Source organism: Thamnophis sirtalis, unplaced genomic scaffold (assembly GCF_051295495.1).
Source record: "Thamnophis sirtalis isolate CommonGarterSnake01/CBP01778 unplaced genomic scaffold, rThaSir2_p1.2 scaffold_4, whole genome shotgun sequence".
Lineage (NCBI taxonomy): Eukaryota > Metazoa > Chordata > Lepidosauria > Squamata > Natricidae > Thamnophis > Thamnophis sirtalis.
In genome coordinates, this window is record NW_028261384.1 from 136,618,588 (window position 1) to 136,690,676 (window position 72,089).

The 72,089-nt window shown below is 42.5% G+C and overlaps 3 protein-coding genes and 1 pseudogene across 3 annotated transcripts; all 4 read right to left on the reverse strand.

Moving 5' to 3' along the window:
• Window positions 1-26,107: 26,107 nt before the first annotated feature.
• Window positions 26,108-42,448, reverse strand: LOC148046831 (vomeronasal type-2 receptor 26-like; annotated as a pseudogene).
• A 2,724-nt stretch (window positions 42,449-45,172) lies between these two features.
• LOC148046832 (vomeronasal type-2 receptor 26-like) lies at window positions 45,173-53,410 on the reverse strand. The gene is made up of 5 exons (XM_087714207.1): window positions 53,120-53,410; window positions 50,469-51,332; window positions 48,583-48,810; window positions 47,216-47,342; window positions 45,173-46,245 (listed from the first exon to the last, which is right to left on the reverse strand). The coding sequence occupies exons 1-5, from the start codon at window positions 53,408-53,410 to the stop codon at window positions 45,344-45,346; spliced, it is 2,412 nt and encodes an 803-aa protein (XP_087570333.1). The 3' UTR covers window positions 45,173-45,343.
• An 8,319-nt stretch (window positions 53,411-61,729) lies between these two features.
• Window positions 61,730-62,631, reverse strand: LOC148046833 (vomeronasal type-2 receptor 26-like). The gene has a single exon (XM_087714208.1). It carries the CDS (start codon window positions 62,627-62,629, stop codon window positions 61,730-61,732), a length of 900 nt encoding a protein of 299 aa, XP_087570334.1. The 5' UTR covers window positions 62,630-62,631.
• Window positions 62,632-64,213: 1,582 nt separating this feature from the next.
• Window positions 64,214-68,400, reverse strand: LOC148046834 (extracellular calcium-sensing receptor-like). Its single transcript, XM_087714997.1, has 4 exons — window positions 68,194-68,400; window positions 65,719-66,543; window positions 64,952-65,161; window positions 64,214-64,312 (listed from the first exon to the last, which is right to left on the reverse strand). The coding sequence occupies exons 1-4, from the start codon at window positions 68,398-68,400 to the stop codon at window positions 64,214-64,216; spliced, it is 1,341 nt and encodes a 446-aa protein (XP_087571123.1).
• Between the last annotated feature and the right edge of the window lie 3,689 nt (window positions 68,401-72,089).

Here is a 72,089-nt window from a genome sequence, read left to right on the forward strand (position 1 = left end):
TCAGCTTTCTTCATCCATACAGTCTAGTTCATATCCACTGCCATTTTCATCAGCCCCTGATTGGGACCATTATCATTTTTGAGGGGAAAAAATAGTCTGGTTACCGCTTCACCCTTAACAAGGAGATCAATGTAAGTCGATGTGTATCAGTTGACTCTGCTGACATCTAAATTCAGATGGATATTAGTAGATTAAAAAAAGAGTGGATTTGACAGATTCACCGTTCAGAAAGTCACTTATTTCGGGTCCCTCCTCTCAGTTTTGAATATCAGAGGCATAAATAGACATGCTCAGACATATTTTCTCCTGGGAGATAGTTGAGCACTACATTGACTGAAGCAAAATTGATTTGACTAAATCCAGAGAGAGATAATTCAGACAATAATTCTTTGGAATCTTAAATAATTGTTTTGATAATAATTGTATTTTTTACCTTCCTTCAAGTTTAGAAGGGAGCATGCATGTTGAACTAACAAGTGTGCCCCTTTTGCAGCAATTACTGGCTCAATGCGGCTTGGCATGGAAGCTATCAGCCTGTGGCACTGCTGAGGTGTTATGGAAGACCAGGATGCTTCAATTGCAGCCTTTAGCTCTACTGCATTGTTCGGTCTCATTTCTCTCATCTTTCTCTTGGCAATGCCCCATATATTCTCTATGGGGTTCAGGTCAGGCGAGTTTGCTGGCCAATCAAGCACAGTAATCCCATAGTCATTGAACCAGGTTTTGGTGCTTTTGGCAGTGTGGGCAGCTGGAAAATGAAGTCAGCATCCCCATAAAGTTTGTCTGCGGAAGGAAGCATGAAGTGCTCCAAAATCTCCTGGTAGACGGCTGTGTTGATCCTGGTCTTAATGAAGCACAGTGGTCCAAAGTCCTGTTGTTCAGTGGTCCAAAGTCCTCTTTTCTGATGAGAGCAACTTTTGCCAAAAGCACCAAAACCTTGTTCAATGGCCATGGGATTACTGTGCTTGATTGGTCTCTTGATTCTTCCTCCATACTCTGGGTCCTTGGTTTCCAAATGAGATGCAACTGTTGCTCTCATCAGAAAAGAGGACTTTGGCCCTACCAATTATAACACCAACTGATGACAGGGAGCTGCAGCAGAGGGATGAAAGAGCCACATGCAGCTCCAGAGCCACAGGTTGCTGACTCCTGGGTTAACCTTCATGTTCAACCATTGCTTGGCAATGCAATGCTTAGAATGCAGAATTCTAGGCTAACTATGCTCACAGTCAGAAGTTTGATCCTGGTTGACCCAGCTTTCCATTCTTCCAAGGTAAAATGAAGACCCAGATTGTTGGGGGCAAAGTGCTGACACTGTAAACCACCCTCAGAGTAATGTAACACACTAGGGAGGGGTATATAGCTATAATAGCTTTTCCTATTGCTATGTCAGTGATGTTCCAACACACATCATCTCAGGTGTCATTTTCTTTATTCTGGTTAGCTCTTAAACAGGACGCATTGCTCTTGCCTGTTATGTCAGGTGATTACAGCATACTTTTGTGTGTGCACACCACTTTCTCCGGAGTTTTTCTCTGCCACTTTCAGCTTTCTGCTTCTCACAATATGGTATCACTTATAGCAACCATTAATTTGAGCAAGTTTAAATGAGTGGTCAACAGATTGGACCCAACCTATAAAAGAAGATGATTTTGGGTCTCTCTCCACCATCAGGACTAACTAAAGGACCAGTGGTGGGTTTCTATTATTTTTCCTACCGGTTCACTTGTGAACACATGTGCATTTGTGCGTGTGTGTCAATAGTGGGTTTCTGTCGGTTCTCACCAGATCGGGAGAACCGGATGGTGAAAGTTATCAATCCGGTGAGAGGAGGTTCCACCGGTGGACCTGGAAGTAAGTTCTTGAACTCCTGCCCCATCCGTCTCCCCGTGCTCAGAAAAGCACTGTGCGTGGAGGTCCCTTACTGGTGGGCAGACATCCTAGAACCTGCCTGCCAGCAAAGGACTTAAACAGAATCGCTTTTCTGAGCATGGGGAGACAGACAGTAGTTTGCCCCATCCGTCTCCCCGTGCTCAGAAAAGCACTGTGCATGGAGGTCCCTCACTGGTGGGCAGACATCCTAGAACCTGCCTGCCAGCAAAGGACTTAAACAGAATTGCTTTTCTGAGCACGGGGAGACAGACAGTAGTTTGCTCCATCTGTTTCCCTGTGCTCAGAAAAGCGCTGTGCGTGGAGGTCCCTTACTGGCGAGCAGGCGTCCTAGAACCTGCCTGCCAGTGCCGTGCAAACCTCTCTGGTCCGCTGCACTGAAGCTGGTGGAGTGCCCGCAACCACCTTCCCGTCACCAAGAAGACAGCCAGTGCAGGTGAGCCACGTAGTTGCTCGGATCGCATGGATGCTCCACCAGCTTGGGTGCAACCGGACCGGAGAAATTTCTCTTCTCAGAAATGTCTTCTCAGTGAAGCTGTAGCAGCCTGCTTGTCACTTTCAGGTGGGTCCCCCGGGAGGGAGGAGGCCAGGGGGAGCATAAAGGGAGCTGCAGCCCCTCTGTGAATGGAAGGAGAGGAAAAAAGTTGGGATTCTCCCTGCTACTGCCTTTAAATGGCAGAGAGAAGCCAAACTCCCCCCATTCACAGAGAACTTGCTGTTCCCTTTATGTGCGTGTGATATTTTGCAAGGACTGAGAAATCTCTCATACAGTCTCTGAACAAGAAAAATGTATTTGCATGTTAATGGGTGGAACAGATGGGCTAATTATAATCTTAAACTATTTTTGGCTTACCATACAGATAATTTAGTGCAAAGCTGTGCACAACAGTATTAGATTTTTGTGATTTTATCTTCCTTGGTTGGTTTTGGGGAAAGCTATGGAAAGCTAAAACAAATACTGTGTAACAAGGAAGTGTGAAACATTCCATTTGATTTATTGGAGAATTAAAACCAAACATTATTTCAAAGGAGAGAAGTTTCATATCATGCAACTTTCATCAAAACTGTTTCAAATGTCCTTAAATCTTTGGAGGGGGGGAGACAATAGTGAATATCTAGGGAGTTGGGTAGTAGTGGCAAATATCTTAGAATAATACTTTGATGCAACTATTATAAATTGTTCAGTAATAATTTAACTAAAAGAATTGTGCATACTATATATAAATTGTTACTTCTTAACAGGAACTCCAATATTTTTTTTCTTTGGATTTTCTCATTTGGCTGAGTTTTTCAGTACTCCAGCATACTATTCTTTTTTTATTGGGGATATATTTATGAATTTATTTTTTTAAGCAGGCCAGAACCTGTTCATATTAATAAGTAGGAAACCTGTTGGACATCAAACTTATTTTAAAAGTATCATTATATAGAAATCTTTTTAGTAGTCTGGATTATGAAAGAATTGCAGGAAAATATTAGATAAGACAGAAATAAGCTAAAATAGGGGTGGTGGTGGTGAATCAACTTCTTGTTTCTTGCCCATGTTTTGTTGCAAACTACTCTGACTGCTGCCTGTTTTTTAGCAATAATGATTACACTGAATATGATATTAATATATAAAGCATGTGATATGGTTCCAGGATCAGAGCTAGTCTATATTTGAATGGCCTGAAGGTGTGTTAACATTCAAGGAAGTTAAAGCTGCAATCTAGGAAAGGCAGTTCTTGACCCTCTAAGTAGTTGGAAAATAGAGGACCTGTGAACTATATGCAAAACCACCCCGATAGCCATATAGAAGAAAGTATGAAATAGGCTTGTATAAACCATTTGATGGGATTTCAAAGCATTGGAAAGTTGTGGGAGTACTTTGGAACATCTGCTTCATTGACCAGATCTGGAGGAGTGCTCAGAGCCCTGTAAAATAATGGGCCTAGCTTTAGTACAAATGCTAGGACTGCATGGTACTTTGAATTCTGTTCCAAACAAAGTACTGAAGAGAATACAAGACTGTAAATATAGTACCCACCCACAACTCTTTAAAGTAGATATTTCATGAATCCAGGAAAAAGGTGCCGCTGCTTTACATTCCTATATTCAAAAACAGTGCATAACCCTAACAAACATTATTATTTAATCAATTTAAGTTGTTGCCACTGCTTTGAAGTTAAATTCAGGTGTATGGATGCCTCTTTCTTTTCTGTGTAATTTATACCTCTATCTTGACTGAGAATGCTAACATCATCTTGGCCACTCCCACCCAGTCACATGGCTGGGAAGCCACTCCCACTCGGTCTCATGGCCAGCAAGCCACTCCCACCCAGTCACATGGTCGGCAAGCCACTCGCACCTGGTCACATGGCCGGCAAGCCACTCCCACCCAGTCACATGGCCAGCAAGTCACTCCCACCTGGTCACATTGCCGGCAAGCCACTACCACCCAGTCACATGGCCGGCAAGCCACTCCCACAAAGCAGGCCACACCCACAGAGTAGATGCCAAAAAATTTTGAAACCCACCACTGGTGTCCCTGATGCTTCTGGGCATGTGCAGAAGTGTCCAGGTGAGTGGGTGAAGCCTCTCACCACTGCTACTACAGGTTCACCCAATCTTGGCTGAACCAACAGCAACCCACCTCTGCAAAAGACCATCACAAGTTGGTTGCTTTGAGATCAGAAGTGGGTTTCACATAGTTTTACCACCGGTTCGTCACACACTGAAATTGTGAGCTCGCGCGTGCAGCTTGCACGCCTGAGCTGTTGGAAGAAATGTCCATCTGGATTCAGTTCCAAGTGCAGGGAAAAACACTGGAAACATGGAGGCTGCTTGGAAAGATGGTTGAATGGTGGAGACGATCACATGGCTTGAGTTCCTGAACAGGATCAAATGGCTTGAGCTCCTGAGCAGAAAAGGGTCGAGATGCTGAGAGTACCTAAGTTTTATACCTTCTGAGGGCCCCACCTCTCTGTTTCCTGTGTAAGAAATGTATCTCATTGGCTGTCAAACTCCCAGAAAGCAGAGGTCTTAGCTAATTTTGTAGGCTTTCCTGAGACCGAAGCTTGTTTGAGCCGCTGGATGACATAATCTTCCCAGGTGCCATGTGGTGAGCTTCTGTTTGCTAGTTGGATCCTCCTGAAAGAGGTAGATCCTTGTTATGTAGAATAGACTGGCTCAGACCTTAATGGCCTATTGACAAAGGTTGGGGGATGAGTTCCTGCCTCCCTTTTAGGGGGAAATATTCTGCCCTTTTAATATTTCCTAAAATATTTCATTTTCTAGTAGAGGGGTAGGTTTTAACTTCCTACACATGCGGTTTGGAAAATGTGGCTATCTAGGATGGCACTGTGCTGGGGCAGGTGGGTGGGCCCACCGGCAAGTCGCCACTACCGGTTTGGGTGAACCAGTCTGAACCAACTGAATACCACCACTGTTTGAGATGCCTGATAGTCTGTGACAGTCACCCAGCATGGAAGAACATTCATTCACGAAGGCTTTGGTGAGCAGTATTAAGGAGAGGAATGGAACCTTCTCCACTGTACTTGACAAGGTCTAGTCAGCTGTTACAGGACAGCCTGCCTACAGTCCCAGGAATCTGAACAACCTGAAATGTCAGAGTTTCTTTGATGGTTTTCTCCAAATTGATTGCTTCCATGGCACATTGTGAGTGTTTTGTTGAAATGTTCAGCCTTGTCCTTTGGTTAGGAACTCTGAAGAAGATCTAATTTGTTTACCTATCTTCTGTCATTAATCAAGGTTCTGACTAATGAATCCAAGCAAATTAGAAGTTTTAGGCTTAGGGTTAGGTTAGATTAAAATAAATTAAATTCAGTTGAAAATCTTGGCTTAGGATAACTCCAGGTACCTTCCACCAAATTGCATATAATTCTAAAATTTAGTGAGAATGAAACCAACAAATCATTTGAAGAAATCTAAAATGTTGTACCTTCAAGCACTTGCTAAATGAGTGGTGGTAAATAGTGTACTACCTGTAACACAATGCAGCCAAGTATTTCTGTAGACATTATAAGAGGAGGGAATAATAGCAAGTACATTCAATATCCTGTGTGTCAACTCCTTCAATAAAGGTGTGTCCAACCTTTATTGTTGTAATCAATTGACTACATTTATAAGCAAAGCAATCTTCCAAAATCAGGTGCTGAATACATTTGAATCCCAGGAGCCACATATATGTGAACATGCATGCATGCATGATTGATTGAATGAATTAATCATTATAGATAGCATGTTTACCAAACATAAATAAATAAAGGAAAAAAGGAAAGAACACATTTCAACAGGAAAATACAGTAAAAGAAAATGAGAAAAAGTACGTTATTCTAATGGTCTTAGCAATGCTCTATTCAACACCATATCAGTTGTAATCAAACAACAATTAATTTCCATTTAGTGAAGCACAGATCGGACAGGCTCACAATCCAAACATAGCAACAACTTGTGTTTCTTCAAAGTCTAACAGAAGGAATTTATGATCAGTTAATCAGAGAAGTGGAAATGTTCTTACACCTTTAATATAAACACACAATGCAATTTAAATATATCAGGATCTCAAGGATGAGAGACAGCAAAGCTATTATCATTCAAAAATATATCAGTTTCCTAATTCTTTCTCTTTGTCAGTTGTTCTTTGCTGTTCAACTCTGGTTTGAACAAAATAATATAACATTTGGGGACAAAGATGCAACTGAGTAAACCAGCACTGGAGGCCAAGATGGAGAAGATCTCCACAGCTAGCTTGTCTTTCCCTTTGGTGCTCAGGTAGGCTGGAAGGAAAGCTAACCAAATGTTGCAAAACACCAACATGCTGAAGGTGATGAACTTGGCTTCATTGAAACTCTCTGGAAGGTTCCTGGCTAGGAAGGCCACCATGAAGCTGATGATGGAAAGAAGCCCCATGTACCCCAAGACAAGGAAAAACATCACAATGGGTTCCTCTTTGCATTCAGCTATGATACGTTTGGTGAATGAATGTTTGTCCAGATCTGGGAATGGGGGAAATATTGTCATCCATCCAACACAAAGAATTAGTTGAATGAGGAAACAGCAGAGCACAATAGAATTGGGTAGTCTTTTCCCCACCCATTTCCTCATGTTGGATCCTGGCCTAGTAGCCACGAAAGCCACCACTACAGTGACGGTTTTGGCCAAGACACAAGAAATGGCCATTGAGAAGGTCATGCCAAAAGTGGGCTGTCGCAGAAGACAGGTGACTCTCATTGGCTGGCCAAGAAAGAGCAAAGGGCAGAGAAAACAGAGTAGAAGGGAGACAAGGAGAGTATAAGAGAGATCACGGTTGTTGGCTTTGACAATTGGAGTATCTCTGTGCTTAATGAATGTTCCAAAAACAAAGACTGTAGTCAGGGAGAAAACCAGAGCAGCAGAAGCTGAGCTGATTCCTAAGGGTTCTTCATAAGAGAGAAAAGTTATCACTTTTTGGATGCATCGAGTGTGGTGTTCATTTGCATAGTGATCTTCTGAGCATCTGAAACAGTCATTCATGTCTGAAAACCAATAACCAGATTCCACTTCAATTCTGATAAACTGAGATTTTCTGTTACATATTTCTTCCTGAAGGCTGTTACATGCCACCAATTACTATTGAAATATAAGTTATACTGTCACTAATGGTCTTTCTTTCTTTCTTTCTTTCTTTCTTTCTTTCTTTCTTTCTTTCTTTCTTTCTTTCTTTCTTTCCTTCCTTCTGCCTGCCTGCCTGCCTGCCTGTCTATCCAGCCATCCAGCCATCCAGCCATCCAGCCATCCAGCCATCCAGCCATCCAGCCATCCAGCCATCCAGCCATCCAGCCATCCAGCCATCCAGCCATCCAGCCATCCAGCCATCCAGCCATCCAGCCATCCAGCCATCCAGCCATCCAGCCATCCAGCCATCCAGCCATCCAGCCATCCAGCCATCCAGCCATCCAGCCATCCAGCCATCCAGCCATCCAGCCATCCAGCCATCCAGCCATCCAGCCATCCAGCCATCCAGCCTGAAGCCCTTTTCTTTCCCGTGTTGTCCTAGAGTTGGCTCGAGCTGAACCTACAGATTGCAGAGCGTGGGCCACAGCATGAACTCCATTGTAGATATTGTAGCTGTGCCCACTCATGGTCATTTCAAAATGTGAGGTAGGGATGGACTGAAAACTCTCCTCTCTGGTACACTTTTTCTTTCCCACTTGATCTGAAGTTGAAAAGAGACATTTGAGGTCTTGGTTCCATAAATCTTCCAGATTATTAACCTTTGTTCTGAGGAGGTGGAGAAATGCCTGAAATGCCTTAATCTCATTGGAATGAAGCATGAGAGAAAGAGCTCCTTGGAACATATGAATGTTGTCAATCAGCTCTTCAGAGAAATCTACCTGGTCTGTCATAATCCACACCTTTCCCCCACATGCCTTTTCATTGCATTCATCATATACCTGAACTAGTAAAGAACCCATGTACAATAGGGTTGACGTATCTCCATAGATGATGAAGGTACTTGCTTTACTCTCTGTAAAATGGAGGTTAAGTTTTTCAACCAGCTCAGCAAGTTTATTCCAACTGTTTATATTTTCTAAATGTTGCTGTGGAATTATTTGAGTGAAAGCGGAGCAGATTCCATTCTGGGAGAACAGGGCTTCCAAGGAGAGCAGGAAATGTTCTGCACCATCGCTATCCTGAGCGAAGAGGCCAACCCAGGTCCATCCAAAATTCCTTAGCAGATAAAAGATGCCTTGAACCTGGTGGTCTTCGCCGAGGGCCATACGGAAGAAGGAAGGGTTGGATCCTTCTCTCCTTTCAGAGGCAAAAGATCCGTAGGCGAGCTAAGAGTAAAGGAGATTAAATTCAGAAATGAATTAGAAGTCTCTCCCAGACTAACAATGTAAGCTGCTTACAAGGAGAACCTCTACAAAATGTTCTACCACTGGGATCTATCACCAGCCAGAATGGCTAAGATGTTTCCAAACAGATTGCCAAAATGTTGGAGGTTTCAGTGCAAACAGGGAACATTCTACCACATGTGGTGGACTTGCCCCAAGGTTGGAAAATACTGGCGTAAAATAAGGAAGTTGTTGGAAGAGATAACTGAGCAAAGGATAGAGCTGAAGCAGGAATTGTTTCTCCTGGGAATCTTTGATAGGAAAATGGAGAACAAAATACAATACATAATATTACACATATTACCTGCCAGAAGAATCGTACTAGCATAGAACTAGAAACAAACAGGTACTCCCCCAGACCCCGATCATAAGAAGGAAAATCTATGAATGTGCAGAAATGGGTAAACTATCTATGGAAATGAAGGAAGGAGAAGAAACCGATACTATCAAATTTGGAATAAATGGTATTCCTGGTTTGAGACTAAATGTAAAATTGAAGGCATAAAGGGTAAATGTATAAATGTATAGAGAGTATCTAAATAAGGGTATAACTTAGGATAATGATATAGAAATAGCATTTTTGGTAAATAGGATTGTTATGAAAAATATGGATACCGATAGGGAAAAGCTGTAACAAGTGTAAGTTTGAGTTTTATGTTTTGTCTTTTGAATGATGGAATGGTGTGTGTGTGTGTGTGTGTGTGTGTGTGTGTGTAAATAATTACTGAGGTTGTACAGTATAACCATGAATAAGAAATAGCAAGTCGACTACATTGTTTACATGATATTAAAAGATATTAAAAGAAGAAAAGAAATATATATTGTGATGTAGGGTTTACTGCCTAAGCAGGGGGTTGGACTCGAAGACCCCAAAGTACCTTCCAACTCTATTATTCTTTGGTCTGAGGAGGTGGAGAAATGCCCGAAATGCCTTAATCTCACTGGAATGAAGCATGAAAGAAAGAGCTCCTTGGAACATATGAATGTTGTCAATCAGCTTTTCAGAGAAATCTACCTGGTCTGTCATAATCCACACCTTTCCCCCACATGCCTTTTCATTGCATTCATCAAATACCTGAACTAGTAAAGAACCCATGTACAATAGGGTTGACGTATCTCCAGAGATGATGAAGGTACTTGCTTTACTCTCTGTAAAATGGAGGTTAAGTTTTTCAACCAGCTCAGCAAGTTTATAAAGCAATAGCAGTAGACTTATATACCGCTTCATAGGGCTTTCAGCCCTCTCTAAGCGGTTTACAGAGAGTCAGCATATTGCCCCCAACAATCTGGGTCCTCAGATTATTCCAACTGTTTATACTTTCTAAATACTGCTGAGGAATTATTTGGGTGAAAGCAGAGCAGATTCCATTCTGGGAGAACAGGGCCTCCAGGGAGAGCATTCCGCTCACGGACACAGAAAGGCGTTGGGAAATCTGGGAGAAAGAAGCATTTGCTGTGCGTTGGGCTTTAGCCACGTGGCGCCACTTTCTGGAGGGTGCCAAGCACCCCTTTGAGGTGTGGACTGACCATACGAACTTAGAAGCTTTGAGGACTCCGAGGCGCCTCTCCCCTAAGCAGATGCGCTGGGCTCAGCATTTCAATCGATTCAATTTCACACTCAAGTACATCCCAGGCGGGAAGAATTTCATGGCTGATGCTTTGTCCAGACTCCCTCAATACAACTGCTCTAAGCTGAGTATTGTTCAACCCGTGGTTCCCGCATCCAGCCTTGCTGCTCCGGTTGTCACTCGGCAGCAAGCATGCTCAAAAGTAGAAGTGCCTCAAGATTTCCTTTCTGACCTCAAACAGGCCCTTCCCCAGGATGACTGGTTCCAGCAGCATTGCAGTGAATGCACGATGAGGGACGATTTACCGTGGATTGGGGTGAAACTTTATGTCCCTGCCTCTCTTCAGCTCATTGTTCTCCAACGGGCTCACAATTCCAAGATGGCGGGTCACTTTGGATTTGTGAAGATGCTGCATTTGGTAAAGAGGCAGTTTTGGTGGCCCTCTTTGAAAAAAGACATTGAGCTTTATGTTGCAAGTTGTCCGGTCTGTGCAGCCGCTAAACGAACATCCAGGGAAGCCACAAGGTCTACTCCAATCTGTAGCCCGCCCTGTCACCCCTTGGAAGGAAATTTCTATGGACTTTATTGTCAAACTTCCCAAGAGCCAGGGGCACACCGTCATATGGGTGGTTACTGACTTATTTTCCAAACAAGTTCATTTTATTCCGTGCCACAAGATTCCTTCTGCGAAGGCACTTGCTAAGCTCTTCATTTCTCAAATTTACCATTTGCATGGGGTGCCTGATCGCATCGTTTCCACTAGAGGGGTCCAATTCACTTCTGCTTTCTGGAAGGAGTTTCTTAAGCGCATTGGCTCCGCCCAGGGCCTAAGCTCCGCCCACCACCCTCAGACTAATGGGGCTTGCGAGAAGACTAATTCTGTGCTGGAACAATATTTACGTTGTTTCATCAATTATCAGCAAGATGATTGGGTAGACTTGTTGCCGCACGCTGAAGTGGCTTATAATAATTCTGTCCATAGCAGCACTGGATTCACTCCTTTTCGTGTTTGTGTCTGGTCAGGATTTTGTTCCTATTCCTGAGGTTCCCCTTGAGCAACCACAAGTTACTTCCGTCTCTGAGTGGAGTGAGCGATTGAGCCATATTTGGCCTTTGGCACTTAGTACACACCAGCCACTCAGTCTTATCTGGATTGAGTACAAGCTTGTTAACCCCCATCCAGTCCCTAACAGCCTCAGCCGTGTTTATCCAGTTTTCCACGTTAACCTCATTAAACCAGTTCGTTTTTCATCTTTACGTCCACCTGTGGACCCACCGCCTGCTCCCTGTTGATTGATGGTGAACAACATTTTGAGGTTCGATAAATATTAGACTCTCGACGGCGGCGGAATCGGATACAGTACCTAGTGGCTTGGAAAAATTTTCCTCCATCTCATACTGAGTGAGTGGACAAGTACCATGTCCGTGCTCCCCGACTGCTTTGACAGTTTTATTCTGCTTATCCTGACAAGCCTTGACTTTCTCCCCCCCCGCCCTCTTTTTCTCTTCTGTGTTTTGTTGTTCGTCTTTTTGTTTGTGTTTTCTCGTTTTCCAGGCCTGAACGCCTTTTTCCGGAGGACGGCCGGATGTCAGCCTCTGCTTTGCTGTTGCTTCGGCTGCCATGAAACGGGGAGGGAGGGCATGGTATTTGGGAGTGGTTACTAATTGTGCTGGAGGAATGTTCTGGAGCTCAGCTGCCTGTCGCACTACGCATGCGTAGGAGATTCCCGCCAGGACTAACGGCACCGACATTCCATCTTCGTGATGCCTTTTGAAGTTATCTCATACCTGACACTTGGGAGAATTATGATTGGACTGTAACTGTGATGCCAAGGGGTGGGGAATGGGTTATTCTATATATCAATCACTTTCGCGTCTAAATAATCAGTCTTTGCTTCGCTATGCCTTTAATCATTTATAATTAGTAAAAGTACACTTGATTTCTACCCACGGAGTCTCGTGGTCTTCTTTCCTAATTATCTAATGGAGAGGTTCTAACACATATACACATACACATACACACACACACACACACACACACACACACACACACACAATTGATTTATATATTGCCAACCCAACCACTAGATTATACTCCTAACAGGTGTCAAATTTGATAGTGTCACGGGCTGCATCATGATGTATTGCAATGTTTTTTGCCTTCATGTGTTAGGGTGGGTGTGGCCTGCATGTTATTACATCATCATAGTTGCCATCGTTGTTATGATCTCCATCATTACTAAAGGTAAAGGTCCCCATCCACATACGTGCTAGTCGTTCCCACTCTAGAGGGCAGTGCTCATCTCTGTTTCAGCACCAAAGAGCCAGTGCTTTCCAAAGACAACTCCGTGATCATGTGGCCAGCATGACTCAATGCCGAAGGCGCACAGAACGCTGTCACCTTCCCACCAAAGATCTGCGCATCTGCGCAAAGATCTGCGCATGTGCGAGAATTGGAATGGCGGCCAGGGCTCCTTCGTCGCAGAAGACCTGGCGAAAAAAGCTCTAGGAGCCCGTGGAATTAGCCTCTCACCGCCCTCACCAGGGTCCTCCGGGATGCCAGAAACTCGGAGGACCTGTACGAGCCACGAGCTGAGGAAAACCGACGCCTTCGGCCGAGCCGGGATTTTAAATTCTCCAACGCGGCTGGGCGTCCCTGCTGGCGGGCGCGGCGGCCGCGGCGGGCGCGGCGGCCGCATGGTCATGGTGGAGGAGGGGGCGACGAAGAGCGTTTTATGGTGGCTCCGGCGGCCCCAGCGGTGGCTGGGCATCCCAGGCGATAAGCGCAGCAGCTCCATGGTGGCACTGGGAGCGGAGACAAGTAAGGGCGTGGCGCGGCGGCTTCAACAACGGAGGGGTTCTTTGGCCCCTTCCCTATTTTCATCTTTACAAGCTCTGAAGCCTGGAGAACAACTCGGTGGACAGAGTGGCGGACAGCTCAGAGAACTGGGGGTTTTTATGGTGACTTTGGCTGGGCTGAGGATTTATCATCATTGGTTGGAGCTGGGAAATACGAACGGGGGCTTTGTCCGGCTTAGGCAAAGCGGGCGGCTGACTGGACATGCCGTGGCTGGAGCCTTTTCCGGATGCCCCTCCCCTCCATACTTAACTCGGCTTTACAGCGACACCATTGTTTTTAACAACATTACTTCCCTCACCAATGCTGTCCCCTTTTATCAATACTGCTGCTGGTACTGTTACTATTTCTTCCAGCAATATAGACCCCTGTTCCAGCACTGTCTCTTTTACCAACTCTGCCTTGGTTACCAACACTACTCTCTCTATCAACGCTGCCTATTTTACCAACATTGGTTCCCTGCCGCTTGGGACTTCGCCTACCAGATTTTCCTCACCCATAGACCTAGGGCTTGTGATCCTGTTTGTCTTAGCCCTGACTATTACCATCATCACTACTGGTTTCTATTCCCAGAAGGACACTTTGGTCTGGGCAACAGATGGACAGTTGACAGCAACGAACCGAACTCGCACCTAAAAACTTTTAATTAATTGCGCAACTATTTTAACCTTTATTCTTTCTTTACTTTCTTCTTTTTTCTCTCTTTGTACGGGCTATGCATGAGGTATGTATGAGATGAATGACTGTCCCACTTTTTATGATTATATTGTTGTATATTTTTGTGTTTTTAACGATTACGTGGGGACTGTTTGGGGGAGTGTATGAGTATGTGTGATTCGGAGGACCTGCCGGGAGTTGCGGGGGCTGGAGGGGTGGTTGGGGGGACTAGAGACACGGGAGAGGGTCGGGGTATTGCGGTCGTAACAGGGAGGGGCAGATACGGCGGGGACTTCAGGGCAGGCCATTACCGGGGAAGGAGGGTTCGCTACATTACAGAGATCCCTCCTTCCGGCCCTGGGAGTCCCACTCCAAGACCAGATGGCGTGAGTAGTCAGGACCCTGGTCTCAGGCTGTTGTCGCTAAATGCCAGGTCTGTTGTTCATAAAGCTCCTCTCGTCCGGGACTTAATTATAGACGAGAGGGCAGACCTGGCATGTATTACTGAAACCTGGCTGGGCCCAGAGGGAGGAGTCCCCCTTGTAGAGCTGTGCCCAGAGGGATTTCAGGTGCTGCATCAGCCGAGAGCCCAGGGAAGGGGTGGGGGTGTGGCCGCTGTTATCCGGGAGTCGTTAGTTCCTCGCAGGGTCCCTGCTCCGGAGATTGTCGGGTGTGAGTCTTTGCTGCTAAAGTTGGACCTCAAGGGTCAAGTGGGTTTGCTGCTAACGTACCTGCCTCCCAACAGCGTTGCAGCAGCCCTCCCCTCGCTCCTCGAGTCGGTAGCCGAGCTGGCGATTGAGTTCCCTAGGCTGATGGTCCTGGGGGACTTTAATCTGCCATCGCTCGGTGAAAACTCTGATGGGACGAGGGAGTTCATGGCTTCCATGACAGCCATGGGCTTGACCCAAGTAATTCGAGGCCCAACCCATACAGCGGGACACATGCTTGACCTTGTATTTCTCTCGGAGCAGTGGATTTATGATCTTGGTCTGAGGGGGAGTGACATCATACCCCTGTCGTGGTCAGACCATTGCCTGCTGAGGCTCGACTTCCGGAGGCCAAACCCCCACTGTAGGGAGGAGGAACCGACCAGGTGGTTCCGCCCCAGGCGTCTTATGGAGCCATCAAGGTTCCAGACAGAGCTTGGGGTTATTCCTGACACTTTCGCCCACAGTCCGGTGGAGACTCTGGCTGCTGCGTGGCACTCGGCAGCGTCAGAGGCCCTCGACCGGATTGCGCCACTGCGGCCCCTCCGAGGCGGCGGATCCCGGAGGCCTCCTTGGTTCACCGAGGAGCTCCGGGAAATGAAGCGCCGGAGGAGATGCCTAGAGCACCGTTGGAGGTCCGATAAGTCCGAATCGAACCGAGCAATGGTAACCACCTGCACCAGGGAATATACTAGGGCACTTAGGACAGCTAAAAGATCACACATAGCCTCCCTGGTTGCATCCGCTGAGTCCCGTCCAGCCGCCCTGTTCAGGATAACCCGCTCCCTATTAAACAAAAGGGAGACGGGGGAACCCCTGCAGGGCAGAGCGGAAGAATATGCCCAATTCTTAGCGGACAAAATTGCTCGGTTTCGGTCGGACTTGGACTCCACACCCGCAGTTCCAGCCGAGGCACAGGGGGACCAAGTAGAACAGCTCTGGGTTGAGTTTCAGGACGTTATCCCCGGGGATGTGGACAAGGCCATGAGAGCTGTAAGTTCCTCCACCTGTGTTCTGGATCCGTGTCCCTCATGGCTGGTTGCTAACTGCAGTGAGGTGACACGAGGCTGGATCCAGGCGGTTGTAACTGCCTCCCTTCGGGAGGGGAACTTCCCCGCCTCATTGAAAGAGGCGGTGGTGAGACCCCTCCTGAAGAAACCATCCTTGGATCCAGCTGTTCTTAACAGCTATCGCCCGGTCTCCAACCTCCCCTTTCTGGGGAAGGTTGTTGAGAAGGTGGTGGCCTTTCAGCTCCAACGGTCCTTGGAGGAAGCAAACTATCTAGACCCCTTCCAGTCTGGCTTCAGACCCGGTTACAGCACAGAAACCGCTTTGGTCGCATTGATGGATGATCTTTGGAGAGCCAGAGATGAAGGACATCCCTCCATCCTGGTCCTCCTTGACCTCTCAGCGGCTTTCGATACCATCGACCATGGTATCCTTCTGCGACGACTGCGGGAGGTGGGAGTGGGAGGCACCGTGCTACGGTGGTTCTCCTCCTACCTCTCGGACAGGTCGCAGTCGGTGTTAGTGGGAGGGCAGAGATCGTCCCCAAGGCCCCTAAATTATGGGGTGCCGCAGGGTTCGGTCTTATCCCCCCTGCTATTCAACATCTACATGAAACCGCTGGGAGAGATCATCCGCAGGCACGGGATTAGATACCATCAATATGCGGACGATACTCAATTGTATCTGTCCGCCCCGTGCCAAATCAATGAAGCGGTTGACGTGATGGGCCGGGGTCTTGAGGCCGTTATGGACTGGATGAGGATTAACAAGCTTGTGCTCAACCCAGAAAAGACCGAGTGGCTGTTGTGTTTCCCTCCCAAAGATTTGGCCAACATTCCAACACTCAGGCTGGGGGGTCAAATTTTACACCCCTCAGAGAGGGTTCGCAATCTGGGAGTCCTCCTGGATCCACAGCTGTCATTCGACCACCATTTAGCGGCTGTGACCAGGGGGGCATTCGCCCAGGTACGCCTGGTGCGCCAGTTGCGACCCTACCTGAACCGGGAGGCACTCACAACAGTCACTCGGGCCCTTGTGCTCTCTAGGCTGGAATACTGCAATGTGCTCTACATGGGGCTGCCCTTGAGGAGCATCCGGCGACTTCAGTTAGTGCAGAACGCGGCCGCGCGAGTGATCGCGGGTGCACCCCGATTCACCCGCATAACACCTATCCTCCGCGAGCTGCGCTGGCTACCTGTCGATCTCCGGATGCGCTTCAAGGTGCTTTTACTCACCCATAAAGCCCTACATGGCAGTGGATCTGGATACTTGAGAGACCGCCTTCTGCCGATTACCTCCCTACGACCTATAAGATCGCATAGACTGGGCCTCCTCCGCATTCCATCGGCCAGCCAGTGTCGGCTGGCAACTACAAGGAGGAGGGCCTTTTCAGCAGTCGCCCCGACCCTTTGGAACGAGCTCCCCGTGGAGATTCGTACCCTCTCCACCGTCCAAGCCTTCCGCACAGCCTTGAAGAACTGGCTCGCCCGTCAGGCCTGGGGATAAGGACCGTTACCCCGCCCGAATATTGAATGTATGGTGTTGATTTTATTATATGTTGTCGTCTTAATGTTGTATTCCCCCTCCCTTGGTTTTCTGTGAGCCGCCCTGAGTCCCCTCAGGGAAAAGGGCGGCCTACAAATGTTAATAAAACCTAATAAACCTAAACCAAAGGTGGTTCCTATTTTTCTACTTGCGTTTTTGCATGCTTTCAAATTACTAGGTTGGCAAAAGCTGGGACAAGCAACGGGTGCTCACTCCATTATGTGTCACTAGGGATTTGAACTGCTGAACGGTGCACCTTTCTGACTGACAAGCTCTGTGACTTAGCCACTGAGCCACTTCATCCCGATGTAAAGGTAAAAACCCTACGAACTCAGGCTGACATTATGCACATAACCATTGAATATCTAATAAGTAGGGGTCCCCAAATCCCAGTCTGCAGCCCAGTACCTATCCATGGCCCATTGGGAACTAAGCTGAACAAGTGGTGGGCACATGTACAAAACCACCCCCTTTCCCCTTTTCACTACAGCTGGTCCACAGAACCAGGACACACAAAGCAGAGTCAAAAAGGAGCTTCAGAGTTTCAGAACAAACAAAATTGCTTCCTGCAAAGACTCAAGTGCCTTTGCTCCTCTTTTATGTCTTATGGTAGGGGCCAATCATCTCCAAGCCTTACTCCCGAGTTGCCCCTTTTATCTTAACTGTTCTTACCTTCTGGCAGCTCTGTGCATGCGCACACTGGAAACAGGATCCCCCTGTTCGTCTGCCTTGCCGATGTCAGATTTTGGAGGCTCTGCAAGCAGCACATAACTCCCAGATGGCTCTGCCCCCCACTCTGCCTCCAATGCAGAGCCCTCGTCTGAGTCTTTTCCAGACTCTAGGATTGGCCCATGTTCCTCCTCAACCTTCTCACTGTTCAACTATGTCACCAGCTCCGCAGGCCACCGGTGGATCATATCACCTGCTTCCTCCAACAATCTATCTTTGGCATCATCTTTTCAATGGCCGTTTCTTCTACGTTGGCCAAAACTATAACTGTGGTGGTAGCTTTCATGGCCACCAAGCCAGGATCTAAGATGAGGAAATGTTTAGGGGAAAAACTGCCATTCTCCATTGTCTTTTCCTGCTCTTTGATTCAAGTAAGCATTTGTGCCTTCTGGATAGAAATGCTTCCCCCATTTCCTCATCTGGACAAACACTCAGAGGCAAAGGAGATCTTAGCAGAGTGCAGTGCAGGTTCTCCTATCTGTTTTATCTTGTCTTGGGATTTCTATCCATCATCAGTTTCATAGTGGCCTTTCTAGCAAGGAAGTTGCCAGAAACATTCAATGAAGCCAAGTTCATCACTTTTAGTATACTGGTGTTTTGTAGCATTTGGTTGTGTTTTTTTGTTCCCGCCTATTTCGTCACCAAAGGAAAATATATGGTAGCCATGGAGGTCTTCTCCATCTTAACATCCAGTGCTGTTTTACTTGGCTGTATCTTTTCTCCCAAATGCTACATTATTGTGCTAAGGCCTAAACTGAACAAAATTGTCTATCTCTCTCCCTTAAATCCTAGAGATCCCAGATAAAAGTAATTTTGGAGAAGGTGTTAAGTCGGGAATGATGTTTAGCACAAGACCTATACCAGTGGTGGGTTGAACTTACCTTCACTACTGGTTTGCTGATCACCAGTGATGTGCAGTGAGGTTTATGGCTGGTGAGGCACTGGCACAGGGGTTTCAATTTTTTTTTTAGACTTGTGGACTTTAACTCCCAGAATTCCACAGCCAGGCATGCTCAGTTCCAATTTAAAGTGACAGCATTTTTTCTCCTTTGCGAAATAAGTTTTCCTTCATTCTTTTTCTTCTCCATCCCCCTCCTTCCCCCCTCCCTCCCTCTCCATCTCTCAAACAGACACACACACACAGAGAAGTTGAATTCCCTCTCTCATTCACTCAATCTCAAACAAATACAAACACAGAAGTTGGATTGGATATATTTTCTAATGGCTTGAAAGCACTCCTCTGCCATACCCCCCCATTCCCCTGCTGCCTTCCGATCCGAGCCTTTGATTGCAGGTGGAGCGACGTTGCCTTTTCAAACTTGTAATCAGTGAAGCTGGGATTATATAATTTTATCCAGCTGTGTGTGTGTGTATGTGTGTGTGTGTTTGAAAAGGCAACGTGGCTCTGCATGCAATCAAACTTTTTGAATTCCTCCCCCCTCTCCACACACTGACCTTTTCCAGCTGTTTCAGAGAGGATTTCAACTCTGCTCTTGCGTGCCATCATGAAAAGAAAAAAAAATGTAAAAGGAAAAAGGCATGAGCTCTGAGGTCAGACTGAGCTAGCTGCTCCCAGAGCTTCTAAAAAGCCTCTAAAAATGCCCTCTACAGGCAGACGAACCACGTGCCTCATCTACATAAGGAATTTTTCAGCTTTTGCTTAGCTCTGCTCAAGTGATCATAAAGTAAGACTAAATGAGGCACCTTGTTCTCCTGCCGCCCCCTATAGAGGACACTTTTTTAGAGGCTTTTTTACACAGTTAAGCACTAAGCAGAGTCATCCATGGTGATTCTGGCAGAAACTAGCTCAGTCTTTTCCCTTTTAATTTTTCTTTTCTTTTCATGATGACAGTGGTGAGGCTCTGCCTCCCCTGCCACCCCTGACTGCACATTCCTGCTGATCACACATGCACACATGCGTTCTGTTCAAGCAGATGCCCGACTCGCATTCCACCGCCCCTGTGACAAAAAGCTGATTGTTGGGATTTGTGCAGGCACTGCATGCTGTGTGCGCGTGTGCAATTTGCCTTTTCCCATAAAAACAGGTATAGGTGGGCTGGTGGGTTAGGGTTAGGGTTAGGGTTAGGCTTCACAGTACTCCACAAGGGGGCTCCCTCTGGTAAGAGGGAAAAACCAATGTTAGAAATTACATTTGGTCTGGAATCTCTGGACAGTTTCCCCATTTAAATAAATACACAGGCAATGCCGGGTTATCAGCACTAGGGGTTCTATAAATGAGGCAGCAAAGACAGCAAGGCCATGTTGGAAGGCATAAAAGGAGAAAGATTGGTGTGGGGAACTGGGATAGAAGGCAGATTGGCAAAGCATCATTTTGCTGCCACTATCTGGGGTGGGCTGTGGTACTATAAGGCTTTCTAAGATGTGGCTAGCAGCCACAGAACCATGCCCCTCTGGGACTATTTTACATTGTACAATGTGGACAAAAAGATGAAGGAGGAAGAAGTAGGCAAATGTGGGGAGTTGAAGTGCCCCTTTTTGGGCACACACACAAACATTTTAAAGGATAACTATAACAAGGATAACCAGTTCGTTGGAGTTGTGGGGCCAATGCATTCAAATGTATATTTATACATACTTACTTACATACATACATACATACATACATACATACATACATACACACACACACACACACACACACACACACACACACACATACATATCGTATTTTTTGAAGTATAAGATGCAACAGAGTATAAGATGCACCAAGGATTTGAAGAGATAAGTAAAAAAAAAGGTTTTGCACTCTGCAAACCTCCCATAAACGGCCCATTTTTTTGCAAAAATTTGCCCATTCCCCCCCCAAAAGGCATGCATACCCTATAGTAGGCTTATAGAGTACTCCAGGGGGCAGGAGAGCAAAAGGCTTGTCCATGTCCAGATACTTCAGAACCGGTTCCGCCGCAAAGAGCCGCTTCAACTTCTCAAAAGCAGCCTGACACTCCATGGTCCAATCCAGCGGCTTGCTAGGCTTAGGTTTAGGCCCACCTTTGGATTTCAACAAATTAGTGATGGGAAGCGCAATTTTGGCAAAAGAAGGGATGAATTGACGATAGAAATTGGCAAAACCCAAAAATTTCTGCAATTGTCTACGTGTATGGGGTGCCTCCCACTCAGTGATTGTCTTCACCTTAGCAGGGTCCTACTCAATACCAGCGGGGGAGATACGATACCCAAGGTAGTCAATCTTCTCCTGGTGAAATTCACACTTGGACAACTTGGCATAAAGTTCAGCGGCCCGGAGGTTTTTCAGGACAGTGCGGACCAATGTGATGTGTTTGTCATAAGTTTGAGTGTAAATAAGGATATCATCTAAATATACGATAACGCCTTTGTAAAGGTGGTCATGCAAAATTTCATTAATTAATTGCATGAAGACTGCAGGCGCCCCCTGCAGGCCAAAGGGCATCACCCGGAACTGGAAACAACTGAGGGGGCAGTTGAAAGCCGTCTTCCACTCATCCCCATTCCTTTATGCGGACCCTATAGTACGCTTCCCTGAGGTCCAATTTAGTCAAAATGTGGCCCTTTCCCAGTTGGGCCAGCATGTCCTTCATCAGTGGCAATGGGTATAGGTTTTGAGCTGGGATACAATTCAGGTTTTTGAAATTAACACATAATCTCAGGGAGCCATCTTTCTTCTCTCTGAACAACACGGGTGCAGCCACCTTGTGTCGTGCTGGCTCAATGAAACCTCTTTTCAAGTTTTTATCAATGAATTTCCTCATTTCCTCCATTTCCCTAGGAGACATTGAATATATTTTGGGCTTCTGAAGCTTTACCCCCAGCAAAATATTGATGGAGCAATCAGTAGGTCTGTGGGGTGGAAGCTTATCTGAAGATTTTTCACTAAAAAATCCTTTCAGGTCCCAATACTCTTTTGGAATCTTTTCTTCCCCCTCAATTCTCTCCTGGCCTTTGGCAGCCAATGCGGGGCTGGAGCCAGCAGGCTCTGGGGTATTGCCATCCCCATTTGGAGCTGTGCTGGTGTGAATGCGCAGCCACCCCTCCCTCCAATTAATGCGAGGGTTCCATTTACGAAGCCAGGAGAGTCCCAAAATAAGGGGTCTGTCCATTCCAGAAGCCACAATAAAAGAGATCAATTCTACATGGGTGCCCATTTTCATCTCCAGAGGTTCAGTGTAGAAATGGGCTGGGCCACTCCCTGCAATGGATCCATCGATTTGGCAAAACACAATAGGAGTTTTCAATGTCCTTAATTTCAAGCCCAGTTTTTCAACCATTGCAGGATTAATCATATATCTCGAACAGCCCGAATCAAGGAGGGCAGGAAGCTGTTCTGTCTCCCCATCGTGAGGTAATCTTAGTTCTATGGGGATCAACATGGGGCCTTTATTTGAACTCACCCAACGAGGCGAGGCATCGTCATCGGAGTCATCAGAGGAGCTGGGGGTGACGTCAGCTTCTTCCTCCACCTCCTGCCTAAAGTGCTGGGGGTTGTTGTCAGCAGCGAAAGCAGCCTCTTTCTTCCTCCCCGGGGCCTTGCTTCTCTTCCCTTCCCTGTTGGCAGGGGGCGGGGCAGTTGCAGGAAGTTTAACGCGGCAGTCTGTGGCGCGGTGGTCCCCCCTTCCACAACGGAAGCACGTGAACGGCTTGGCATTGCCGGGGGAGCTTCCCTTTCCTTCACCCCTGACACGGAATGGGGCCTTTTGAGCTGGGGGGGGGGTGATCTCTTTGCTCTCTCCTCTCTTGCTCGTTGAAGTCTAATCAAGTTGAGCTCAACATCTGCTGCATTTTCATACCAAGCTGTAACTCACTTGGGAAGGTGTCTGTTAACGCATTGTTGGTAAATGTCCTCATTTAATCCTAATGCAAACTGATCCAGAAGGGCATCTTCAGACCAGCCTCTCATATAACAAGAAAGCTGTTGAAACTCCTGAATATATTCAGCCACCGGCCTATCTCCCTGTTTCAGGGCCATAAATTTCACCTTTCCCCGTTTCTCAATTAGTGGGTCATCAAATCTCCTTTTGAACGCAGTCATAAAGGCATCAAAATTCCTCAGGAGGGGGGAATTGCTTTGGTGTAAGCTGACCATCCATTCGGCCACCTCTTCCTCCAAAGAAAGTAAAACCATTCGCACTTTCATCTCATCTGTTTCCAAATCGGGCCCATAAATTTCCATATAGTTCCAAATTTGTATAACAAAGAGACCCAGTTTCTTGCAATTCTCGTCATATTTTACAGGCAAGGGAGGGACTTTTGCCATTCTGCATCTTCTGGGGGGGGCCCTACTCTGGCAGCAGCCCTGGCTGGGGGGGGGAAAGCTGTTTCTGGGTTTGTTTGCTCCCATCCTCCCTCGGCCTCTTCACCCTCCCTAAATTTTTGCATAGAGTACCTTTGTTCAAACTCTTCCATTTGTTCTCTTTCCCGGGGCTTCCGTTCGGTCAAGGTTTCTTCCCAGTTGGCTGGTTTTCCCCTTTGTTTTCTCCTAGTAACTCCAGCATCTCAACTTTCACTATCCTCTTTTTGCCCCACACCTAGGGACCATCGAGGGGGAACCGCAGGGTCTGCTATTCCTAGGCCAGCCATCCTCCCAGGTAATGATGGGTCTGCAGTTTCCCTTTCAGTCTCTTCTTCATCGCTCGCTCGCAAAGACATTTTCCTCGTTCCTTCTTGTAAGTACACCCCCCACGGAAGATTGAAATCTCCTGGTGGGTTGTGAGTGAGTCTTCGCTTACTGTCAGAACCTCTCCATTAGATAATTAGAAAAGAAGACCATGAGACTCCGTGGGTAGAAATCAAGTGTACTTTTACTAATTATAAATGATTAAGGGCATAGCGAAGCGAAGACTGATTATTTAGGCGAGAAAGCAATTGATATATAGAATAACCTATTCCCCACCCATTGGCATCACAGTTACAGTCCAATCATAATTCTCCCAAGTGTCAGGTGTGAGATAACTTCAAAAGGCATCACGAAGATAGAATGTCGGTGCCGTTAGCCCTGGCAGGAATCTCCTACGCCAGTGTTTTTCAACCACTGTGCCGCGGCACACTAGTGTGCCGTGACATAGTGTAAGGTGTGCCGTGGGAGAATTACTTTATATATAGTCAATATAGGCACAGAGTTAATTTTTTTTAACATTTTCTAATGGTGGTGTGCCTCGTGATTTTTTTCATGAAAAAAGTGTGCCTTTGCACAAAAAAGATTGAAAAACACTGTCCTACGCATGCATAGTCCGACAGGCAGCTGAGCTCCAGAACCTTCCTCCAGCACAATTAGTAACCCCTCCCAAATACCATGCCCTCCCTCCCCATTTCATGGCAGCCGAAGCAACAGCAAAGCAGAGGCTGACAATATGTGTATATGTGTATACGTGTATATGTGTATACGTGTATACGTGTATACGTGTATACGTGTATACGTGTATACGTGTATACGTGTATACGTGTATACGTGTATACGTGTATACGTGTATACGTGTATAGTACCTGTTTCTTTAAATCATACTGTAAAATGTGATTGATTTCCTCAATTGGCCATAAGAGGGAGCCAGAATGACTCTTATCTCTCTGTTTGTTAGATGCTGGGCTGATCTGATCTGAGTGTTTTGGAAGTTGGCTGTTAGAAAGTGCCGTGAGCTATTGTAAGTTTTGCAACTGCTAGCAAACTTTGAGTACTGAACTGATTATATGATACTGGACTATGTTATTTGGATTATCCCTTAACTGAAAGACATTGATGACTGACTTGTCTTATCTGTGTATGACTTGGACTATTTGATGGACTCTGATACCTCTATTTTCACGAAAGTAAAAGCCTACTTAAACTGCAGTCTCTGTATGCTGGTTTGTGTGTTCTCCAACAACACTCTCACAACGCTTCTTGGAACATACTCGTTCTACCAATGGGGAGCTTACCTAACAACACCCATGGGCTAGAGCCATGATGGTGAACTATGGCATGTGTGCCACAAGTGTCATGCAGAGCCATATTTGCTGGCATGCCAGCTGTCAGCTCCAGCATGCATGTGTGCACAGCCAGAGGGCTGGGGGAGGCTGTTTTTGCCCTCTCCAGGTTTCGAGAAAGCCTCTGGAGGCTGGGGAAGGAGAAAATCAGGCTCAACGAACCAACTGGAAGTTTGGAAACAATCCGTTTCTGCCTTCCGGAGTGCCTCTGTGGGGCTGGGCGAGGTCGTTTTCGCCCTTCCCAGGCTTCTGGAAAGCCTCTAGAGCCTGGGGAAGGGTTGTGCATCCATGTACGGAGGGGGGGTCAGCAGACATGTGCACATTGGTGGAGAGGAATGAATTGGTGTGGGCATGCATACAAACATGATAGTGTGCGCACCCACAATTTTGGTACACCATAAGAAAACAGTTTGCCATACCTGGGCTAGAGTATTGAACAAAGAAAATAATTTAAAGATTTGGACATGGCTTGCCATAGTTCCACCAAAAACAATGCACACCAATATTACGCCATACAAAATGCTTAAAAAACAGTGGCCACAGTTCATTTTTTTTCATTTCATCAGAGGAACGCAGCATATCCCAAAGGCATTCAAGCTATGTCCAGCTAACACTGATACACAACTACTTTTTGATGACCACATATGATATTGAACTTTCTGTATTCCTCTTGAAAAGGGTCCAGTCTAAATTCTGGATTCCAAGAGCTATATTCCAAATTGTTGTTGTTGTTGTTGTTGTTATTTAATATTATTATTATCTCTTTTATTCATTAAACATGAAACTCATTCAACTGAACATTTAAAAATGTGTCATAAATACCATTGTCTGGTCCTAATGGTTGATACAAGTTGCTAGGTATCAACTAACTATCTCCTTAAAATATATGATGTTCCGAGTAGCACAGTTTTTTGCAATTCCGCTTGTGTTATTGCAGGAAGCATCAATTTCTTGATTCATTTTATAAAATTCTTGGACATGATACCAAGTGCCCTGATGACAATGGGTATCACTGTTACATGTTTCATCCATAATCGTGTAGTTTTGATGGCCAAGTCATTGTTGTTGTGGTGGTGGTGGTGGTTGTTGTTATTGTATGACTACGTTATAGTAGTCAGGAGACCACAATGCTATTGCAGAATAGTGGATAGGTCCTGTTATAGGAAAAGATTGCACACTTTGCAAAGTGCATCACACGGGAGGTGGCTTACTTCAGACCAGAGAGTAAATACAAGCTATTCAATAACTAATTAAATACACACAGAGACATATACTGAATATATACCTACCACACAAAGAACACATAAACTTTGCTTAATTGATTTTTCTTAACTGCTGCTTGTTGTTTAATTGAGGTCTCAACAGAATAATGTAGCATTTGGGGAAAAAAAGATGCAAGACAGCAATCCACCACTAGATGCCAGGATGGAGAAGATCTCCACAGCCACCATATACTTCCCCTTTGTGCTCAGATAAGTAGGGACAAAAGTCAACCAAACACTACAAAACACCAGCATGCTGAAGGTGATGAACTTGGCTTCATTGAAAGCATCTGGCAACTTCCTGGCAAAAAAAGCCACCATAAAACTAATGATGGCTAGAAATCCCAAGTAGCCCAAGACAAGATAAAACATGACAGAAGATCCCACGTTATATTCTGCTATGATTTCACTGGTGAGGGAATCCATATCCAAATTTGGGAAAGGAGGAGAGGTTGCCATCCACCAAGAACAAATACTTGCTTGAACAAGGGTGCAGGAAATAACAATGGGACTGGCCAGTTTTCTCCCCAACCATTTCCTCATGTTGGACCCTGGTTTGGTGGCCATGAAAGCTACAACGACGGTAATGGTTTTAGCTAATACGCAAGAAACGGCCACCGCAAAGATGATGCCAAAAGCAGTTTGGCAAAGAAAGCAAGTGGTCGTGTTAGGTTGTCCAAAAAACAGCAAAGGTGAAAGGAAGCACAGGAGAAGGGACAGAAGGAGTGTAAATGTAAGTTCCCGGTTGTTGGCTTTGACAATTGGGGTGTCTTGGTGCTTAATAAAGATCCTAAGGACAAAAGCTGTAGTTATAAATAGGCTAATCCCAACCAAGGCTAAACTCATCCCTAGTGGTTCTTTATGGGACAGGAAGTTTAAAGTCTTGACAAAGCATTGATCTTGCTTCTTGCTTGGATATTGATCTTCTGGACACGGGGAACAATCAACCACATCTGGACATTGAAAAAGAAATTTTAAAAAAATGATCATATGTGTTCATGGCACGTTTCCGTATTCTATTCAATGTAATCCCTGTCTGTTAAACATTGTTGTGTTATCCTAGGTCTTAATGTTGTATGCTAGCGGTATTTAACCAAACCCTTAGCAAGTATACGATTAACTACTATTTGGTGCCTTTAGAGTTTATAGAGTATATTCTTCCTTTGAAAAGAAGGTTTGAGGAGGTTCTTGTTGTTATCTGAGCTTGGTTGCAGATATTTCATTATCCAAGCTACAATGTCATCTATTGAAAAGGAAGTTTGTCCAAAGAGCTGTAGCTGTAGAAACGGAGCTTGGGAGCCCATTTTTGATGGCAGAACACTTGGGCCATCAAAGGCATCCCCAATACAAGTAACATCAAACTGGCCATATCCACCCCGGCCCCCCTGAGGTCAAACACAACCCTGATGCAGCTCTTAATGAAATCGAGGTTGACACTCCTGCTATAGACCTGTATTGTTCTGGCCTAGGCTTCCCAAGAGCTTGAAGCAAACTCTTTGCCCCGACAAAAAACCCTTTTATTAATTTACCGTGGATTATTCTCACTCACATCTGACAAAGTCTTTCAAAGGAGGATTTACAGTCACAGACCTTATCTGGCTTGGAGAGCTGCCAGGCCGATATCTGCAGAACTTGGCAAGGAGTCTCAAAGAGTCACAAACCAATGAAGGGAACTAATTGTCTCCTGCAAACTCCACTCCCCTTTCGCTCCTCTTTTCTTTCCTCTGGGAGGGGCCATTCATCATCCTCCTGTGGCCTTACTCCCAAGTCGACCCCTGTACTTTAGCTGTTTTCTTTGTCTGGCAACTCTGCACATGCACACACTGGGCTCCAGCTTTTCGTCTGCCTCACTGAACTCTGACTCTGAAGGTAGCTGATAATTGGCATGCGGCTCTGGCCCCCTCTCTGCCTCTGACACAGAGCCCTCATCAGAGCCTTCTCCAGACTCCAGGACTGGCCCATGTCCCTCCCCAACCTCCTCACTGTCCAAATCTACTGCCAGCTCTGCTGGCCACCAGTGGGCTACAACATATACAAAGTATATTTCTTTTGTTGCTTTCCCACCAATGACCCTACTGAAAATCATTATACTGGGACTCAGTTTCTTCTCGCAAACTTTCCTGACTATCTAACACAAAAACACATTTCAGACATGTTCTCTTGCATTCATGCATGTCATTCATGTTTATTGCCCTATGTTACCTATTTCATGTGAAATCTTCCCTTCAGGGCAGGGAGCACAATCATAGCAGCAGAATTTCTCCCCTTCCTTCTTTTTCTTTTGGTATCTGGGCTGGCAAGGATCACTACACAGAGAAAAGGGCAGAACCTATCCATAAATGTGAAAATAATTTAGGAAAGGAAAAAAAAAACTGGTTTTCAAAAATCATAATATTGCTTAGTAAAAAAAAAAAGGAGTCCACAAGGAGTCCAGTAGCATTCATTTTAATTAAAAGCCACAAATTTTAATTAGCCATAACTCACTATCAGATGCATAGAATGGCTAAACTGATATAGGCTTTAAATTGGGGTGAGGCAGGGAGAAGGGAAGATAGATTGACCATACATATGCATGCATGTGCAAATTCCATATATGCCAGATTAGCAGTATTTTTTTTGAATTAATCTTTGTGAAATGTTAAAGACCCCTTGTGTTTGTTGATACATTCTCAATGATAGATGATATATGAGCCTTCTAAAGGTAAAGGAAGGGACACGGTGGCTCAGTGGCTAAGATCAATTCTTGGCGGACAAAGTAGCTCGGTTTCGATCGGACTTGGACTCCACCGCAGTAGGTCCAGCTGAGTCACAGGAGGATTACTTGTTACATCAGCTCTGGGTTGAGTTCCAGGAAGTTGCCTCTGGGGATGTGGACAAGGCCATTCGAGCTGTAAGTGCCTCCACTTGTATTTTGGACCCGTGTCCCTCCTGGCTGGTGGCTAACAGCAGGGAGGTGACACATGGCTGGATCCAGGCGGTTGTCACCGCCTCCCTTCGGGAGGGGCACTTCCCCGCCGTACTTAAAACGGCGGTGGTGAGACCCCTCCTGAAGAAACCATCGTTAGATCCAGCCATCTTAAACAACTTTCGTCCTGTCTCCAACCTTCCCTTTATCGGGAAGGTTGTTGAGAAGGTGGTGGCCTTTCAGCTTCAACGGGCCTTGGAGGAAGCTAGCTATCTTGACCCCTTCCAGTCCGGCTTCAGACCTGGTTACAGCACAGAAACCGCTTTGGTCGCATTGACCGATGATCTCTGGAGGGCCAGAGATGGAGGCTATGCGTCCATCCTGGTTCTCCTTGACCTCTCAGCGGCTTTCGATACCATCGACCATGGTATCCTTCTGCGACGACTGCGGGAGGTGGGAGTGGGAGGCACTGTTCTGCGGTGGTTCTCCTCCTACCTCTCGGACAGGTCGCAGTCGGTGTTGGTCGGGGGGCAGAGATCGTCCCTGAGGCCCCTAACATGTGGGGTACCTCAGGGTTCGGTCCTATCCCCCCTACTATTTAACATATACATGAAACCGCTGGGCGAGATCATTCGGAGGCACGGGATAAAATACCATCAATATGCGGACGATACGCAATTGTATCTGTCCGCCCCGTGCCAACTCAATGAAGCGGTGGACGTGATGAACCAGGGTTTGGAGGCCGTTAGGAACTGGATGAGTGCTAACAAACTGGTACTCAACCCGGATAAGACCGAGTGGCTGTTGTGTTTCCCCCCCAATAATTTGGCTAATATACCAACGCTTAGGCTGGGGGGTCAAATTTTATACCCCTCAGATAGGGTCCGCAACTTAGGAGTCCTCCTGGACCCACAGCTGACTTTCGATCACCAGCTGTCAGCTGTGACCAGGGGGGCATTTGCCCAGGTTCGCCTGGTCCGCCAGTTGCGGCCCTACCTAGACCGGGGGGCTCTCACAACAGTCACTCGAGCCCTTGTGATCTCTAGACTGGAATACTGCAATGGGCTCTACATGGGGTTGCCCCTGAAGTGCATCCGGCGACTGCAGCTAGTCCAAAATGCAGCCGCGCGAGTGATAGTGGGCGCACCGCGGTTCGCCCACGTTACACCTGTCCTCCGCGAGCTGCATTGGCTGCCTGTTGGTCTCCGGGTGCGCTTCAGGATACTGATGACCATCTTTAAAGCACTCCATGGTAGCGGGTCTGGGTACTTGAGAGACCGCCTTCTGCCGATTACCTCCCTAAATCGACCAATTAGATCGCACAGACTGGGCCTCCTCCGAATTCCATCTGCCAGTCAATGTCGACTGGCGACCACACGGAGGAGAGCCTTTTCTGTTGCCGCCCCGACCCTGTGGAACGAGCTCCCCATGGAGATCCGTACCCTCACCACTATCCAGACCTTCCGCGCAGCCCTCAAGATCTGGCTCTCCCAGCAGGCCTGGGGATAGGTTTCCAATTACCCGCCCGAGTGTTTGATCGCTGAATGAAAGTTGTGTTTTATTATTTTTTCTTTGTGCACATATTGTTTTGTTTTTGACCTTGCACCCCCCTCCCCTGTGGTTGTAAGCCGCCCTGAGTCCCCTCAGGGAAAAGGGCGGCATATAAATCCCAATAAAACCTTAAAAAAAACCTTAAGATGCTGAGCTTGTCAATCAGAAAGGTCAGCAGTTTGGTGGTTCGAATTCCTAACACCGCATAACAGAGTGAGCTCCCATTACTCATCCTAGCTTCTGCCAACCTAACAGTTTGAAAGCATGTAAAGGTTTCTCTTACACCTATGTGCTAGTCGTTCACAACTCTAGGGGCTGGTGCTTGTCTCCAATTCAAAGCTAAAGAGCCAGAGCTGTCTGAAAATATCTCCATGGTTATGTGGCTGGCATGACTAAATGCCGAAGGTACACAGAGTGCTATTATTTTCCTTCCAATTTTTTCTACTTGCATTTTTACATGCTTTCAAACTGCTAGGTTGGCAGAAACTGAGACAAGTAATGGGAGCTCACTCCATTACATGGTGCTTGGGATTCGAACCGCTGAACTGCCAGCTGTTCTGATCAACAAGCTCGGCATCTTAGGTGCTGCGCCACCATGTCCCATCTTCTACCATCTAACTAATTTAAGACAAACATGGGTCTCCTCCTAATTTACCTAGTTTACTTTACTGTCACCTCATACAATGAAATTAAATGCCATCTTCAGTGTACATCATACATAAGAAAACTATAAAAATAAAACACAAACACACATCCTTCACTTTCTGTACAAATGAATTGAAAACCCCTGACACTGCGTTAATATTACACTATACAGTAGAATTCAATATGGTTACTGCCCTGGGATACAAGCTGTGTTTCAGCCTACTTGTCCTTGTTTCTATTGTACTGTACTGTCTGCCAGATGGTAATAGTTCAAAAAAGGGAGCCCAGGATAAGATGGATCTTTAAGAATGTTTTGAACTTTCTTAAGGCAGCAGTAGTTATCAAGCACATCCAAAGAGGGGAAAAGGCAACCAATGATCCTCTGGGCAATGACGTCGACCCTCTGGAGTGCTGTCCTATCTGCCAGTGTGCAATTGGCAAAACAGACACAGGTGCAGTAAGTTAAAATACTTTCTATGGTGCATTGGTAGAAAGTCACCAGCAGTTTTTCATTCAGTTGTCGTTTCCTGAGAAGTCTCAGGGAGTATAATCTCTGCTGGGCCCTTTTGAACAGTGCTGCAATGTGAATGCCCAGGTCAGCTCCTCTTTTATGATAACACCCAAAAGCTTAAAACTGGCCACTTGCTCCACTCAGTCTCCATTGATAACCAATCCAATCAGTGGTGGGATTCAGCCAGTTCGCATCTATTCGGGAGAACTGGTTGTTAACTTTCTAAGCAGTTCGGAGAACCGGTTGTTGGAAGAAATCTCCTTTTGTTTTTTCCCCCCATTTTTACAGGGCTAATCCTGTAAGGAAGGCAGGAAGGAAACATTCTGGTGTTGTTTCTAGCCTAATCTTTATTGCCCTGCTTACAGAAACTGCCTCTCTGGTTAACCCTTGTTACATTGTAACAGCTAAAGCAAAGCACCCATTGACATGAGTGACTTTGAGTTGGCTACGAACACACGGTCACATGACCACTGGTCCATGCCTACCCAGCTGGTGATTAGGGCAGAGAACCAGTTGTTAAATTATTTGAATCCCACCACTGAATCCAATCCAATCCAATCCAAACCAAAGCAATGTAACTCCTTTAGTGAGTGCACACTATGATGTGGAAAACAAGTTCTGGTCTTCATTTCAAAATATAGCTACCTATACAGTTTCAGTTCCTAAGCTCGAAGAAATGTTTGATCCATCAAATGCTTTTTTCAGTTGACGGAATGGCCAATTCCAATTGAGAAAACTCACCTGGTTGAAATGACTGTGCCAACTCATCATATCTTGATAAAAGCTGAAGGTTTGCTCTTCTTTGGAATCTATTCTCCCAACTTTTATTTTCGTGAAGGAGTTATTTGGGAATATCACCATCTTCATTATATCCAGGCCAGTGGCCACCTCCATTCTATCATTAAAAGCCACACTTTCTCCAGCTGAGTTGTTAAAGGAAATGCCTTGAAGGAACCAGTGAAGCTGGTCAGGAAAAGAAAGAACAGCTAAAATATCACGTGTCACACATAATGAAAAAATTGACACAAGCTACAGTTCTCCTTGATCCATTGCTACATATTTGATCTTAACCCTGTTTCATTTACTAAAATGTTCCTGATAATAAAGGCATTTCATTAGGTGGAAATTCCCTGCCAAGGTTGAAGGCAATTTCATTTACCAAAAATGTGCTCCTAACTGTGGTGGGATTCAACACACTTAACAACTGGATCACTGAATGAATGAATGAATGAATGAATGAATGAATGAATGAATGAATGAATGAATGAATGAATGAATGAACTTCAACACTATACAATAATACAATAATACAATAATACAATAATACAATAATACAATAATACAATAATACAATAATACAATAATACAATAATACAATAATACAATAATACAATAATACAATAATACAATAATACAATAATACAATAATACAATAATACAATAATACAATAATACAATAATACAATAATACAATAATACAATAATACAATAATACAATAATACAATAATACAATAATACAATAATACAATAATACAATAATACAATAATACAATAATACAATAATACAATAATACAATAATACAATAATACAATAATACAATAATACAATAATACAATAATACAATAATACAATAATACAATAATACAATAATACAATAATACAATAATACAATAATACAATAATACAATAATACAATAATACAATAATACAATAATACAATAATACAATAATACAATAATACAATAATACAATAATACAATAATACAATAATACAATAATACAATAATACAATAATACAATAATACAATAATACAATAATACAATAATACAATAATACAATAATACAATAATACAATAATACAATAATACAATAATACAATAATACAATAATACAATAATACAATAATACAATAATACAATAATACAATAATACAATAATACAATAATACAATAATACAATAATACAATAATACAATAATACAATAATACAATAATACAATAGCAGAGTTGGAAGGGACCTTGGAGATCTTCTAGTTCAACCCTCTGCCTAGGCAGGAAACCCTATACCATTCCAGACAAATGGTTATCCAACATCTTCTTAAAAACTTCCAATGTTGGGGCATTCACAATTTCTGGAGGGAAGTCAACTGAGCAGCCTTTTGGGGCCTGCTCCACTCCAGCTCTGCTCTCCAGGACAGCGGTTGCTTCTCTTGCTGGGAGAGAGAGAGCATCTCTTATGCAATTTAGCAGCTGTGACTCGGCCCAACCGAAGTGGGTGGCAAGCATGTGGTGGCTCTGGGGCAAGGCCGGAGCCAGGCAATGGCATGACCATTGGTCCTGACCTGTGGAGATGGGTGAGCAGGTGGCATGTTTACCATTGGTGAGCAGAGCAAGCGAGGCATGAAAATTAGCTGGACAGTCTGGACCACATGGCAAAGGGAAGATAATATATAGGGCAGGAATGTGGTGGGGTGGGTGGTTAGGGCTAGCTGGTGATCAATTTTATCAGTTCTCCGAACTGCACAAAATCAAAACAACTGGTTCACCTGAACTAATCCGAACCAGCTGAATCCCTGATTCCTAATAATAAAGTTATTTCATTTTGGAGATATTACCTAGCCCCATCCCATTTGTGTCAGAAGCCCCTAACAGGCTTCCAGGTTGAAAGAATTAGCTGGTGACATTACTTGTTGCCCTGGGGATGCCCAGTTGGGTTCTCCTTTCCTGCTAATGTGCCTACTGAAGTGGTACCTAATTATCTACTTGCAATTACTTCCTATCAAATTGCTAAATTGGCAGGAGTTGGAGCGAATGTGGGAGCTCATCCCACCACAAAGGAACAGTCTGGTCTTGAATGAGCTTGCAAATCATCAAACCAGTGTCCTAACCACTGAAGCCACCGTGATCCTTATTACCTGCCAAGGTTGAAGATCTTGACGTGCAAGTCTCTTTCTTTTCACCGATGCTCGGCGGAGGGACCTAAATGAAGTCATGGTGTGTAAAGCCTGCACCAAAAGATAGACAGCATTAAAGATGCTGTAGCTGTGGCCAGTCATCTGCATTTCAAAAACAGAACCTGAGAGCATCTCCAACTTCTCTTCCCCACTGCAGGCTTCGTTATGCTGCACTGATCCATTGGAATTTGAAAACGTACAATGGAAGGCTTGCTCCCAAAAGTCTTTTAGAAAACGGTCATCGTGTGCTGAGCAGCATTTCAGGTTGTGAAGATAGGTCTGAAACCCAAGTGGTTCATTTGAAGGGACTTCAAAGGAAATACTGCCTTGGAATAATTCTGAATCCCAGCTGATGACCAGGCCCATGACTGTGAAGTCAATCTGTGCAGTCACGATCCACAACCTCCTCACCGGTGTGTTTTCCGAATGATCAGACCCTGCCTGAAACATTAACGAACTCAGCCACATCACGGTAAGCGTTTCTCCGTACACAACAAATATTTTGGTTCTGTGGTCAGCGAAAGATTGATAAATGCTGAAGGAGACCTCGTTGATCTCATTGAAAGAAAGCAAACGGCCTTGGCTTGGGATTCTTTGTATGAAGGCCGAACAGATTCCACTCTGGAAAAACAATGGTTCCAAACTTTGCAAGAAATGATCTCCACTCTCGTCTCTCAAAACAATGAGTCCGACCCAAGTCCATCCAAAATGCTTCAGTAATTGGACAATTCCTGTATACTGAGGGGCTTCGTTTGAGACCATGCAATAAAAGGAAGGAAACCATGTTGGGTTGTTATGTTCAGAGGCAAAAGAACCATATGTGAGCTGAAAGGAAAGGCAGATCTATTTTATTTGATTAGATTAACAAAGTTGGCATGCAGGCCTGACAAAGGGACCTTGTAGATCATCTAATCCAAGCCCCACCCAGACAGGAGACCGTACACCATTTCTGATAAATGGCAGTCCAGTCTCTTCTTGAAAGCTTCCAGTGATGAAGCTCCCACCACTTCTGAAGGCAACTTCTGTTCCCTGGGTGAATTGTTCTCACTGTCAGAAAGTTCCTCCTTATTTCTAAGTTAAATCTCTCCTTGGTCAGTTTCCATCATTTATTCCTTGTCTTGCCTTTAGGTGCTTTGGAAATAGTTTTACCCACTCCTCTCCAGGGACATGCAGTCATTAGAGGCAGGGGAGGTGGGTCCTCACCATTTTCCTGAGGGAAAGGAAGAATTTTAAATATATATTTTTTAATAACTAAAGCCAGGGTATTTGCTACCAGATTCAAAGTCACAGTGGCTTGGTGTCTGCTCTCAGTGTTAACTATGGGAGGAGGCCAGAGAACTCGGGGCCTCTTTTGCCTAAGGAATTGTTCGCCTTTTAAAAGTTAAGGTGGAGTTAAAAACCGAACACTTTCATATGCAAAAGAGGCACTGATTCTCCCGCCTCCTGATCGGGAAGCAGCGAATCATGCCTTATGAGCAAGCTTATGTTGAGTACGCTTACGTTGGGTGGACAAGAGGAGAGTTGAGAGAGTTTCCACAGCTGGAAAAGGTGGATCAGATGGAGGGAGGGGGGATTCAAATTTATTGTAATTTAATTTGTAATTTAATAAAAAAATTAATTTTTTATTGTGAAGTTTATGTGTCTGTGTTTTTTTTCTTTCTTCACAGCGGTGGGGTCGGAGGAGGCAGAGGGGCGAGGCGGCGGAGCACGGAAGTGGCAGGGACGTTCTCGCTGCTGTGTTTCAACAGGCCAGGTGTCTGGTGGGGGGGGGAGGAATTGGCTGGGTGGGCTGGCTGGCTGGGGAGGGGAGACCCCTTTAAAGCCCAGCATTGAGTGGGGAGGAGGAGGAGGAGGAGGAGGAGGAGGAGGAGGAGGAGGAGAGCGGTGAGTCCAGGCAGGGAGCAGGTCGGACGGGGGTGGGTGGGCTGGCTGCAGGCTGGGGCAGCAGGATTGTTCGTATGAGGAGGCGGGGGGGCAAGGCGGTGGAACGCGACAGCGGCGAGAAGCATCTCAGATGGAACCAGGACACCCGGAAGGCAAGCCGGCACTTAAAGGCATGCCTGCAGCCAGCCCAGCACTGAGCAGGGACGAGGAGGAGGAGGAGAAGAGCAGTGAGTCCAGGCAGGGAGCAGGTCGGGCGAGGGGTGGGTGGGCTGGCTGCAGGCCGGGGCAGCAGGATTGTTCATCGGAGGAGGCGGGGGGCAAGGCGGTGGAGCGCGAGGGCGGCGAGAAGCAACACCCCCGCCACAGGCGTCTTGCGTTCATGTCCGCCATAAATGCGAGACGCCTGTCGGACACAGTGCCGGGGACGTTGCTTCTCACCGCTGCTGCAGTCTTGCCTCACCAACAGTAACCGTCACCGCACGTCACTGCTCCTCTCTGTGGCAGCCCCTCAAATATTGGAACACTGCTATCATGTCTCCCCTGGTTCTTCTCTTCACTAGACTAGCCATGCCCAGTTCCTGCAACTGTTTTTCATATGTTTTAGTCTCCAGTCCCTAAATCATCCTGGTTGCTCTTCTCTGCTCTTTTTCTAGAGTCTCAACAACTTTTTTAGAGTATGGTGACCAAAACTGGATGCATCAGTCTAAATGTGGTCTAACTAGAGTTTAATAGAGTGGTATTAGGACCTCACGTGATCATCTCTCAGTCTTTGTGACTGCCTTTTTAGAACATGAACTCTCAGATCATGATTTGAATGTCTTTTCTTCATTCAAAGTAAACAGTGCGGTCTATGGGGAAATGAAATGATTTATACGAAAAGAGTAACAATAAGGAAATCTGTTCAAATCCATTATTCTGCCTTATTCTGCTGTTTTCTTGTCAAAATCCTTTTAACCACAGCAACCTGACTTCATTTTAAATAGAGTCAAACATTTGTTCTCAGTCAAACCTTTTAGAATAGAAAAAAAAGAAAAGAAAAAAGAAAAAAGAATAGAATAGAATAGAATAGAATAGAATAGAATAGAATAGAATAGAATAGAATAGAATAGAATAGAATAGAATAGAATTCTTTATTGGCCAAGTGTGATTGGACACACAAGGAATTTGTCTTTGGTGCATATGCTCTCAGTGTACATAAGGAGAATAAAATACATTCATCAAGAATAAAAAGATACAACACGTTGTGATAGTCAAGGTTACTAATAAGCTATCAAATCATATTAGGAAACAAATAAAAACAATATAAATTGAAAGATACAAGCAACATGGTTCTAGTCATAAATGGGATAAACACTAGGAAGGAAGAGAGGAATAAAAGTAATACAGTCTTAGTAAATTATTTGACAGTGTTGTGAGAATTATTTGTTAAGCAGTGATGGCATTTGGGGAAAAACTGTCCTTGTGTCTAGTTGTTCTGGTGTGCAGTGCCCTATAGAGCTGTTTTGAGGGAAGGAGTTGAAACAATTTATGATCAGGATGCGTGGGGACTGTAGATATTTTCACGGGCCTCTTTTTGACTCCTGCAGCATACAGGTCCTCAATGGAAGGCAGATTGGTAACAACTATTTTTTCTGCAGTTTTTTTCTGAACTGTAATATTGTTCTAAAAATGAATTGCATCTACTCCATCTTAATTCATAATCAAATCAGTATATACTTCATAGTGGTGTAAGTTAAGGCATCAGATTGCAAGCCAGGAGACTGTGAGTTCTAGTCCTTCATTTGGCATGGAGCTAGCTAGGTCACCTTGGACCAGTCACTCTTTCTCAATCCTAAGAAGGAAGCAATGGCAAACCGCTTCTGAAACCTTGGGAAGAAAACTGTAGGGACGTACCTAGGCAACAGTGGTGGGTTTCAAAAAAAATTCGAACCTACTCTGTGGGTGTGGCCTCCTTTGTGGGAGTGGCTTGCCGGCCATGTGAACTGGTGGGAGTGGCTTGCCGGCCATGTGCTCTCTCTCTCTCTCTCTCTCTCTCTCTCTCTCTCTCTCTCTCTCTCTCTCTCTCTCTCTCCTTCCTTTTGTCTCTCTGTCCCTTTTTCCTTCTTTTCTCTCACTTTTTCTTTCTTTCTTTTCTTTTTTTATTTCTTTCCTCCTTTCTTTCTCTTTCTCTCTGTGTGTGAGTCTGTGTGTGTGTGTGTGTGTGTCAGTGGTGGGTTTCAAAAAATTTTGGAACCTCTTCTGTAGGTGTGGCATGCTTTCCGGGTCCACTGGTGGAACCTCTTCTAACTGGTTCGGTAGATCTGACGAACCGCTTCTACCAAACTGGTGCGAACTGGTAGGAACCCACCTCTGCTAAGCAATCACCAAGAGTCAAAATATAGGCTTAGAATGGACCAAAAAAATGCCCTTGAAGATCTTACCTGTGGAATTTTATAAAGAGTTAAGATGTCAGACATGTGGAAGGAAATATCAGAGCCAAGTCCACCAATGATGGCCATGAGATTTTTCTGTATGTTGCATGCATAGTTGGGGACAAAAGTATGGAATTTGAAGAGTAGGTTCAATGTGGTCCCATAAGTCATCTTCTCATTGTAGTAACTATCATAGATGTGAAACCCGAGGCTGACATTGGGCAAGATCTGAGGGTTCTGGTTAATCTCATTTATTGCAAACGCCAAGCTCAGCACATGTTGATAGTACTTTGTCACTATGCTGAAAGACAGTTAACGTTCAGATTGTACAACCTATATCATTGTTTTGGGTTTTTTTTAAAATCAGCCTCTGAATCCATTTTACTTACTACAAGTAATCTTAAAAGTTTGAAAAAAAAATCAATACAAACAAAATGAGTTGTTGGTTAAGATTTGCGGAGAAAAGTTGCAAAAATACGCAAAAGAAGAGAAGGAATAGCCCAAAATAGCAATAGCAGTTAGACTTCTATACTGCTTCATAGGGCTTTCAGCCCTCTCTAAGCGGTTTACAGAGTTGGCATATTGTCCCCACAATCTGGGTCCTCATTTTACCCACCTCGGAAGGATGGAAAGCTGAGTCAAACCTGAACCGGTGAGATTTGAACCACCGAGCTGCAGAACTAGCAGTCAGCTGAAATGGCTGCAGTACTGCACCCTAACCACTGCGCCACCTCGGCATAAGACAGGAAATAATAGGAACTTAGGTGAATTCCTGTAAGTTAGTTAATTCTGGAATCAATGCAGAGAATATAAATAATAGGGATGTCAGTATTATTTCAAAGAAGTACTTCAGAAACATTTTATTTTTATTCAAATAAAATTAAACCGTAAGCTCCCCAAAAGAATATAAAAAATATACACTTTTACAAAAAGGGAGCCAAGCTATTCTCCAAAGTACGTGAGGGTAGGACAAGAAGCAATGTGTAGAAACTAATCAAGGAGAGAAGCAACTTAGAATTAAAGAGAAACTTTCTGACAGTTAGAACAATTAATCGGTGGAACAACTTGGGTAATAACTAATCAAGGAGAAACATAACCTAGAACTAAGAAATAATTTCCTGACAGTTAGAACAATTAATCAGTGGAATGATGTGCCTCCAGAAGTTGTGAATGCTCCAACACCGGAAGTTTTTATGAAGATGTTGGATAGTCATTTGTCTGAAGTGGTGTAGGGTTTCCTGCCTAAGCAGGGGGTTGGACTAGAAGACCTCCAAGGTCTCTCAGCTCTGTTATTCTATTCAAAATTGGAAAGAAGATTGTGTTAGCAAAGCACACTCTCTAATGAAGCTTTAAAGTAGCCACAAGCTGCTCTTATTGGTGCTTTTGTATGGGACTTCCAAAGCAAAGTACAGTAGCTGAAGAAGCTTCTTGGATGAGAAAAAAAAACATCTTCAAAGAAAAACCAGAAAGCCCAGTTGCCTCTTGAAAAAGCACCTATGGGACAAAGTACAATAGATAAGCATTCAGACATACATGCAGGAAGGTAGGGAACTGATCCTTGTTTCTGCCAGAGTCACACAACACTTGACATCACATTGAGATGAATTGGTCAGAAGATAGAACTTGGGCGGAATCCAAAACAGATGGAAGGAAATATGAATGAATCAAGAGGAAGGCTTAATAGCAGTGACTGTGAGAGGGATTTGGAGTCTTAGTGGACAACCAGCTAAATTTGAACCAGCAGTGTGCAGCAGCAGCCAAATGTGCTAATGCAATCCTCAGCTGCAGTAACAGAGGGATACAATCAAGATCAAGGGAGGTACTAATACAACTCTATAAAGCCTTAGGAAGACCACACCTAGAATACTGCATCCAGTTGCGGTCATCACACTATAAAAAAGATATTGAGACTTTAGAAAAAGTGCAGAGAAGAGCAACCAAGTTGATTAGGGGACTGGAAACTAAAACATATGATGAACAGTTGCAGGAGCTGGGCATGGCTACTCTAGTGAAGAGAAGGACCAGGGGAGACATGATAGCAGTCATCTAATACTTGAGGGGCTGTCACAGAGAGTGGGTCAAGCTATTTTACAAAGCACACAGGGAATAATGAATGGAAACTGATCAAGAAGAAATTCAACCTGGAAATGAGAAATTTTCCGACAGGGAGAACAATCCACCCATGCAACAGAAGTTGCCTTTGGAAGTTGTGGGAAGCTTCATCACTGGAAGCTTTCAAGAAGAGATTAGACTACCATCTGTCAGAAATGGTGTAGGGTCTCCTGTCTGGGCGGGGAGTTGGACTAGATGACCTACAAGGTTCCTTTCAACTCTATAAGGGTGAGACTGGGGAAATTCTATTTGGAGGAATTGGATGAGATACCCAAAAAGAGGGACTTTTAACATATAACACATACAATGGGGTTGCTAACATTTTGTAACATACTGTAAACTGATAGGGTGAGAGCCTGTTTGGTGTAGTAGCTAAGGAATCAGGCTAGAAACCAGCAGTCCAAGAGTTCTAGCTGTGCCTGGAGCACAGAGACAAATGAGTGACCTTGGGCTATTTACTGTCCTGGGAATCCTAGGAAGAAGACGGTAAGGACAAACCACTTTGGAAAATACTGCCAAGAAAATTGAAAGGACTAATCCAGGTAGTAGCCATTGACATTACAAACAATATGTTGAGACTTTCGAAAAAGTTTAGAGAAGAGCAACTAAGATGATTAAAGACCTGGAGACAAAAACATATGAAGAACAGGATTTGTTTTTTGACTAGTCTGGAGAAAAGGACTAGGAGTGACTTGACAGCAGCATTCCAGTATTTGAGGGGCTGCCACAAAGAAAAGGGGGTCAAGTTATTTTCCAAAGCGCCAAAATGCAAGAAGAAGAAACAATGGATAGAAACTCATCAAGGAGAGAAGCAACCTGTAATTAAGGAGAAACTTCTTAACAGGAAGAACAATCCAGAAGTTGTAGGTACTTCATCACTGGAGGTTTTTTGAGAAACTACTGAAATGGTATAGGCTCTCCAACTTGAGCAGAGGGCTACACTAGAAGACCTCCAAGGTCCCTTCCAGATCTTCTGATTGGTTGATTCATTGATTGAGTCAGGACTGACTTGATGGTACAACCAACCCCACCCACCATCCCCATGATAAAGTATCTGTAACTTGCCTTGCATGGAACTGGTCTCTGCATAGACCCTGACTTCCCCCTCCACGCACAGCTCAAACCAATGTACTTCCTACATCAATTTACCCCGTCCACTACACCCATGTCAAAAAGGGAGAGGTGAGACATTTAAAGAATGAATCTATATAGCGGTGTGGGGACAATTCTTTGCAAATATAACAAAGATCACACAGAGGTATAGTCAATGATATGAAGTTCCCTTGGCATACATTGTTTTAAGCAATTTCCCTTTTTTTCCATTCATATTTTTAATTTCTTTGGCTTGTCCTTTCTTACTCTTGAAGTAGAAAGAAGATATTTTGCATGGCATACTTTATCACAAAAGGGTTAACCATAACTCCATTCTCTCCAAATGCATGTTTGTGTCTTTGGATTAAATCATCCAGGAAGAGAAATAGGATTGTCTAATGGATTCAGCAAGTGGATTCAAATAAGATTTATCTTGGGAGTAGTTACTCCAAACATAGACACTCCAGTTATAATGCCTTGTAAAAATTGGTTGATTTTTCTCACTGTCAGAAAATGTCTCCTTATTTCTCGGTTGGTTCTCTCCTTGATCAGTTTCTATCCATTCTTCCTTGTCTGGCCTTCGGGTGCCTTGAAAAATAGCTTGCCCCCCCTCCTCTCGGTGGCAGCCTTTCAAATATTGGAACACTGCTATCATGCCTCCCCTGGTCCTTCTCTTGTTTGTTTATGTGTTAAATTTATTTCCTGCCTATCTCGCCACGGAGCTCTTCTAAGCTGCTTACAATAATGAAAAGGAAAGGGGTACAAATAAAACTGAAGTAAAATAATCGAACAATGAAATGAACAATGGCAAATGAACACAACAAGAACAATACATCTGTAGGAGAAGACCAGGCTGATCCTAAGGGAGCATCACATCATCAGTCCTGAATCCCTTTGTACCAGGAGTGAAATGCTACCAGTTCTGGGGGGGGGGGGATGCCACTGGTTCCCAGAACCGGTAGTAAAAAATACTTTAAAAAGCTCCGATGTGGCCAAGTCTCTGGCTTTAAAATAAATTTAGGAAAAACCAAAATATTAGCCATAAATATGAATACTAAACAAAAGGAAGAATTAAGAGTGATGCTAGGATGTGAGGTAGTTAAAAAAGTCAAATATCTTGGAGTTAATATTTTAACTTCAAATGGGAAATTATATAAGCATAATTATGAACCACTTTGGCATAGTATACAGATGGAGATGAATAAGTGGGAGAAACTGCATTTATCTTTGTTGGGTAGGATAGCGGCAGTGAAAATGAACATCTTACCAAAATTTTTATTTCTTTTTCAAATGTTACCAATACTTAAAAGAGATGCGAACCTTCTAGAATGGCAGAAGGGTATCAACAAATTTGTATGGGCAGGAAAGAAGCCGAGGGTAAAGATGAAAATAATGCAGGATGCACATGAAAGAGGATTGAAATTACCTAACTTAAAATTATATTATAATGCAGTGGCATTATCTGCAATTAGTGATTGGATCCACTTAACCAATGATAGAATATTGAATATCGAGGGACATGATTTGTTATATGGTTGGCATGCTTACTTGTTATTTAACAAAAAATTGGATAAGAATTTTAAAAACCATATTTTAAGAAATGCTTTATTGCGGGTCTGGAAAAAATATCAACACAAACTAAACGATAAGTTGCCCATGTGGGCAATTCCTAGACATGCAATTCAAAATATGAATATAGAACAAAAACATGATAGAACCACTTACAGACAACTTCTCACTTCAGAAAGGGGGGTGTTACAATTAAAATCTTTAGAGGTATTTAAAGAGGAGAAGGTAGTTCAAACATGGTTTCAGTATGGCCAATTACAGGCTAGGTGGAAAATAGATAAAAAAACTGGCTTTGTTAAAGTTGAGGACAATCTGTTTAAACAAATAAGAGATCAAAGCTTAATGCATATAGAGGATATATAATGTACTAATAAAGATGGATTCCAAAACGGAACTGATTAAAGACTGTATGATAAAATGGGCTCAGAATATTGAGGAACCAATAATGCTGGACACATGGGAAAGAATCTGGGTAAGAAATGTGAAATTTACACAAGCAGAAAATTTGAGAGAAAATTTTTATAAGATGTTTTATAGATGGCATTTAGATCCCAAAAAGCTCGCTTCTATGTATCCGAATGTACAACCTAAATGTTGGAGATGTGGTTCTCTTGACGCTACATATTTTCATATATGGTGGACATGTCGTAAGGTTAAGGCATTTTGGATAAAAATATGGTGGATCATGCAAAATATCTTCAAAAGAAGGATAAAATTCACCCCTCAGTTGTTTTTATTAGGTATATGTACTGACTTTACAGCGGTGGAGATTAACTTGGTTCTGTATTTAATAACGGCAGCAAGACTGTTGGTGGCGCAATATTGGAAGAAGGAAGACGTGCCTACAACTCAAGAATGGACTTTGAAAGTTATAAACTTAGCCGAGATGGCAAAAAATTCAGCATACCTTAAAGAACATTCAAACGAGAGATATAAACGAGACTGGAAAAAATGGATTGATTATACACAAAGCAAATATGGGACTAAGAAACTCCAGATAGCCTATGCTTAAGATTAGCAATAAGTTAAACTGTTTAAAGTTTGGGTAACAGTAAGAAGCTGAGTTGTTTTAAGATACTTTAGACTGTGTTTGTTAAAAGTTATACCGTGTACGGGCTCTGGGAAGTCGGGCGGAGGGAAGGAACTTGGGGTTTTAGGGGGAGGGGGGAGGGGGGAAATATAATAGATCTTAAAGTACATGATTGCACTTGTATACTGTGGCTTCTTAATGTTAGGGTAAGAACAGGACAAACTGAAAATATTGATCGATAATACAAATACACCGAAGAGAGGAGTAGAGCGAAAGAAGAAAGAGGGGTAGAGAGGGTGGGAGAGAGGATTGGAGGCAGGAGGAGAAGGAAGGGAGGAAAGATATTGGGAGAACAAACAAAACAAAATAATTTTGTGTCATCAGCAAAGAGGACACAGTTGCTTTTAATGTGATCATACAATAAATGTTTTAATCCCAAAATTGTATACATACAATTTGAATGTAGTAACAACAGATAAAACAAGAAAACCCATTCATGTAGTGTTTCTCAACTCCTAGAAAGATGGACTACAGCTTCCAGAATTCTGCAACTATCGTTACTATTAATGATTATTCCAGCAGTTCATAAACTTGGAATTTCCTCATGTTGGGCAATGTTACTTTAATCCTTTCTTCTTATTAGCTGATCCTTGGTGTTCAGCTCAGGTCTCAGCAGAATGATGTAGCATTTAGGGAAAAAGATACATCCCAGTAATCCAGCACTGGAAGCTAAAATGGAGAAGATCTCCACAGCCAACAAGGCTTTTCCAGTGGAGCTCAGGTAAGTAGGAACAAATAGCACCCAAACACTGCAAAATACCAGCATGCTAAAGGTAATGAATTTGGCTTCATTGAAACTGTCTGGTAATCTGCGAGCACAGAAGGCCACAAAGAAGCTGGTGAGGGATAGGAAGCCCATGTAACCTAGGACACAGGAGAACATCATCGGAGAGCCTTCATTACATTCATTGATGATGGCCTCAGTCACAGAATGCATGTTCAACTGTGGGAATGGGGGGGAAGTTCCTAGCCAGATGGTACAAAGTCCAACTTGGATGAGAGAGAAGAAAAGGACAATGGAGGTTGCCATCCTTTTTCCCACCCACTTCTTCATGTTGGAGCCTGGCCTGGTAGCCATGAAGGCCACAACCACAGTGAGGGTTTTGGCCAAGATACAAGAAAGAGCCACAGAGAAGTTGATGCCAAAGGTTGGTTGTCGGAGAAGGCAAGTGACTTCACTGGGTTGACCAATGAACAAGAGAGGACACAGGAAGCAGAAGTAGAGGGAGATAAGAAGAATGTAGGTGAGGTCCCGATTATTAGCTTTGACCAGAGGGGTTTCTCTGTGCTTAAGAAATATGCCTAATATATGAGCAGTGATCAAAGATAATGAAATAGAAATGGAAGCTAAAGTAATCCCTAGAACTTCCTTGTAAGAAAGATATATTACAGTTTTGTGGATACAGTCATCTTTTCCTTTGGTTGGGTATTGGTCTTCTGGACATTTGAAGCATTTTTCCATATCTTTAAGACAGAAAGGAAGGAAAGAAAAAAGAAAGATTTCAGGTTAATTTGTATTTATACAGAGTGTGTGTATGTGTATGCATGTTCCAGCATAAATCTGGAGCGCCTTGAGTCATTTGAACCAAACTTGGTACACAGATGACTTACCCTCTGGAAACAAATACTAGGAGGGGAGAGACACCCATGGTGTGTGTGTGTGTGTGTGTGTGTGTGTGTGCACGTGCATGCTCAAGCATAACTCTGGACCATCTGGCCTATTAAGGAGAGTGAGTGTGGCATCCTTTAGCAGCAATTTTTTGTGATGTCAGTTCGCAGCTTCCTCTGGAAAGCCAGCTGTGATATCTGCCCTCCAGTGGACCAATGGGGAAGCTCCTGCTGGATTTGGGCCAAAGTACCAGGATTATAGACAGGGCAGGAAAGAGGATATATGTAAGTATGTCAATTTGACCTCATGATTATGGCATATGGCAAGAAACCAGAAGATGGTGATCTCTACTCCCATTTTAGACAGACATTCAGCTAGGTGACCTTCACTCAGTGGCACCAAACATAACATGTACTGCTTTGGATTTCATATAAGTAGAAGACCCAAAAGTATTTTTTCAAGAAGCAACTGGACTTTCTGTTTTTTTCTTGGAAGAGGCTTTGCTTCTCATCCAAGAAGCTTCTTCAGCTCTTCTTCAACTTTGGATGAAAAGGGAAACATCTTGGATGAGGAGCGAGGCCATGTGATGGGGTGAGCTCCTGTCCTTGCCCCATCTTCTGCTAAACTAGCAGTTTGAAAACATGCAAATGTGAGTAGATAATAAGTGCCACTTTGATGGGAAAGTCACAGAATTCCTTGATATCATGCTAGCTATGTAGTCGAGAAATGTCAGTTTCTGAGTTCTGGTTAGCTAACTGACACAGCAGCTTACATTATTGCTGTAAAGTGAGAGACAAGAGACTGTTGTAGCAATGGATAAGGTACCTGTTTTGTTTGAAATCTCTCCTTCTGGGCAAGGAACGCAGTCATAGCAACAAAAATTTTCCCCTTCCTTCTTTTTCTTTTGTTTTCCAGGATGGCATTGTTCATTACATACAGAAAGAGGACAGACCTAATATGAGTAGGAAAAAAAACTGGAATGAGAATGATACATCCCGGTATCTCTCTATACAAGTGATCTTCAACTTACAACAGTGACCATTCAGAGTTTACAGGATTAACGTGATTTTAAAAAGTGAGTTGTGGCTGTTTTTCACACTTAACAACCTTTGCAGCATCCCTGCAGTCATGTGATCAAACTTCAGATCTTTGGCAACTGGTTCATATTTATCAGAATTTGATAAGAGGCGGGGGGGTTCCATCTGCTCTAGCTTAACTTTTTTTCTCTAGTTTAGATGACATTTTTTCCTTTGTTTCCTTAATAACTTAATTATTTGTCCCAAATGGGCTTGTCGATAAGGCAATTGTCAACCCTGGAACCATCTTGAAATGTCTTCAGGGTTGCCACAGTGAGACTGGATGGAGTTGTTGGAAAAGGAAGTGGAAGTAGAGATAGTTGGGGGAATATGTAGCCAAAATAACACTCTTTCTTCTGGGAACCAAGGACACTCTCACCAGCACCTGGAGGAGCATGGATGGGAGACTTCCAGAATGGGGAGAGAGTCCTGATTGGCGCATGTGATGTTTGTGTGTGATGGGAGGAAGAACTTTGAACTGGATGGGAAAAACCTGGGGAAATTCAGAGTTGGCTTTTCACCAGCTGTGCCAGGGTGACATGCCTAATAAATCTACACTTTGAGGAGGCCTCTGGAAATGGAGTTTTGATTTCATTTGGGCTGTTACTTGGAAACCTGGCAGCAACTGGACTTTGCTTTCCTTTGAAGACATTTTGCTTCTCGTCTAAGAAGCTTCTTTAGATTTTCCGTTAGAATTGAAGTGGCATTTAATTTTGTTGTATGAGATGCAGTAACAACAAAGTAAACTTAAACTTAGAGAGGATTCTGCAGTTGCTAATAAAAACAGAAAGGTTGAGATTTCACTGGAAAGAAAATAAGAGTGACTGGTGTTCAGCCTTATGGCATATTTGGTCTGACTGTCCAGGTTCTGTAGTAAAGATAATAACAGTCCTATGCCACTGAGAAACCAAAATTGGGAACTGGGGAAAAGGGAAAGTCCAGAGAAGGAAGCAAATGGAATGATATGGAGAAGTGAAGGATCTCACTTGCCTAAGATCCTTCAAACATGGCAATGTTATCTGTGCTAAATCCAGACCTGATTTGATGGGAAATAAATGTCAGTGATCCATCGGGGGAACATGGGTTCCCCACTCAAGAATCCACAAGAATACACACCTGATTGAAAGCTCTGTGCCACAAAATCATGTCATCATGGATGACAAATTCATCTTCTTGGGGTCCATATGGATGAATCCATCCAATTTTCACTCTCTTGAAGGACCTGTTTGGAAAAACGACCATGTGCACAACGTCAAATCCACCTCTCATCTCCTTTTGCTCATTAAAGGACACTGTGTCACCAGCCGAATTGTTGAAGGAAACCCTTTGAAGATAGGGATGGAGCTAATGGAAAGCCAAGAAGAGAAAAAGGAAACACAACATTTAGAAGAAAGAAAACAAAAGGGATGAATATTCATTAGATGTCATTTCTGCTCACAGTTGTAGTGACCTGGGTCTACTTCCTTAATTCCAGGCATTAGTTCTGATTAAGAAATATTATGACCTCATAAACTTCAAATGAGCCTCAGGCTAATTTCTTCTCTTTCTCTTACCTCTAATGGAGCCAAACTTCCAAAAAGTTGTGAAAAGAATCATTTTAGCTTTTCAAGGGGTGGAGCCCAATATGGAATGAGTCTTGGTCATGTTCCCTACTTCCTATGAAATGGCTAAGTACAATGTGCAATTCCTTTCATTGTTTCATAGTTCAGCTGGTAGGATTTCAACTTTAATACAGGATAGAGCTGGAAGAAACCTTGGAGGTTTTCTAGTCCAACACCCTGCTCAAGTATAGGAGACCCTATACTATTTCAGACAAATGGCTGTCCAGTCTCTTCTTTTTTTTAAAAAAATCCTAATTTCTCATTCTATCTAAAGCTTCAAATCCAAGTAAACACAATCACAAAGATGGTGCAATATAAAAAAATGATAAAATAAGACAGTACTGGACTGCATAAATAGAGGGATAAAATCAAGATCATGTGGTTAATACCACTTTATAAGGCCTGACAGGATAGTAGTCCAATATCTCAAGAAAGAAAAAAAGAAAGAAAGAAAAAAGATCTCAAGGTCTGCCACAAAGAAGAGGGGGTCAACCTGTTCTCCATAGCACCTGAGGGCAGGACAAGAAGCAATGAATGGAAACTGATCAAGGAGAGAAATAACCTTGTTGAGGACTCAGAATGGAAACTGATCAAAGAGAGAAATAACCTAGAACTAATGAGAAATTTCTTGATAGTTAAGAACAATTAATCAGTAGAACAACTTGCCTCCAGAAGTTGTGAATGCTCCAACACTGGAGGTTTTTAAGAAGAGATTGGATAACCATTTGTCTGAAGTGGTGTAGGGTTTCCTGCCTAAACAGGGGGATGGACTAGAAGATCTCCAAGGTCCCTCCAGAACTCTGTTATTTTGTCAGCATATTACTTTCAAGAAGAGATTGGACTGCCATTTGTCAGAAGTGGTATATGGCTTCCTACTTATAGCAATAGCAATAGCAATAGCAGTTAGACTTAAATACCGCTTCATAGGGCTTTCAGCCCTCTCTAAGTGGTTTACAGAGTCAGCATATTGCCCCCAACAACAATCCGGGTCCTCATTTTACCCACCTCGGAAGGATGGAAGGCTGAGTCAACCCTGAGCTGGTGAGATTTGAACAGCTGAACTGCAGTCAGCTGAAGTAGCCTGCAGTGCTGCATTTAACCACTGCACCACCTCGGCTCTCTCTGCTCGGCTTGAGCAGGTGTGTGTGTGTGTGTGTGTGTGTGTGTGTGTGTGTGTGTGTGTGTGTGTGTGTGTTGGACTGGATGATTTATAAGGTCTCTTCCAACTCTGTTAATCTGTTAAATCCATTAAGATATAATTATTTTCACACTCCAGATACAGGAAGTTGTATGCAGTCACAAGTGCTTATGAGAAAACTGAATTTTAGTCATAGAGAGGTCTGAAGAGAAAACACAATGTGATAATGGACATCAAAGTGCTCTGCTTTTTTTCACAATTACCTGCCAAGGTTGCAGCTCAAAAAGTTCAGATGTTTTAACCTTCCTGAAGACTCTCTGATGGGACTGAGATGACAACATGGTATTCAAAGCATGTGCTGCTGCATGAACCCCATTATAGATACTGTAGCTATGAGCCGTGGTTCCCATCTCAAACAAAGGCCTAGGGAGATCTTGTAATCTCTCTTTCCCGGTACACATTTCATTCTTCTCTATTTCCTTACCAGGAACTGGAAAACTACAGTCAAATGCTCGCTCCCAAAACTCATTAAGGAAGCTCTGATCTTTAGTTTTGGATGGTTTTATGCCCTCAAGAAACTCACTGAACCCCGGAAGTTCTCTTGAGTGAATCATAAAGGAAATGGCACCCTGGAAAAAGTCCAAGTCCCAACTCCTTTGCAAGAAGGGTAGTGTGAAATCAATCCCACTTGTCATGACCCATACTTTCATAAATGAATCTTTTAATTTATTCCTGAGGTCTTGCCTGCACAGAATGGTTCTCAGCTGTGCCAGGGTCACTGATTCTCCATAGAGGAGAAACACCATGGTTTTGCGGTCCATTAAAGGGACATCGATATACGCGGTTATTTCAACCATCTCTTCAAAGTTATCCAAATGGATACGCTGTGGGATTTTTTGCCTGTAAGCCGTGCAGATTCCATTCTGGAAAAGCAAAGCTTCCATAGTCTGCAGAAACTTCTGCCCGTTGTCACTGTCATGGATGAACATCCCTATCCAGGTCCATCCAAAATGCTGAAGCAATTTCAGAATCCCCAAGTATTGCTGGGCTTCGTTTGAGACCATAGAATAGAAGGAAGGGACCAGAGTGGAATCAGTCTTCCCAGGGACCAATGCGCCATAGGTGAGCTATGAATATAATTATAATTTTTGAAACCAGGGGCCATCTTCATCTCTGTATGTCTGATTGTGCTACCATTTTTGAAACAATCTGTCCGTGCATAGAAAACCGTGTGCTGGTTTGTCAAGGTTAAGGTTAAAGTTTAATGGATTTGTATGCCGCCCAATCCCGAAGGACTCCGTCAAGGCATGGTGAAGCATGCATTATTTTGGAAACTGTTTCTAAAGTGTTAATGCATAATGCATTTTCAGCAAGAATAGAATAGAATAGAATAGAATAGAATAATAGAGTTGGAAGGGACCTTCAATATCTTCTAATCCAGCACCCTGCTTATGCAGGAAACCCTACATCACTTCAGACAAATGGCTATCCAACATCTTCTTAAAGATTTCCAGTGTTGGAGCATTCACAACTTCTGGAGGCAAGTTGTTCTACTGATTAATTGTTCTGTCTGCTTCTCTCCTTGTATAGTTTCCACCCATTGCTTCTTGTCCTGCCCTCAGGTACTTTGGATAATAGTTTGACTCCCTCTTCTTTGTGGCAACCCCTGAGATATTGGAACACTGCTATCATGTCTCCCCTAGTCCTTATTTTCATTAAACTACACATACCCAGTTCTTGCAACCGTTCTTCATATGTTTTAGTCTCCAGTCCCCTAATCATCTTTGTTGCTCTTTTCTGTACTCTTTCTTACATCGTGGCAACCAAAACTGGATGCAATATTCCAAGTGTGGCCTAAATTTAGAACCTTACTTTTATTTTTTCTTTATTCTTATTTTTTTTGGTCAATTAGCTTTTCCTCCTTTTGGAATCACCAGGAGTTCTACGTGAGAATATATATATATATATATATATATATATATATATATATATATATATATGTATGTATGTATGTATGTATGTATGTATGTATGTATGTATGTATGTATGTGTATGTGTATATGTATATGTATATGTATATGTATATGTATATGAGTTACAACCCCTGGTATGCCCAAATATGGGAGGAAGGTCACACTTCCACTCTCTGTCCTTCGGCTCGTCACAAGAGACCATCCAGACAGAAACCCAATATTTTTACTGTTGCCTTTTTGTTACATTTGTTGTATTTGTGCTGATAAATAAATAAAGGGAGATTAGTATAGATCTATTTCAAGCTATTTAGCTCTCATCAGCTAGCCATACCCTTACTGGGAATCGAACCTGTGCTGTATTGCATCTTAGGCGGATGTGTTAACCACTAAGCCACAGAGCTCGACTCCTTATCTATCTATCTATCTATCTATCTATCTATCTATCTATCTATCTATCTATCTATCTATCTATCTATCTATCTATCTATAGCTATATATCTATATATCTATATATCTATATAGCTATATAGCTGTATATCTATCTATCTATATCTATCTATCTATCTATCTATCTATCTATCTATCTATCTATCTATGTATGTATGTATATATATATATTCTTAAAGTCACAAACCCTGGTATGCCCAAGTATGGGAGGAAGGTCACACTTCCACTCTCTGTCATTAGGCTCGTCACAAGAGACCATCCAGACAGAAACCCAATATTTTTAACTGTTGCCTTTTTGTTACATTTGTTATATTTATGCTGATAAATAAATAAAGGGAGACTAGTATAGATCTATTTCAAGATATATATATATATATATATATATATATATATATATATATATATATATATATATATATATATATATATATATATATATATATATATATATATATATATGTCATTTCCACATTTTATAATGCAAAACTCCCTACCTGTGGAATTTTGTAGAGACCAAGAATATCTGCCATGTAAAAAGAGATATCAGAACCAAGGCCTCCAAGGATGGCTATCAGGTTCTTCTGTCTGGTACATTTGTAGTTGAGAAGAAAGCTATTTGATTTGAAGAGCAGGTCCAAAGTGGTCCGATAAGTCATCTTTGCATCATAGTAGCTGTCGTAGATGTGGAATCCAAGAGTAACGTTAGGCAAGATCTGGAGATCCTCATTGATCTCCTTCACAGCAAAGGCCAAAGCAAGGGCATGCTGGTAGAACTTGGTAACCATACTGAAAAGAGAAGTTCATTCTTTTCCAAACATGCAGAAATCAAGCTTCCAATGTTTACAAAGCTACAAAACCTCCTTAGCCATAATTTAGTTTAGAAAAGAACATCAAATAAAAGAGAGATTTTGCAAACAAGAGTTGGCAAGTAAAAGAGAGATTTTGCATCTTGTTTGCAAAAACTCTCTTTTACTTGAGGTTCTTTTCTAAACTAAATTATGTAAGTCTCCTAGTTTTCAAGATGTGGTTTGCAATTAAAAAAAACCGGAGAGACCAAAATCAATTAAATCCAATTAAAACTTTTGAGAAATAAGAAATATTTTTTAAAAGAAATAAGAAATTTTTGTTTTTAATTGAATTGAATTTTTAATCCTAATTGTACTTTTTTAAAAGAAAAGCATTGTTCACCATTTAGAATTGGTAAGAGGGGTTATGGCACATATTGAATCAATTGATTAATAAATTTAAAAGTTTCTAGAAATTATTAAAGAAAAAAATGAAGAAGGGATTTAGTGCAGGAGCTACAAGGACGAAAATGTAATTTTCGTGAGAAGACAAGGAAACGTTGAATAGAAAGTTCCATACCCATAGAAAATTGTAGCTGATGTCAAGGTCATTGCATTATTATAAAGGAATGGAAAAAAACCACAGCTTACGTCAACTGGCTATAAAATATGCCAGGAAAAAAATGATATCTTTAATAGAGTCATGTTTTGTTTCTTCTTTTTTTTTTTACAAACTAGATATCATGACTGTTTTCACATCATAAAAAACAGAGACTGGCTGATTTGTGTTGTTTCGTAGCACTTTACTTTTCTCTAGAATCTTCAGCCAATGTTTCAAAATAAAAAGAAGGATGGGCCAATGCATTGAGTTTTTAACAGTATGGTTAACACTGAGAAAACTATTATAGTGATACAAATCTATGAAATGTTCTCTCTCACAGACAAAGCAACTCAGTTCCACTTTTCTTGGCAGTCTGGCTAATATTTGCAGGTGTAGTGACCATCTCTCTCTCTCTCTCTCTCTCTCTCTCTCTCTCTCTCTCTCTCTCTCTCTCTCTCTCTCTCTCCTTCCCTCTCCCTCTCTCCCTCTCTCCCTCTCTCCCTCTCCCTCCCCCTCTCCCTCTCTCTCCAAAGTATATTTTTCTTACAAAAGGCAACTGGATTGTTCTTTATTTGAGTCATCCTTATCCAAGACATCAGTGGAGATTGTCAGTCATCGAGATCATAGTTGACATAGTTGTCCAATTGCGTTTTGAAAAAGCACCTTTGAGATTCTTCTCCAAGAAGCTTTTTTGGTTATAATGATAACCAATGAACATTACGTGTAATGTATAACATTATAACTGTTATATAACCTATAACATTATAACTGATGAAACTTCTTACATAAGAAGCAAAACATCTTATATAATAATGGAGTTGGAAGGGACCTTGTAGGTCTTCTACTTCAACCTCCTGCTTGGGCAGGAGACCCTATATTTTGATATTCTCAATCATCCAGTTCATGGTTGCCTCAAAGGTGCTTTTTTAAGAGGCAACTGGATTTCCTGGTTTTTCTTCTTTGAAGATGTTTCACTTCTCATCCAAGAACTTTATTCAGAGCTGAGGAAGCTTCTTGGATGAGAAGCAAATCATCTTACAAGAAAGAGCAGAAAGTCCAGTTGTCTCTTGAAAAAAAAAAGCACCTTTGGAAGATCCTATATCATTTCAGACATATAATTGTCCTGTCTCTTTTTGAAAGCCCTCACTGATGGTCTTCCATCTTCTTCCTCAAATGAAAAAAAAAACCCAATCCATTTGCCTTTTGAAAGAAATTACACTTTCGAGACAACTATGACCAGGATTTCTGAGAATCTCCATAGATTAAAAAACACTTACTCAGAAAACTCAGCTGAGACCTGTGAAGGCATTTCCTCAAACAGATCTTCTTTGAATGCATAAATAAACTGAGAGGTCATCCCACCAATGAGGAGGTCAGCTGGGTGGTACCACTCATGAGGAATGGGGATAAGAGCATTCTGGTGGCATTTCAGACTGGCCATATCTCCCACTAAGTTAAGGATCAGAGCCAAAACCATAGATTGTTTCACCGTCTGACAGAAAATCTCAGCTTTCTTCATCCATACAGTCTAGTTCATATCAACTGCCATTTTCATCATCCCCTGATTGGGACCATTATCATTTTTGAGAAAAAAAATAGTCTGGTTACCGCTTCACCCTTAACAAGGAGATCAATGCAAGTCGATGTGTATCAGTTGACTCTGCTGACATCTAAATTCAGATGGATATTAGTAGATTAAAAAAAGAGGAGATTTGACAGATTCACCGTTCAGAAAGTCACTTATTTCGGGTCCCTCCTCTCAGTTTTGAATATCAGAGGCATAAATAGACATGCTCAGACATATTTTCTCCTGGGAGATAGTTGAGCACTACATTGGCTGAAGCAAAATTGATTTGACTAAATCCAGAGAGAGATAATTCAGACAATAATTCTTTGGAATCTTAAACAATTGTTTTGATAATAATTGTATTTTTTACCTTCCTTCAAGTTTGGAAGGGAGCATGCATGTTGAACTAACAAGTGTGCCCCTTTTGCAGCAATTACTGGCTCAATGCGGCTTGGCATGGAAGCTATCAGCCTGTGGCACTGCTGAGGTGTTATGGAAGACCAGGATGCTTCAATAGCAGCCTTTAGCTCTTCTGCATTGTTCGGCCTCATTTCTCTCATCTTTCTCTTGGCAATGCCCCATATATTCTCTATGGGGTTCAGGTCAGGCGAGTTTGCTGGCCAATCAAGCACAGTAATCCCATAGTCATTGAACCAGGTTTTGGTGCTTTTGGCAGTGTGGGCAGCTGGAAAATGAAGTCAGCATCCCCATAAAGTTTGTCTGCAGAAGGAAGCATGAAGTGCTCCAAAATCTCCTGGTAGACGGCTGTGTTGATCCTGGTCTTAATGAAGCACAGTGATCCAAAGTCCTCTTTTCTGATGAGAGCAACTTTTGCCAAAAGCACCAAAACCTGGTTCAATGACCATGGGATTACTGTGCTTGATTGGTCTCTTGATTCTTCCTCCATACTCTGGGTCCTTGGTTTCCAAATGAGATGCAACAGTTGCTCTCATCAGAAAAGAGGACTTTGGCCCTACCAATTATAGCACCAACTGATGACAGGGAGCTGCAGCAGAGGGATGAAAGAGCCACATGCAGCTCCAGAGCCACAGGTTGTTGACCCCTGAGTTAACCCTTCATGTTCAACCATTGCTTGGCAATGCAATGCTTAGAATGCAGAATTGCAGGCTAACTATGCCCACAGTCAGAAGTTTGATCCTGGTTGACTCAAGGTTGACCCAGCCTTCCATTCTTCCAAGGTAAAATGAGGACCCAGATTGTTGGGGGCAAAATGCTGACACTGTAAACCACCCTCAGAGTAATGTAACACACTAGGGAGGGGTATATAGCTATAATAGCTTTTCCTATTGCTATGTCAGTGATGTTCCAACACACATCATCTCAGGTGTCATTTTCTTTATTCTGGTTAGCTCTTAAACAGGACGCATTGCTCTTGCCTGTTATGTCAGGTGATTACAGCATACTTTTGTTTGTGCACACCACTTTCTCTGGAGTTTTTCTCTGCCACTTTCAGCCTTCTGCTTCTCACAATATGGTATCACTTATAGCAACCATTAATTTGAGCAAGTTTAAATGAGTGATCAACAGATTGGACCCAACCTATAAAAGAAGATGATTTTCGGTCTCTATCCACCATCAGGACTAACTAAAGGACCAGTGGTGGGTTTCTATTATTTTTCCTACCGGTTCACTTGTGAACACATGTGCATTTGTGCGTGTGCGTCAGTAGTGGGTTTCTGTCGGTTCTCACCAGATCGGGAGAACCGGATGGTGAAAGTTATCAATCCGGTGAGAGGAGGTTCCACCGGTCGACCTGGAAGTAAGTTCTTGAACTCCTGCCCCACCCGTCTCCCTGTGCTCAGAAAAGCGCTGTGCGTGGAGGTCCCTTACTGGTGAGCAGGTGTCCTAGAACCTGCCTGCCAGTACCGTGCAAACCTCTCTGGTCCGCTGCACCAAAGCTGGTGGAGCGCCCGCAACCACCCTCCCGTCACCAAGAAGACAGCCAGTGTAGGTGAGCCACGTGGTTGCTCCGATCGCACGGGTGCTCCACCACCTTGGGTGCAGCCGGACCAGAGAACTTTCTCTTCTCAAAAATGTCTTCTCAGCGAAGCTGTGGCACCCTGCTTGTCACTTTCAGGTGGGTCCCCCAGGAGGGAGGAGGCCAGGGGGAGCATAAAGGGAGCCGCAGCTCCTCTGTGAATGGAAGGAGAGGAAAAAAAGTTGGGATTCTCCCTGCTGCTGCCTTTAAATGGCAGAGAGAAGCCAAACTCCCCTGCCCTTCACAGAGAACTTGCTGTTCCCTTTATGTGCATGTGATATTTTGCAAGGACTGGGAAATCTCTCATGCAGTCTCTGAACAAGAAAAATGTATTTGCATGTTAATGGGTGGAACAGATGGGCTAATTATAATCTTAAACTATTTTTGGCTTACCATACAGATAATTTAGTGCAAAGCTGTGCACAACAATATTAGATTTTTGTGATTTTATCTTCCTTGGTTGGTTTTGGGGAAAGCTATGGAAAGCTAAAACAAATACTGTGTAACAAGGAAGCGTGAAACATTCTATTTGATTCATTGGAGTATTAAAACCAAACATTATTTCAAAGGAGAGAAGTTTCATATCATGCAACTTTCATCAAAACTGTTTCAAATGCCCTTAAATCTTGGGGGGGGGGAGAGAATAGTGAACATCTAGGGAGTTGGGTAGTAGTGGCAAATATCTTAGAATAATACTTTGATGCAACTATTATAAATTGTTCAGTAATAATTTAACTAAAAGAATTGTGCATACTATATATAAATTGTTACTTCTTAGCAGGAACTCCAATATTTTTTTCTTTGGATTTTCTCATTTGGCTGAGTTTTTCAGTACTCCAACATACTATTCTTTTTTTATTGGGGATATATTTATGAATTTATTTTTTTAAGCAGGCCAGAACCTGTTCATATTAATAAGTAGGAAACCTGTTGGACATCAAACTTATTTTAAAAGTATCATTATATAGAAATCTTTTTAGTAGTCTGGATTATGAAAGAATTGCAGGAAAATATTAGATAAGACAGAAATAAACTAAAATAGGGGTGGTGGTGGTGAATCAACTTCTTGTTTCTTGCCCATGTTTTGTTACAAACTACTCTGACTGCTGCCTGTTTTTTAGCAATAATGATTAAACTGAATATGATATTAATATATAAAGCATGTGATATGGTTCCAGGATCAGAGCTAGTCTATATTTGAATGGCCTGAAGGTATATTAACATTCAAGGAAGTTAAAGCTGCAATCTAGGAAAGGCAGTTCTTGACCCTCTAAGTAGTTGGAAAATAGAGGACCTGTGAACTATATGCAAAACCACCCCGATAGCCATATAGAAGAAAGTATGAAATAGGCTTGTATAAACCATTTGATGGGATTTCAAAGCATTGGAAAGTTGTGGGAGTACTTTGGAACATCTGCTTCATTGACCAGATCTGGAGGAGTGCTCAGAGCCCTGTAAAATAATGGGCCTAGCTTTAGTACAAATGCTAGGACTGCATGGTACTTTGAATTCTGTTCCAAACAAAGTACTGAAGAGAATACAAGACTGTAAATATAGTACCCACCCACAACTCTTTAAAGTAGATATTTCATGAATCCAGGAAAAAGGTGCCGCTGCTTTACATTCCTATATTCAAAAACAGTGCATAACCCTAACAAACATTATTATTTAATCAATTTAAGTTGTTGCCACTGCTTTGAAGTTAAATTCAGGTGTATGGATGCCTCTTTCTTTTCTGTGTAATTTATACCTCTATCTTGACTGAGAATGCTAACATCATCTTGGCCACTCCCACCCAGTCACATGGCTGGGAAGCCACTCCCACTCGGTCTCATGGCCAGCAAGCCACTCCCACCCAGTCACATGGTCGGCAAGCCACTCGCACCTGGTCACATGGCCGGCAAGCCACTCCCACCCAGTCACATGGCCAGCAAGTCACTCCCACCTGGTCACATTGCCGGCAAGCCACTACCACCCAGTCACATGGCCGGCAAGCCACTCCCACAAAGCAGGCCACACCCACAGAGTAGATGCCAAAAATTTTTGAAACCCACCACTGGTGTCCCTGATGCTTCTGGGCATGTGCAGAAGTGTCCAGGTGAGTGGGTGAAGCCTCTCACCACTGCTACTACAGGTTCACCCAATCTTGGCTGAACCAACAGCAACCCACCTCTGCAAAAGACCATCACAAGTTGGTTGCTTTGAGATCAGAAGTGGGTTTCACATAGTTTTACCACCGGTTCGTCACACACTGAAATTGTGAGCTCGCGCGTGCAGCTTGCACGCCTGAGCTGTTGGAAGAAATGTCCATCTGGATTCAGTTCCAAGTGCAGGGAAAAACACTGGAAACATGGAGGCTGCTTGGAAAGATGGTTGAATGGTGGAGACGATCACATGGCTTGAGTTCCTGAACAGGATCAAATGGCTTGAGCTCCTGAGCAGAAAAGGGTCGAGATGCTGAGAGTACCTAAGTTTTATACCTTCTGAGGGCCCCACCTCTCTGTTTCCTGTGTAAGAAATGTATCTCATTGGCTGTCAAACTCCCAGAAAGCAGAGGTCTTAGCTAATTTTGTAGGCTTTCCTGAGACCGAAGCTTGTTTGAGCCGCTGGATGACATAATCTTCCCAGGTGCCATGTGGTGAGCTTCTGTTTGCTAGTTGGATCCTCCTGAAAGAGGTAGATCCTTGTTATGTAGAATAGACTGGCTCAGACCTTAATGGCCTATTGACAAAGGTTGGGGGATGAGTTCCTGCCTCCCTTTTAGGGGGAAATATTCTGCCCTTTTAATATTTCCTAAAATATTTCATTTTCTAGTAGAGGGGTAGGTTTTAACTTCCTACACATGCGGTTTGGAAAATGTGGCTATCTAGGATGGCACTGTGCTGGGGCAGGTGGGTGGGCCCACCGGCAAGTCGCCACTACCGGTTTGGGTGAACCAGTCTGAACCAACTGAATACCACCACTGTTTGAGATGCCTGATAGTCTGTGACAGTCACCCAGCATGGAAGAACATTCATTCACGAAGGCTTTGGTGAGCAGTATTAAGGAGAGGAATGGAACCTTCTCCACTGTACTTGACAAGGTCTAGTCAGCTGTTACAGGACAGCCTGCCTACAGTCCCAGGAATCTGAACAACCTGAAATGTCAGAGTTTCTTTGATGGTTTTCTCCAAATTGATTGCTTCCATGGCACATTGTGAGTGTTTTGTTGAAATGTTCAGCCTTGTCCTTTGGTTAGGAACTCTGAAGAAGATCTAATTTGTTTACCTATCTTCTGTCATTAATCAAGGTTCTGACTAATGAATCCAAGCAAATTAGAAGTTTTAGGCTTAGGGTTAGGTTAGATTAAAATAAATTAAATTCAGTTGAAAATCTTGGCTTAGGATAACTCCAGGTACCTTCCACCAAATTGCATATAATTCTAAAATTTAGTGAGAATGAAACCAACAAATCATTTGAAGAAATCTAAAATGTTGTACCTTCAAGCACTTGCTAAATGAGTGGTGGTAAATCGTGTACTACCTGTAACACAATGCAGCCAAGTATTTCTGTAGACATTATAAGAGGAGGGAATAATAGCAAGTACATTCAATATCCTGTGTGTCAACTCCTTCAATAAAGGTGTGTCCAACCTTTATTGTTGTAATCAATTGACTACATTTATAAGCAAAGCAATCTTCCAAAATCAGGTGCTGAATACATTTGAATCCCAGGAGCCACATATATGTGAACATGCATGCATGCATGATTGATTGAATGAATTAATCATTATAGATAGCATGTTTACCAAACATAAATAAATAAAGGAAAAAAGGAAAGAACACATTTCAACAGGAAAATACAGTAAAAGAAAATGAGAAAAAGTACGTTATTCTAATGGTCTTAGCAATGCTCCATTCAACACCATATCAGTTGTAATCGAACAACAATTAATTTTTATTTGGTGAAGCACAGATTGGACAGGCTCACAATCCAAACATAGCAACAACTTGTGTTTCTTCAAAGTCTAACAGAAGGAATTTATGATCAGTTAATCAGAGAAGTGTAAATGTTCTTACACCTTTAATATAAACACACAATGCAATTTAAATATATCGGGATCTTAAGGATGAGAGACAGCAAAGCTATTATCATTCAAAAATATGTCAGTTTCCTAATTCTTTCTCTTTGTCAGCTGTTCTTTGCTGTTCAACTCTGGTTTGAACAAAATAATATAACATTTGGGGACAAAGATGCAACTGAGTAAACCAGCACTGGAGGCCAAGATGGAGAAGATCTCCACAGCTAGCTTGTCTTTCCCTTTGGTGCTCAGGTAGGCTGGAAGGAAAGCTAACCAAATGTTGCAAAACACCAACATGCTGAAGGTGATGAACTTGGCTTCATTGAAACTCTCTGGAAGGTTCCTGGCTAGGAAGGCCACCATGAAGCTGATGATGGAAAGAAGCCCCATGTACCCCAAGACAAGGAAAAACATCACAATGGGTTCCTCATTGCATTCAGCTATGATACGTTTGGTGAATGAATGTTTGTCCAGATCTGGGAATGGGGGAAATATTGTCATCCACCCAACACAAAGAATTACTTGAATGAGGAAACAGCAGAGCACAATGGAGTTGGGTAGTCTTTTCCCCACCCATTTCCTCATGTTGGATCCTGGCCTAGTAGCCATGAAAGCCACCACCACAGTGACGGTTTTGGCCAAGACACAAGAAATGGCCATTGAGAAGGTCATGCCAAAAGTGGGCTGTCGCAGAAGACACATGACTCTCATTGGCTGGCCAAGAAAGAGCAAAGGGCAGAGGAAACAGAGCAGAAGAGAGACAAGGAGAGTATAAGAGAGATCACGGTTGTTGGCTTTGACAATTGGAGTATCTCTGTGCTTAATGAATGTTCCAAGAACAAAGACTGTAGTCAGGGAGAAAACCAGAGCAGCAGAAGCTGAGCTGATTCCTAAGGGTTCTTCATAAGAGAGAAAAGTTATCACTTTTGGGATGCATTGAGTGTGGTCTTCATTTGCATAGTGATCTTCTGAGCATCTGAAACAGTCATTCATGTCTGAAAAACAATAACCAGATTCCACTTAAATTCTGATAAACTGAGATTTTCTGTTACAGATTTGTTCCTGAAGGCTGTTAAATGCCACCAATTACTATTGAAATATAAGTTATACTGTCACTAATGGTCTTTCTTTCTTTCTTTCTTTCTTTCTTTCTTTCTTTCTTTCTTTCTTTCTTTCTTTCTTTCTTTCTTTCTTTCTTTCTTTCTTTCTTTCTGCCTGCCTGCCTGCCTGCCTGCCTGCCTGCCTGCCTGCCTGCCTGCCTGCCTGCCTGCCTATCTATCTATCTATCTATCTATCTATCTATCTATCTATCTATCTATCTATCTATCTATCATCTATCTATCTATCTATCTATCTATCTATCTATCTATCTATCTATCTATCTATCTATCCAGCCATCCAGCCATCCAGCCATCCAGCCATCCAGCCATCCAGCCATCCAGCCATCCAGCCATCCAGCCATCCAGCCATCCAGCCATCCAGCCATCCAGCCATCCAGCCATCCAGCCATCCAGCCATCCAGCCATCCAGCCATCCAGCCATCCAGCCATCCAGCCATCCAGCCATCCAGCCATCCAGCCATCCAGCCATCCAGCCATCCATCTATCTATGCCAAATACCACTCACTCATCACAAAATCGTCAGAACTCTAAAGCCTACAAACTTGAAAATCAGCATGTATATTTTTCCTGGCTTGCTAAGAAAGGATTTTTTTTGAAATGACCAACAGGTCATCAGTATTTCTTATACAGTATTATATTGATATGCATCGATGCTTAGGAGTTAGATGTTCTACTCCCCCTCCCCATCTGAAATGAACTGTGTTCCAACTGCCAGTTGTCTTGTATGGGAGTCACCAGTGTGTGATTCATTCAGCCTGTGGGCTGGCCTGATTATATGGTTTCATAGCAAAGAATGGGTATCCAGCTAGTTTGTTATCTGATTCACATCTGAACCCGTGTACAAATTCTGATTGAGCTTGATTTGAGGGAAACACTGTATTTTTATCAGAATAATATTCTCCAATACACGATGGTCGGTCTGTGTGGAATACTATCTGCGCAACATAATTTACCTTTCTTGTCTGAAATCTTTTCTTCTGGGCAAGAAGCACAGTCATAACAACAAAATTTCTTCCCTTCCTTCTTCTTCTTCTGATAACCTGGTTGGCAATGCTCATTGCACACTGAATGAGGAGCCACCTAGCCAGAAAGATGAAAATAATTGAGATGTTCTGAACACAATCATATCTGAAGCTACCAGGAATTCAATTACTTCTGATAATATTAAGTATTGGTTTCTACAAATTGTGTGACATCTTCCTGGAGCATGAGTTCATACTGAAAGAAGATGGATAATACAAATATTAAGACCATCTTTCATTCTGAAGACACATTACTATTTTCACTTGAAACAATGTAAGATCAGAGGTGGTATTCATCCAGTTAGGACCAGTTTGAATGAACTGATAGCAGAAAATTTGAGTAGTTCAGAGCACCGACAAATACTACCTCTGGTAGGCCCCACCCTCCGACCCCCTTCAACATTATAACCAGAAGGAAAACGTTTGGAATCCCACTACTGTGTAAGATGATATTTGGGGAAGTGATCAGTGTCTACTACTTTTTCAGATTTCTTTTTGGCAATCTCGTGACTGTGAAGTTCCCAGAAGATGACCTAATTAATTTACGAGCCTCGAGACAAAGTTCAAAAGAAACCCATTCATTTATTAGGATCAACATTCTGGCATGTACTCCTGTGAAGCCAAAACTGATTTACACTTAATTGCATTTGAACTTTACCCCTCTATCTCCTCCCTTCTGTCATACGTCATAAATCATATTCATGAACTAGGTTGTAGAAATATGAGATCCAACTCTGGCTGAAGGTATGCATGGAATCCTCCCTCAAATGCCAATTTGATAATAGTCATGGCAATGCTTTACAAGTTGACATCTAACAGATTATACATATTGGAAAATATTAATAAATGTATTATTATGGTCATGGACTCTTCTGTTGTTCAGTGTTTACCTTCACTAAAACAAGACAATGAAAGCCAAAAAATAAACAATAAAGAATATAATAAATGAATATTGCTATGGAGTTGTGAGATCTTAATCTTTTGAAGATGAGAGTGGACAGCCACTTTTTATGGTAGTCTCAATGACAACCTGGCACATTGCAGAGTATTGGAAGAGGTGACCATTCTGGTCCTTTCCAATGGTTCAATGTTGTACTTATATGTACAATGTTTTGAGTGTCTGATTTTAAAATAAAATAAGATAAATGAAACTAGGGTCCTACATTGTATACCTGGTGAAAAGATGTATGCCACACTATCATATCCTCTTTAAGGGAGATTTGTTTTCCTTCTGCAGACTTGGGATCAAGCTTTCCAACTTTCACCCTCTGGAAAGTATGATTGGGGAAAGTGAGCAGGTTGGTGATATCAAGTTGACCTTCTACTTCACCTTCCACATTGAAGGACACAACTTCTCCTGCTGAGTTATTAAACAAAATGTCCTGAAGAGCGATATGGAGCTAATAGAAATAGAAATACACAAACAAAGGGGGTGGTGGTAAAATAGTTTATTATTTATGTGTATGCATATATATTATGCTCGCTCTCTCCCTCCCTCCCTCCTTCCCTCCCTCCCTCCCTCCCTCCCTCTCTCTCCCTCTCTCTCTCTCTCTGTGTGTGTGTTCCACATAACTCTGGAACGCCTCGAGCAATTACAAACAAACTTGGTACACAGATGACTTACTCTTGGAAACAAATACTGTGGGAGTAAGACACCACTGACACCTCACCGGTGTTTGTGTTCTGTTAAGATACAGCCTGTTGTGCTTTCAAGTGGCTTCTATTGTACTGCCATAAAATGGCTTCTACTGTACAGTGCAGTGCAGTTGCCATGGTAACGGTTTCACAGTACTCCACAAGGAGGCTCCCTCTTGTAAGGGGGCAAATCCAACATTTGAAATTATGTTTTCCCCCTATAAATAAATACCCAGACAATGCCGAGTTATCAGCGAGTGGTGTAATAAAAAGCTTAATGTGGAAAATATGGGGGAAGAATTACCTGCCAAGGCTGAAGCCTTTTTCTTTCCCGTGTTGTCTTTGACTTGGCTCGAGCTGAACCTACAGATTGCAGAGCGTGGGCCACAGCATGAACTCCATTGTAGATACTGTAGCTGTGCCCACTCATGGTCATTTCAAAATGTGAGGTAGGGATGGACTGAAAACTCTCCTCTCTGGTACACTTTTTCTTTCCCACTTGATCTGAAGTTGAAAAGAGACATTTGAGGTCTTGGTTCCAAAAATCTTCCAGATTATTAACCTTTGGTCTGAGGAAGTGGAGAAATGCCCGAAATGCCTTAATCTCACTGGAATGAAGCATGAAAGAAAGAGCTCCTTGGAACATATGAATGTTGTCAATCAGCTCTTCAGCGAAATCTACCTGGTCTGTCATAATCCACACCTTTCCCCCACATGCCTTTTCATTGCATTCATCATATACCTGAACTAGTAAAGAAGCCACGTACAATAGGGTTGATGTATCTCCATAGATGATGAAGGTACTTGCTTTACTCTCTGTAAAATGGAGGTTAAGTTTTTCAACCAGCTCAGCAAGTTTATTCCAACTGTTTATATTTTCTAAATGTTGCTGTGGAATTATTTGGGTGAAAGCTGAGCAGATTCCATTCTGGGAGAACAGGGCCTCCAAGGAGAGCAGGAAATGTTCTGCACCATCGCTATCCTGAGCGAAGAGGCCAATCCAGGTCCATCCAAAATTCCTTAGCAGATAAAAGATGCCTTGAACCTGATGGTCTTCACCGAGGGCCATACGGAAGAAGGAAGGGTTGGATCCTTCTCTCTTTTCAGAGGCAAAAGATCCGTAGGCGAGCTAAGAGGAGAGGAGATGAAATTCAGAAATGAATTAGAAGTCTCTCCCAGACTAACAATGTAAGCTGCTTACAAGGAGAACCTCTACAAAATGTTCTACCACTGGGATCTATCACCAGCCAGAATGGCTAAGATGTTTCCAAACAGATTGCCAAAATGTTGGAGGTTTCAGTGCAAACAGGGAACATTGTACCACATGTGGTGGACTTGCCCCAAGGTTGGAAAATACTGGTGTAAAATAAGGAAGTGGTTGGAAGAGATAACTGAGCAAATGATAGAGCTGAAGCAGGAATTGTTTCTCCCGGGAATCTTTGATGGGAAAATGGAGAAAAAATACAATACATAATATTACACATATTAACTGCAAGAAGAATCGTACTAGCAGAACTAGAAACAAACAGGTACTCCCCCAGACCCCGATCATAAGAAGGAAAATCTATGAATGTGCAGAAATGGGTAAACTATCTATGGAAATGAAGTTAAGAGAAGAAACCGATACTATCAAATTTGGAATAAATGGTATTCCTGGCTTGAGACTAAATGTAAAATTTAAGGCATAAAGGGTAAATGTATAAATGTATAGAGAGTATCTTTAATAAGGGTATAACTTAGGATAATGATATAGAAATAGCATTTTTTGTAAATAGGATTGTTACGAAAAATATGGATACCGATAGGGAAAAGCTGTAACAAGTGTACATTTGAGTTTTATGTTTTGTCTTTTAAATGTTGGAAAATTTAATAAATATTATTTTTTTAAAAAAAGAAATGAGCTAGAAGAATGTTCTCCTAGTCTGGGTGAGAGATTTTTCATGAAGCCACTTCTGTGAACATAGCTGAGCTCTGTCATTAAGAGAATAAGGGGTGTATATTTGTGTGTGTATGAATATAATTACTGAGGTTGCCCAATAACCATAAATAAGAAATAGCAAGTCAACTACATTGTTTACATGATATTAAAAGAAGAAAAGAAATATATATTGTGATGTAGGGATTACTGCCTAACCAGGGGGTTGGACTAGAAGACCCCAGTACCTTCCAACTCTATTATTCTATATTGTTCTGTCCTGTTCTATTTTTATTCTATTCGATTCTACTCTACTCTACATTCTTCTCCTCTGATCTATTGTTCTATTCTATTCTATTCTACTCTACTCTACCCTACCCTACCCTACTCTATTCTACTCTACTCTATTTTCCTATTTGATTACATTCCATTTCACTCCTTTTTTCTCTATTCCATTCTATTCCATTCTATTCCATTCTATTCCATTCTATTCCATTCTATTCCATTCTATTCCATTCTATTCCATTCTATTCCATTCTATTCCATTCTATTCCATTCCATATTTTTTTCTATTCTATTCTATTCCACTCCACTATACTCTACTCTACTCTATTTTTCTATTTGATTTCATTTCATTCCATTCCATATTTTCTCTATTATTCTATTCTATTCCATTTTATTTTATTCTACTCTACTCTTCTTTTCCATTCCATATTTACTCTATTCTATTTTATTCTATTCTATTCAACTCTATTCTAATCTATGCTTTTATTATTTAAGAAAACACCATTCTGAAAAGCAAATTGTAAAGAAAAAATACCAAAGATATAGCCAAGAAAAACGATTCCCATCTAGAGACCTCACCTGTGGAACTTTGTAAAGAGTTAAGATATTTGCCACTTGGAAGGAAATATCAGAATTTAATCCTGCAACCATGGCTATTACATTCTTCTTAGAGTTGCAATTGTAATTCAAGGCAAATTGCTGTGATTTGAAGAGAAGCTGCAAAACACTGTGATAGAAAGTTTTCTCATCGCTGTAACTGTCCACAATGTGGAATCCAAGGGTCATATTGGACAAGATCTCTTGATTCTCATTGATCTCATGGATGGCAAATGCCAAGGCTAACTTATGCTGGTACAATTTTTTGTTTATTCTGTAAATACAGATATGATATAACTTCTCATGAAATGTCCAACAGGATCAAAATGCACAATTTAACAACATCTTCTCCCCCTGTTTTGCACAGACTGTGCAAGATCCTAAACTTAAGCTTAAAGGTAAATGTTCCCCTCACACATATGTGCTAGTTGTTCCTGACTCTAGGGGGTGGTGCTCATCTCCATTTCAAAGCCAAAGACCCAGTGCTGTCCAAATACATCTCCGTAGTCATGTTCCCAGCATGACTAAATGCTGAAGGTGCACAGAACGCTGTTACATTCCCACCAAAGGTGGTTCCTATTTTTCTACTTTCATTTTTACATGCTTCCGAACTGCTAGGTTGGCAGAACCTGAGACAAGTAATGGCAGCTCACTCCATTTCATGGTTCAAAGAATTCGAACCACCAAACTGCCAATCTTTCTGATCGACAAGCTCGGCATCTTAGTCACTGAGCCACCGTGTCCCACAAGCTTAAGCTTAGCTGACCACAAATGACAGATAATGTGTTTGCTGCTAAGAAATGGCATTTAGAATCTGATGGAAGATCCAGGAGTTGCATTTGACTAGAAGGGACTGTTAAAAAAAAAGCCAGCCCTGATTGATCTGATGGTTGGACTTGATTAATTACACTATCAAGAAATCCTGGAAGTGTAAGCAAGAAAAGTCCCAGAACTAAAAGGGAAGCCAGTGCTGCACATTTGCCAATTAGAATGCATATTCATGAGATTATTAGAATGCAGTGTTGATTTAAGTTGGATCAAATGACCATCTAATCATTGCAAAGATTCTGAGTGAGATGTGCAATTAAGAAATATGTTCTTCAGGCAAGCAAGCAAACAAACAATGTTCTCCGGTAACATTGTACTGCAAACTATGGCATACAAAACCTTTGCTAGATCAATTCTTGAGTACAGCTCATCTGTCCGGAATCCACACTGTATTTCGGTCATTAACACAATTGGGCGAGTCCAGAGATACTACACAAGAAGAGTACTCCACTCTTCTACTCACAACAGAGTACCTTATGCCGCCAGGCTTGAAGTTTTGAGCTTGGGTAGCCTGAAATTATGCCCCCTATTGTTTGTCCTAAGTGTGTTCACAAAATTGTCTGCTACAACATCCTACCTGTCAATGACTTCTTCAGCATCAACCTCAATAATACAGGGGCAAACAATAGATACAAACTCAACAATATGACTTCAGCAACAGAGTGGTCAATACCTGGAATGCTCTACCTGACTCTGTTGTTACATCCTCAAAACCTGACGGATTCAACCTTAAACTGTCTACCGTGGACCTCACCCCATTCCTAAGAGCTCCGTAAAGAGGGCATGCATAAGCACACCAACATGCCTGTCATCCTTGGCCTACTATCCCCATTTATTTGTACTAATTTCCTTGTCCATGTCCATGTTTATAATTATACATGTTATCTATTACATATTCCACAAATTAAACAAACAAACAAACAAACAAACAAACAAACAAACAAATGTTACAGACATTTGTAATACTAACCTGCTACTCCATCACTTCAACAATTGTGATGGATTTTTAATAGCTAAGTAGCATTAGAACTGTCTATTTATTTGGATGAGTGATGACCCAGAAAACTAGCTGCTAAAGGCTGGACTTTTGAGTTTTAAAGAGGAAAAGAAAAATGATCATTGAAAAACTGCAATTACATTGTTTGAAAGAAAATTGCATACATGTTTCTATTTTGTCATGCAAATGCATTCAAACAATCATTTTTAAAAAATAACTTGTATTTTCTCATGCTGTCATTTCAAAACAGAAGAGGGAGAGATTCTCAAATATTACAAGGATAGGATGTTTAAATTCAAGGATGCATTTAACAGTAACATTTCAATGACAAGCAAATTTCTTACTCGCGGATATTCCTCTCTTCTGAAAAAGGAGACTTCTGAAAAGAATTCAAGGAAAAAAGAAAAATGATTTGGGATGTGATTCCACCAATGACATAATCTCCAGGCCAATAGAACTCATGTGGAAGATGTCTGGGCTCAGTCCATCCCATTTCTTTGCTCACTATATGAGGAAACATAAGTAGGAATAACACATGCTGCACCAGTGGAACACTCCTTCCTCTCTTTAGCCACATCTCTGGAATCATACAATGTTTTCTGGCTTCTAACAATGCTCAGATGAAGTAGTGAATTCTTTGCTAGAGGTCTTTCAAGAGGAGATAGCTGATGATCTGCAAGAGTAGAATAGAATAGAATTCTTTATTTGCCAAGTGTGATTGGACACACCAGAAATTTGTCTTTATACTCTCAGTGTACATAAAGAAAAATAAAACAGAATACATTCATCAAAAACTATACATTACAAGATAGGTACTAGGAATGAAGAGAAGAAGAAGAAGAAGAAGAAGAAGAAGAAGAAGAAGAAGAAGAAGAAGAAGAAGAAGAAGAAGAAGAAGAAGAAGAAGAAGAAGAAGAAGAATACAGTCTTAGTAGATAATGTGACAGTGTTGTGGGGATTAGTTGTTTAGCAGAGTGATGGCATTCAGGAAAAAAACCTGTCCTTGTGTCTAGTTGTTCTGGTGTGCAGAGCCCTATAGCATCATTTTGAAGGTAGGAGTTGAAACAATTGATGTCCAGGATTTTAGGGGTCTGTAGATATTTTCACAGCCCTCTTTTTGACTTGTGCAGTGTACAGGTCCTCAATGGAAGGCAGGTTGGTTTTTTCTGCAGTTCTAACTATCCATCAAAGTCTGTGTTTGCCTTGTTGGGTTGCAGAGCCAAACCAGACAGTTATGCAAGCGCAGATGACAGACTCAGCAAGAGGTGCAAAATAGACTACCTGCGAAGTGAGTTGGATTAGATGACTTCTCTCCAACTCTGAGATTCATTTATTTTAAGTAGAGGTCCTTAAGAGGAAAATTCCACCTCTCTCTCTTTCATCAGCAGGAAACATAATCTATGCCCAGGGAAAGCAGGAGAGATTTACCAAAGAGAAATGTGGAAACCAGCAAGTGCTGTTTTAACCTATCTGAGTGGGACCTTTGTGCCACTCCTCCGCATAAGCATAAATCACAGATGGTCAATGTATACTTAATCATTATTTCATCATTTTCAAAAGTCTCCTAACACAACCAAGAAAAAAAAACAAATGATAGTGATTTCAATAATGAGAGGAAAGATAACTGCATCCACGAAAGTCAAGTTGGAGTAACTGCTTTGCTTGTAAACACATTCTCCGGTCCCATCCACCCTCCTCTTCCAGTTGAGTTAATAATAATGTTTTCTTTAAACGTGGAGTCATCTTGTCTCCATAGAAAAAAATATGCAAGCTTTAAAAAGAAATATTTGAAGGCTAGTCTAGAAAAAGGTTGAAACCATACAAAAAGATTGTAACAATGATTATTTAATTTTAATAAAATTAAAAAGATGATACTTGAATATTCATAAACGCACAATACTGATAGTAATTTGATCAAGTCTTATTCTCTACACGGGTCTGAAATATAATAATGTGACTCAAAATGAACTTGATATAAGATAATAATGTAAATTTATAGTCATTTTTTTTTAGTGTGAGCACACTGGCCCACATTAAAAATGAAATTCTGTTC

Excerpts from the sequence above, each read along its gene's own strand:
- LOC148046833 (XM_087714208.1), bottom strand. The coding sequence starts at position 62,629 with ATGAATGACTGTTTCAGATGCTCAGAAGATCACTATGCAAATGAAGAC.
- LOC148046834 (XM_087714997.1), bottom strand. The coding sequence starts at position 68,400 with ATGACCCTTGGATTCCACATTGTGGACAGTTACAGCGATGAGAAAACT. Across the intron at positions 66,544-68,193 it reads CTCTTTACAAAGTTCCACAG|CTCGCCTACGGATCTTTTGC; the intron begins GTGAGGTCTCTA and ends CTCTCCTCTTAG. Across the intron at positions 65,162-65,718 it reads AAAGGCTTCAGCCTTGGCAG|GACATTTTGTTTAATAACTC; the intron begins GTAATTCTTCCC and ends ATCGCTCTTCAG.
- LOC148046832 (XM_087714207.1), bottom strand. The coding sequence starts at position 53,410 with ATGGTTACCAAGTTCTACCAGCATGCCCTTGCTTTGGCCTTTGCTGTG. Across the intron at positions 51,333-53,119 it reads GTCTCTACAAAATTCCACAG|CTCACCTATGGCGCATTGGT; the intron begins GTAGGGAGTTTT and ends TTATATTCATAG. Across the intron at positions 48,811-50,468 it reads TTGAGCTGCAACCTTGGCAG|CTCCATCCCTATCTTCAAAG; the intron begins GTAATTGTGAAA and ends GCTTTCCATTAG.